The sequence below is a fragment of the Gambusia affinis genome, linkage group LG09, assembly GCF_019740435.1.
Source record: "Gambusia affinis linkage group LG09, SWU_Gaff_1.0, whole genome shotgun sequence".
Lineage (NCBI taxonomy): Eukaryota > Metazoa > Chordata > Actinopteri > Cyprinodontiformes > Poeciliidae > Gambusia > Gambusia affinis.
In genome coordinates, this window is record NC_057876.1 from 19,115,576 (window position 1) to 19,184,908 (window position 69,333).

The window sequence follows — 69,333 nt, forward strand, 5'->3', positions numbered from 1 at the left end:
ATGATATGTTGCTTTGCTTGACAGCTTTTATTAACGTATAGCGCTTGTCTTTTTGAAATGTTGTTTGTATTTTTACTTTTATTATTAACACGATCCACTCCTGTTGTAATCATTGTAATGTTCTTGTAATCACCTGTAAAAACAAAAGAATTTGATATGACAGAAATTGCTTTGTATAACAGGAGAACTTACAGTAGTATTTCTCACAGATATTGAAGGGTTTAACAATGTGTCCCAGTGATCACCTTTCTGCTGGAAAAACATTTAGAGAATTAGGTAATTTCTGCTAAGAAGATGATTAAATGTTTTTTTTCTTGTTTTGCTTTTTGCTGTCTGGGACTTTATCCTCTATACATGTCCCAATTAGTTGCATTAGAGTACAGAAGTAGTTGAACATTAAAATTGAATGTTAAGGAAAATACTCCTATTTCACTTTAATCTTCACAGCTAGCTATAGTGCACTGAATCTGCTTTTCTTTTAAGTTTTCTTCAGAATTTTTTTATTTTTTTTAAATTGTAAATTCAATATCAATTTCCAGTTAGAAGAATAACAATGCCAACAGCTTGGTTTAAGTTATGTCTATGCACAATAAAGAATCTTAGTTGATACTCACTGGTATTGGTTTATTTGCTGATCATGCATTCTGCAAGTTCATTATAAAACTTTCCCCATTATTTTAGATCAGATATTTTTCTTCTATGCACAAATGCTTTTTGAAGATGGCTCAAAGATTAAGATTCAACACAGTCTTTCATTCAAATGATATCTTAGATTGTTAACACGCAAGCAAGCTATTTCAAATTGTTTTCTGACATAAAACAGTGCCACAGTTTATTAATATATTTTCAGTGCAACATAACTGTGTGGTTAATGCATGAATCCTTCACACCTTAAATGCATTTGTGTACTAAGGGAATTTTAGCCATTTTAATTTTTCAGTGTGAAAATAAAGGGAATGATGTGAGAAAGTTTTTTATTAACTGGATAAGTTAATCAAAGTTAATCAGAAATCATAGTACCATTCAGGAAGCTTCTTCATAAATATCCATCTTAAACCAAAATTATTAGTAGAACCAAACTAACTTTTTAATTTAAGATAAATTGATGTTTTGAATTTATGTTGGACAAAATTAAATTTTGCAGCCTATGAAAGCTAAAATCATTTTTACGCCTATACTGAAACAAAAAATGAAGCATAAAATGAACAAAGCCAGTATGCGGCAGCCGAGAACAAACAAAAGCTGAACATAATGTTACATATTGTGTCAATGCACAACACAGTGGCAGTCAAAGAATAAAGACATAACAAAGGCTATGGTTTAGATGTGTGCTAACAAGGTGAAGGCTTATATAGCAAACTGTTTAGCGAGCAGAAGGAGGAAATTATTAGCAACTTGCTGAGAATTTTAAAAGCCTTCAGTGACAAGTTTAATCTTTCTATATCACCACAATGTTGACAGACTTCCTGACTGTGTAAGTCTGCAATGTTTCAGGAACTGGTGAGAAATCAAGTAAACTGTGATGCTTAACATCTATTCCTGTTTGCACTTAGTTTTTTCACTAAATATATGTATTTCAAGAGCTAAATGGAATTAACGTGCATTGTGTTTCTCTGGTCATACTGACGACATAAACCCATTCCCACTCATCAATGTACACAAACACCGATTCACAGATCAGCAGGCAACTTGGGGTTGAGTACCTTGCCGAGGGGCACATCGACATCTGACAGGAAGAGGCTGGAACCCACAACCTTGGCACTGAGGTCATTTTCGCACCAAGAATTGCAAAGCATTTCAGCATTTTTTTACTTTAATGTCCTCCAACATTAGATTTGTAAAACATATAAACAATTAGCTTTTACCTCAATGCAGTATTTCACTGCATTATAAACTCACTTTTTTGTAAATTGCAGAATAATTTTTCAAGCACAATATTAAACATTACATTTTACCCAAAAGCAGTAAAAGTTTATGTTTGAATAATTAAATAGTTCAAAGAAAGGCTATTTTTCAACAAGAATGTGATAAACAGGGCAAAAACCTTAATGTGCTCACTGATATCTGTGACAAAGTGGTTCAGTTTTTGTTCACCACTTGTCCCTTATTATTATTTTTGATACATTTACTTTCTGGAACTGGTCATAATCCTTAAATTTAAACATTAGTTTGCAACTTTGCTTCATTGACTATCCCTGGTTTGTTTGTCTTAGCATTATGTTGCAGTTTCCATCTATTTATTTAGTTTAAAGCTACTACTTCTGGATTATTGGTTGAACTTGCTTATTTTGTTTCAAAGTATATTCATAGTATTTGTGTTCCGTTTTACTTACCATTGCCCCTTGTAGATCTGCAGCAGGTCAGGAGTATGGGAGCGGCCGGCCCAGTATTTTCTGCTTAAATGTCTGAATGATGTCACTGATTACCTTGCTGGGTTCTACCAATTAGAGGGTTTTCTTTGTAGTTTTGCTTTGTTTGTTTTTCTTTAAAGTAACTTTTGAGTTATCTTGTGTTACAGGGTTTATTTTGCAGACAATTTTATTATGTTGATGAGTTTGTAAATTAGATTAATAATATTTTTCTTGTTTCTGTTTAGATTTTTATTTTTTATTTTTTTGCCTGTTTAATTGTGGCTTGGTCCACTTATGTGCAGGTGTGTTGCCAATTGGTTTTAAAAACAGTATTTTTGGAAGCTCAAGGAAGAGCGGATGGTGGACAGAGAGTTATCGTGTTAAAGTATGTCCAGGAAAAAAAAAAAGTCAAAAGTAAGTCATCCTTTATTCTGAAACCAGAAAATAATTTGTGGGTCACTGCTTAAAAAAATGGAAACAATACACTCACACAAAAAAAATGTATCAATACATACATACATAGTCATAGTAATTATAAAGGTTTATGATTACCATATATCAAGCTTACTTATATAGTACATCTACAAACAATAATAGCTGACAAAGGTGCTTTACACTGTAAGAAATCAAAAACTAAAGCAAAATAATCAATAAAAATGTCCCAAAGAATTTTGTGCACAGAGATGTGCTGCTTAAGTAGAATTGCAAGCTACAAAAATATCACAAAAAATGAGCAGATAAAGTTATCAACGGTTTGAGCAGCTCTGATTTTCAAAGGCACCTTATGGGTCACCACAGAAAAAGCTGTCACGTTTGTTTTTCACTCTGAATCTGGGGTTGCCTATAAGCAGTTGACCATTGGATAGAAGAGCTCTACCTGGATTATGTCAGTGAAGCAAAATTTTAAAAAACAGCCACTAAATGAAAGTTACACCTTTCTTTTACACTTTGTGACAGGGGTTTTATTAGCTCCCACACAGACTTTCCTATTCAGACTTTAACTTGTGCATATACACCTTCCTCAGTATTCAACTGTTTCTTCTTCATCCCTCTTGTGCTTTTTTTTCCAGAGAAGTGCAAAGCAGCATAGTCCAGATTCTGGTTATCGTTGTCCTTTACCGAAAACAAATAGATCAATATATAGTCACGTTGCTAAATGAATTTGTTGGAAATTATTTAAATGAATCTTTACTTACAGTGTATTCTCCTGATTCAGTCATGTTATCATGTGTGGCTGGTGAAGAGGTGCTTTCTGTCCCTAAATATAAAGAAAATCACTGGCCGCATGTCACTGGGTATCGCAGTGCAAACCTTATTTACCTGCTTACACAATTTGGTAAAACATTTCAGTTCTAGGTTTGGGAACCTCTTGTAGTATTGGACCAATATATATATATCTTAACTACTTCATCTTATATTTAAGTTGTACTTATATATATATATATATATATCTTAACTACTTCATCTTATATTTAAGTTGTACTTGAAAAACCCAAGCAAGTTTGAGTAATATTGGCTATGAAGATATTTCACCTATTCAAATTCAATAAACAAAACTTACCTTTAACTTGTTTGCATGTTGCCTTTCGGGTTCGGTAGCACATCAAAATAACATTTACTATGACCGAAATGACCAAACATGTTATTATTATCACCAGCGCATTATTTTGTTGGTCCTTTGTTTGTCCTATAAAGACAGAAACAAACCATCACTTTAAAAAAATACTCTTTTAGTATTACTTTCTATTACTTTATTAGCAGCTATTTTTTCTTTTCTAAAATCATACCCGGTTGTTGATTCTGTTTTGCTCCAGTTCCAAGAAAAATCTCCCCACATGAGGCCACAGCACAGTAATATTTCCCAGTGTCAGATGCTCTGATGTTCTTGGAGAACACGCACCTCCTCTGGAAATCAAATTTCTTTTGACATTGATCATTTCTGTCTCCATGAACATAGATGACATTTGGGTGAGATTGATCTGATTTGACTTTGAACCAAAACACACTGATGTCTTCTGGACACGCATTATGGTTAAAGTCAGACATCACTGAACACTGAAGAGTCAAAGAGTTGCTTTCGTGATCTGGAGTTGATGCTTTTGACTCTTGCACAATTTGGTACGTTGGTATATTTTCAGATTTTCCTGGAGCATAGAACACAGATTTTGTTAATTCTAACTATTCTGACCAATGACAGACATTTATTGAGATGTTGTTTTTTTTATCTAACAATGCTAGTTAAGACATTATCATAATACTCCCTGCAGGAAAAAAATGTTAAACTAGGGACAGATGGTCTTATGAGCTATATGAAGCTACAGAAAATACATTTTTTAAAACCTCTTGACAATATATTTTTAACATTTTCTCATGTTTTACATGGTAAAAATAAATATTTGAACAGAGTGCAGCTTTCAGCAGTTATTTTAACTTTACCTGTTAATAACAAATAGGTCCCTTGCCAAGAATTTGCTGTCCAGTCAATAATCGCGCAGTGATACATTCCTTCATCTTCTTGAACTGTTCTTAGAATTGTCAGACTTCGGATGTCTTCATTTTTTGATGCACGCACTTTCAAGGCAGAAAATTCTGGTCCATAATCAGGTTCTGCGTGTTTTCGCAGCTTTACAATTAATTTCAGCGTCTGTCCTGCATTCTGTTTGTACCAGTGAAGCTCATTACTGTTCAGCTGTTCAGCAGGAAGCGAACATGTAAAAGTTGCTGGGTCACCCAGAGGAACTGTGGTCACTGGTACCAAGGTATCTACATCGTATTTTAAAAAGAGAACAACATGATAAACAAGGGAGTCACAAAAAGCCACAAGTGGTGAGTAAGGTAATAAGAAAACTGAAAACCCAAACTGGTACAAATGAAAACGGCACATGCTTTTCAAAGTATAAGAACTTACATGCTTGATGAAGATGAAGCAGTACAACCAATAACTGAATCATCCTGACAATGTCTTCATAGGAGCAATTTTTCATATTTAAGATACAGAAGGAGGTCTTATCTTCTTTAGAGAGATCTGATTGGTTATCTCAAAATATACAATGATAGAGCATTTCCTGTCACAGTGGTCTCCCTCTCTTTAAGGTGCGTTGTCATAAATTATTGCAATGTAATGATGAAGCTTCAAGTAATTCTCACAGCAAGTTATAAAATTAAAAAAAAAAAAAATAAGACATTGCTAGGTAATTAAAGTCACTACTTAAATCTGGACCCCATATGGAGTCAATTAATAGAGATGACAGTCATTGCATTTCAATCAATACTCTGTAACAAGGGGTAATACCTCGACATTTTAGTTTCTGGATTAGAGAAACTGTTTTAGTGTAGCTCATTTAATTATTTTTTCAAGTTTTTAGTTAGAAAAGTTTGACTTTTTCCTTTTAATAAGAACCTATGACTAGCATTAGAAAAACTATTTAGTCTTGTTAAATGTGAAAATATTTATCAATTCAAATGTATGCTAATTGGTCATTTTAAATTTTTTAGAATATTTTTTCTGAGAAAAACTGTCGAGTTGTAACAATGTTGTTGCTCAGTGTTGCTTCCAAGTGTTGATTCTGTGATTGGAGCCTCTGTTAGAGCTGACAAGATCTTCTCTACAGATGATGCTGTGCTTAGTGTTAATGCTTCTGCTTTGTTTCAACTACCTCTTACTGCTTTCAGTTCAATTCAATTCCAATCTGTTTGTTTATGTCAGACCATTAATAGTTTGTTAGAATGACTATACACACGACTGTACTGATGATGTTTTAAAATGCTACAAAATCTAAAGTCCTTTTGTCAGATAATTTTACCTCAATCACCCCAAACAAGTATTTTAAGTTTATTTTACCCAACTGTCTTTGAGTATTTATTGTTTTAAACAACAATAAGGTCCAAGTAATTGTCCAGTACCAAGGACAGTGCCATCTCAGAAATTGGATTAAAATACACTGGAAGCGAGCTGATATGTACTGTTAGCAGCAAATCTCTAGAATTAGACAAACTTAGACTTTGTGACCATTTCAACAAACATTGAAATTACTACTGAAATCAACACATTTTTTAAATTTTCCCTTTAAATTAATTATAAGGCTTCAGTTAAGCATTTGCTAGTCTTTTTTTTTCTTTTTTTTTTCCTTTTATCAGTCTGCCTTCATCTGTTCAAAAAAAATAAAAAAGACATGACCCCCAGCCCCGGTCTTCAGCCTGGTTTCACTTCAGCTCTTGTAGATCTGATATGTGAAAGAGGTAACCTGGAAAGAAGAAGCCACAAAAGCAGACTTGATCTTCATACCTGATGTTTACACAAGAAAAGTGCTTGCTTCTGAAGCCCCTTTCAATGATTCAAATAAGTTCTCTTTGGATGTCAAATGTAATTTGAAGTCTAAAAAAAAGATAATAAATCTTTGGTAGTGGTAAGAGATCATGGGGCCAGTGTAATTTCAGATCCTTTATTTGAGATTGAGGAAACAAAGGGTAATTGTTTCCAGCTGACAACTTTTAACTAAGTAATATGAATATGACTTAGGGGGAACTTCCTAAGCAAAAGTCCCTAAAGGACTGAGCTCTATGGAGGGATCCTCATGCAGGCCTTTTGAATGCACTCAGTGGTTTAACAGTAGCAGATAAGTTTTTTGTTTTTTTTATCATCCTTTAGATAAGATGCTACTTATTTTTCAGATCAGACAGAATCTAAAGATTATGTGGTGCCTCTCCTTTTTAATGATGAACCTTTGAGTTGCTTCAAAACATATAAGTTATGGAACAAAAGTGGAAAATGGAGGATATGAAAAATATTTCACCCTGTATCCACTGTCACCAGATAATTTGGCAACTTCAAATATTAATAAAGTCACCTATTGGCTTTCGCTTTAATTAAGCAACATTTTACACATAAACCTCTACACTGTATGGACAGCTATTAGGCATGTCTCATTTTGAGATTTATGTTTATTGATAACCAGTTACAGTTCTATAGTTAATCCACAATGTTAATGTACCTCAACCACGAATGTTTAAGAAAAATGGATGTTTCAGTCTTCTGAGAAAAACATCTGAATGTCCATCATTTTTGTGAAGCTATTATTGCACAGAATTATTAAATAACAAAATTAAAACCACACATTTTTCTATCTTGCTGTTTAATTATTTTAGAACTAGAAACAAAAACCTCAAAACTTTCCAATAAATATTTGACATTTTTAGCAAAAATCAGCGGCCAATGCAGCCATCCTTCTTTTCACCAACACCGATAAACTTTCCATTCATGTCAGTTTCTCGTTCTGTTAACAATCAACTTATTGTGCAGCACCAACCACATCCTCCCAGACAATTCAGAGAGGTCGACTGTTTTCCTTCACTAGAAGTACCCTGCTTCAGAACTGCCCACAAGTTCTCAATTGGGTTCAGGTCAGGTCAGTCAGGGCGCCTTTACTAGCCAGCCATGCAAATTAATACTTAGACTCCTGTGATGGAACATTGTCATCCAAAACAATCGTTGTCTTTATGGTACATGCAAACATCTTCCTGCACCACTACTTGAAGAAAGTGCCTTCTGAAAATTGCCAGTAAGTTGGAGAGTTGATTTCAAACCAGTTTTCAACCTGAAAAAGTTCAACCAGGTCATTTTTGATATTACCAGCCCATACCAGCACCCCACCTCCACCTTGCTTCTGTCTGACTCCAAGTGGAGCTCTGTTCCCGTTGATCCAGCCACGGGTCCATTTGTCTGGTCCAGTAAGAATCATTCTCATTTCATCCATAAAATCCTTTGAAAAATTTGTCTTCAGATATGTCTTGGTTCAGACTAGACACATCAGCTTAAGTGTTATGTGCAGTAGTGGTCAGGTTCCAGCCTTTCTTACCTTGGCAATGTCTCTGAGCACTGAAGATCTTGCACTTCTAGGTACTCCAGGTATGTTGTAGTTATGGAATATGATAGAGGATAAAATGCTCCTGGACACTTCATGCTTCAAACTTCTCAAATACTTTGGAGATAATTTGTGTCTTTTTTACTCAACACTTTTCTTGCAACGCTGTAGACTATTTGCCACAAAACGTGTGATAGTTCTGTGATCATACAATTTCAAAGTGACACATCCATCTGAGATCATTTTGGTAATTGTTAGCTTTTCAGAATGAATTAAATGTCCATTTTGCATCATTTTGCCTTAATAAAAGAGGTTGCTAAATAATTATGCACACCATGATATAAAATGTTGCTCCCTCATTCCAGATACACTTCATCTGCTATGTTTAAATCCACTAAGCTTTTGGTTAGAAAATACCCCTAAAGATATGGTAAAAATACTTCCCTAGTAAATGTGCACACAGTGTATTTTAGCTTGATTGCATCAGGTTACAATTATATTTTTTTCATTTTCCAAAGGAGTCTTCTACCAGTTTTCTTGTGTTTTTCTAAAGAAAATAGTTTCAAGATCAAACCCTTGATCATGAATCTTATCAGTTCCTACTTTAAATGTTCTTTTTTACATATGAAAACATTTATTGAATGACAAATAGAAAACAAATACATAACACGGTAGGTAAATTTTAGTTTGCATTAATTTGTTATTTTTAGAAAAATAATTTTGGTCGCAAAAGAATTTAGACTAGCAAAGGAAGACAGAAATGACATAAAGACCTGGACAAAATTTTGAACAAACATTACATTTCAAGTATCCTCCAAGTAGGCAGCTCTATTAAAAGACAAAAAAAAACCTTGTACTCTAAATATTTTCTTACAAAGACAAAAACTTATTTATAAAAACACCAACACACTGTGTTTAGCATACAGTTGAAATATAATAGCTCTTATTTTATTCACAGTTCTCTTTATTTTACTAAGCAATGTGATCTAAACAAGTATCTATTCATTTTTTTAGTTACAGGCAACACCAAAGATCTCAAGTCCAAAAACTGTGATTTGTGTGAACTTTCTGTCTTTATGGTTGTTTTAGGGATCCACTTTCTGGTTTCTTATGCTGAAGACAACCACAGAGTACATGTGTCCATATTCAACCCCCTTGTAAAATAGAAAAGATTGATCAAAATATAGAACTACACAAAATTCAATTATTAAAATTAAAAAATAAATTTTAATGCTTTACCTGTCTACGACTATAGTACTTGTGTAGGTCAACCCCAGCTGTTTTTTGGAACAAAAATATATATTAATAGGAATGATGCTCTTTTACACAGAAATGAACTGTTAACTTGTATTACCTTTGTTGTCCATATACTTGCTTGTGCTAATGGAGAATATCAGGGCAACTGTTGAAATAAGACTTAAAGCTAAAACTGCGCAGAATGGAAGAACAAATTTGTTGGTATCTTGGAACCACAAGCTGAACCCTAAATCATCATTTAAGGAGGGAAAAAACTTGAGTTACAATGAGTAAAAGCTAGTTGCCTTTGTAATTACTGTCACATTATCTGTTGCAACACACATCATACATAAAATAAAAACTTATCATATATCAAACTATACAATTACCTTGAACTTTGGCTTTTATTTCCTTTCCAATGATGATTTCTCCACATGTGGCCACAGCGCAGTAGTAAGTATCGTGGTCAATGGAGCTGATGGTTTTAGAAAATGTACATCTCCTCTGAGAGTCATTTCTCTTATTGCAGTCATCATGCTTGTTTCCATCTACGTAAATTATATGTGGATTGGAGTCGTGTGATCTGGCTCTGAACCAGAATACGCTGAAGTCTTCTGGACACATCTTGTCAGGATTAGAAAAGACTGAACACTGTAAAGTCACAGAGCCTCCTGGAAGGTGAGAATCTGCTGCCGTCAGCTGTTCAACTATAGTGTGCTTTGATGTCCTCTCAGCTTTTTCTGTTTAAGAAAAAAAAACAGTAATCAAAACTTTTTTCGGATCTTTAAACACATTTTAGAAAATGAAGAACAGAGTCAAATTGAAGACATATTTACCTACAGTTTCTCTCTTTCTTGTTTTTCTTAAGTTCTTGGTCCCTGAGTGGCTTTAATTATTTAAAAATTTCATTCACCAAGTGATGAAGTTTCTTGCTTAGTTTTGGCTGTGACTTATGCAATTCAAATATAAAATCTTATTCTGATTGTCCCAATGATTTTAGAGCAATTACAGGAGAGCGTACAGATTTGTGGTGGTATTGGGAGAGATTTTCCAATCTCACCAGGTAAAATTATGTCTCTTCCCTCTGATAATAAACTTATTGAGAGAGGTGATATTTCATCATAAGTGACAGAATTGTTCAAACCTGCTGAAATGTCAACAATTACAAGTGCTTATATTTTTACATTACCTTTTAAATACAAATAGGTCCCATGCCAAACGCTTTCTGTCCAGTCGATGATAGCACAGTGATACATTCCTTCATCTTCTGGAACAGTTCTCAGTATTGTCAGTCTGATAAGAGTCTCATTTTTTGATGCAATCATTCGTGAGGAAGAAAATTCCTGCGCAAATGCAGGGACTGCATGCTTCCGCAGCCTCACAATCAATGTAAGAGTATCCCCTGTACTCTGTTTGTACCAGTGGACTTCATTGACGTTCAGCTTACCAGCTGGTAATGGGCATTTCAAAGTTGCTGGTTGACCGAGGGCAACTGTTTTCACCGGGACCAACATATCTGCATTTTGGAAAGAAGTACGACATCATAAAAAGTAAGATTAGGTTAAAGAAAACAGACATCAAAAGATATGTAAAATATAGGCATTAGCTGTCATTAATCTAATAGTAATTCAACTAGGTGAAAAATTTTAATGAATGCGGGTTTAACTTACATCCCTGAGGAAGGAGAAGCAGTGTAACCAACAAAAGAACCATCTTGACACTACCTTCTTTGACAGACTTGTTCTTGCCTAAGTTAGAGAAGGAGGTGTGGTGTTCCAGGATGTCTTGTTTTTTTTTTTTTTGTTTTTTTTTTAAATATCCAATCAAAGAACATCTGTCTCCACAATCGCTCTTCCCTCTTCCGGTTGTTTGTCTTGGTTATCGTACTTTAATGACCGTAAAGTCACCAAGACACTGTATAAAATTTATACTGTGCTACTATATTGTCTCATCTCATGCAGATGTATTAGTCGTAATTTGTCTGTAATCTGTACAGGCAAATTATTTTGTTTATGTATCACTGGACATTATTAGGATGTGATAATCAGAACATATAGGAAATTGCTCATATTAAAAGGGTTATTTATAGACAATACAAGAGTCTCTCCATTTTAACCCAAATGTCCATCTATAAGAAGGTTTGCCAACTGCTTACTGCATTTAAAGCCCTGTCCTTCTGTTTGTGAAGTAAAAGTGAGTGCTCACCATTAATAACCAGTAATACAGGCAAATAATACAGCTCATTAATCTATTCTTTAGCTTTATAAATTGACATGATGGGCATTCATTACAACAAACTCAGTCACCAGACCATAATATGTTGTTTTATTTGATTAGGAGTGATCAACTGCAGTCCTCAGTGTTTGACATTCTGCATGTTATAGATCTATTACAGCTCCTACACACCAAACAAAATAACTTTGGTATCATGCCATCAAGCTCTGAGCCAAGGATATCTCAAAAATATGAAGACAACTAGCAAATTCAGGAAGTCTTTCTAAACCAATGCCTTAGATGTTTTCACTCATTGTCAATAACACTAACAGTTTGTTAAACTAATTAAACAAGAAGGTTGTTGGTTTAAATCCTGGTCTTAGTGTTTTTCTGCATGGTGTTTGTGTGTTGTCCTGCTGCATCCCTGGGTTCTCTCTGCATACTCCAGCTTTCTCCAATTGTGGATTTAGAGCAATCCACTATTGATTGCTCTAAATTGTCCCTATATATATGTGCAAGTGTTATAGTTTGTCCTGTGTGTCACTGTGTTGCCCTCTAATGGAATGGCAACCTGTCCAGGGTGTACTCTGCTTCTTCTCCAATAACCGCTGGGGATTGGTACCTTCATCAAGTGCTAAGCATTTCAGGATTTGCAAGATAATCACTGAACGTCTGACGGTCAGCAGTGGTTGGAGTAAATACTCTCCTAAATATTGTTTTTGCCAAATGATACTTACCTAATGTCTTCATTTATTTTAAAACCAAAAGTTACAAAAAAACCCATGTACATCTAAAACTTACTTCAAGCATCCAACAGGTAAATCCAATAGCACATGTAATGGCTTTTGCAAAACAAACATTTTGCTGAACAATACACAATAGTTTATCAATGCATTTTCAACATTTCTGTGTTTGGTTCACAAAAAGTTAATAAAACACAGATATTGAACACAGCACACATATACTGAACAACAGCATTGAATGCAGCATCTTTGCTTTTATTGGTAGCAGATAAACAAGCTTTCTTCAGAATTTTTATCTTAATAATGACATATGAAAGTAACCACCAGGATGATAACAGCTACTTATCAGGTCAGGAAACCAATAATTCCTGATGATTTTCTCAACCAATTTAAAGGCATCTTGTCAGAACTTAATTGATTTTCCTATTTGCTCTCAATTTTTTCTTTATGTATTAATATTTTCAAATTGTGTTTTCATGAAAGTAATTTTGAAGAGCCAAGTGTAGGTGTATACTAATTAATACATATTTGATTAGACCACAAGGCTGTCATTTTTAATTACATTTTTCTGGTGAAGAATTAACAGGTGGTGTAGACTTTTTGTAGCAGAGTGGTCCTACAGGTCAATACATCATCAGGCGGCTTCAGCAAGTTACATGTTTCTGGAAAAGGACTCAGAAAACAGTACAGCACTGTTATGATATTAGAAAACATAATTTGAACATTTTAATACTTGAGTATTTTCAGAAGTAAGTACAGTGTGCACCACTACAAAGCAGGGATTGTAGATGCATGAAAGCTGAAACTGCAACCCTCCCCCCTGAGTTCAGTGTTGTTGTTGTTGTTTTTTCTTTTGACAAAGATGGCTTCCTTCACCCCTCTTTCAAACTATTCTCTCTGTCCTCAAACCGGACATAATGTCATCCCAGATGTGGTGCAGTTGGCGCAGTTGCCATGCATTGACGTTTTGCTAATGCATGGCACGACTCTGGCACATGCTGAAAATAAAACTCTTGGTTTCACCTGACATGGCCAGACTATCTATGAAGTTTCCAGCGGAAGCTTCATGACGACCCTTCCCCACCATTCTACTTCTTGCTTTAGCACACCTTGTGCTTCAAGAGACAGAGCACAATGCCTGCATTCAACAATAAGTTGGTGTTTGTGGTGGAAGCTCCTTTCGTGCACCAATTATTGAAACACATTTATCTGTTTGTGATCAAAGGTTTCACCCTCAACCAGCACACAAGTTGACAAGTGAAACAAGTAACCTGGATACAAAAACCACAAAAGAAGACTCGGAACTTTAGCCTCATGTTTGGACATCTAAAGAAACTGTATCTCGTACAAGCAGGACTTGTGCTTGACGTAGGCCACATACAGCTGCATTGGGAGGCAGCATCTGAAGGGGGTGCTGCTGCAACAACTTACAAAAGAAAATCAGACTGAAATAAATATCAATAATGTGCTGTCCTGACTGGTTCCATTTTCTTGTGCTTTGTTAAAAATAAATATTATGAAAATATAAATAAAAATCCTTCTTCCTTCACTATTGACACATTGATGCGTCTCCTCTTGCTCTCAATCAAATTTGCTAAAAGGAAAATTCTACCTACCTACCAAGGTGCCATAATCAGTTAATCCAAGGGAAGTAGATAAAGAAATGTTTAAATCAATTAGCTTGTGTTTAAATAAATTTGAAAACTGTTAGTGATTGCATGTTTCTTTCTAGCATGTTCCTTAAGTTGCAGTAGATGAGTGATGAGACATTACTAATAAAAAGCACATGGCCTAGTTCTCAAAGGATTGGCTGTAGAACCACTCTGAATATCCTGGAGTGGCCGATCCAAAGTCCAGACTCGGATCTGATTGAACAGATCTCTGGAAAATGTCTGCACAGACCAATCCCATCCAACCTGAGGGAGCTTGAGACGTACTGCAAGAAGAATGAGCAAAACTGCATAAATATAGGTGTGCTGACTATCACATTTAAAAACACTTGAGGCTTTAATTGATGCCAAAGGTGGATCACTCAAGCATAAATCAAAGGCTGTGAATACCTACTTGACTGGGATTTCTAGATTATCTATTTTTAAGAAATTTACAAATCACTCAAAAACTATTTTCTACATTTTCATAATGGAAAATTTGTGAGTAAAATTTTAAATAAAGAGATTAATTTAATAGAATTTATAATAAGTCTAATATGATAAAATGTTGAAAAAGTGAAGAAGAATGCTTTCTGGATGCACTGTATGTTACTACCTATTGCATTTCTATAAGGTTCCAGATTGTCTGCTTTAGAGGAAATACGAGGAGAGCTGTTTCAGTGTGAAAGAAATGTAATCACTTCTTTCTTATTATAAGCAAGGTGTTTTTAAAGTCTATATTATCTAGATGAATTAGGTGGAAAAGCTGAATTTAGTTTGTTAAAAATTACCATATCCACTATCATATCAACTTTAAGACTTCTTTTTTGGACAAGAAAAGATGTTAGTATTTTCTTTTATTAAAGAAAAAAATATATCTATAACTAAATATCCAGCTGAAATAATTTTTAAAGATTAAAAAAATACAAGAAGATAGAAATATTTAATTCTGTGAAAATACTGCAAATGGCAAACACATACGTTTACTGTATTCTTTAGGGTATAAAACAACAAGAAGAAAATATTTTTATTTCATTCACTCCCTCAGTGAGATTTTGCTCCCTGAAAAGAATACAACCACATATTTATATTTTAGTGTTTCACTTGTGAATACACACTGCCATCAGTCTCTATCTCTCTCTTTGGCATTCCTTTCATCCGTTTAGCTCCAGAGAAACGTAACGCAGCATAATTTAATTCATGTTCCTCTTCATTCTATCAAGCAAACGAAGGATTTATCAAAAACATTGTTACCATACAAGATGGGTGGTTAATATTTCTTTACAACTCAACAATTAAATTGATTTTGTATTTTTACTTACAGTAAAATCTTTTGACTCTCTCCTGGTGGTTTGCTTTGCTTGAGAACAGGACGCTTCTTTCCCTGAGTATCCGCAGAAGAGAAATATGGTCATGTTTAATTAGATTTTTCACAATTAACACAAGAATTTTAACAGTACAAGCTCCTTCACTAGAAGCATTTTATTTCGCACTATGAAAATGGAATTCCTAGTTAAAAGCATGTTAAGCAGATATACTTTAATTTATAGTATTCTTCAAAACCATTTAAGAATATATCTTGAAGAAATGTCCTTTTTTATTTCCTTTTATCTATTTTTATGAAATGTGTCATTTAACACTTACCTTTAACAAGTTTACATGATGATCTTGGAATCTGGCAGCAGAAAAGTATATTTATAATAACAGAAATTACCAAGCAGGAAATTGTTATCACCAGGGTGACAAAGTCATCTTGAGATGTAGCTATAGATGAGAGACACATAAAAAAAGTTTTAGCTTCTGAGGAAAAAATAAAATCATTCCTTATCAAGTGATTATGTTATTAAATGTAAACACAAAATCATACCAAAATCCAATTTTGTTCCATTCCCAAAAAATATCTCTCCACATGTGGCCACAGCACAGTAGAAAGTGCTATCAGATGCGTTGACCGTTTTAGAGAAATTGTACACACATCTCTGCTGAGAATCCACATTTTCTTCACATTTGTTTTCTCTGTTTCCATCAGTGTAGATGAAGTTTGGAAGAGATTTGTCTCCGGCTCTTATCCAAAACAAATTTAGATCTCCTGAGCATTTCTTGTTGTCAGAGCTAGAGAGGACCGAACACTGAAGAGTCACTGGGTCTCCTGGATGAACTGGATGTGATATTGTTGGCGTTTGAACAACTGTGTAATTTGAAGACACCACAGTGTTTCCTAAATAAAAGATATTTTTTGTTAGACACTACAATTCAAAAATTTTAAACATTTCCTTTATAAATCTTAGCAAACTGTTCAATGTTTTTTATTGATCAGATCCATTGGGATAGTTTTGTTTGCACTATGATTAAATATATAAATAAGTGGTTAGTAGGTAACAATATTAAGAACATATTAATGCACTTTTTCTTTCAACAGGTTGAGTGTTACTTATTGAGATGAACTCAGCTTGCAATTAGATTCCGCTGTTGGATTATCATTAATTCCTTAATCACTTACTGAAGTTGTTCAGACAAGTTACACATATTCTTTAATTTGCTTGTTTTGATATACTTTTAAGTTTAAATGTATTCTTGTAAACAGAAATTAAAAATTTTAAAAAGTCAAAATCAAAAATACACAAATACATTAAAAAAAAAACTGTTGTGATGGATCATTACATTTGATTACTTCTACCCTCTGACATTGGCAATTACGTGCTAAAACTTGGAAAAGGTTATGAGCAATCTCATCCATCTAGTTACCTTTTCAGTTGACCTCTGGGAGATGCTAGAGGTCTATTGAGAACCACAGATGGCTATTTGAACAGTTTATATAGTGCTGCTATGCATTGCCTGAGCCAATGATTAATCCCTGTGCCCACTTTTACTTTTTGCTTCCTCACTTTATTTTACTTTCTTGTGCATTTGTAAAGTAAAACAAATAATAATTTCCAACAGTTCACCCAACAACATATCTATTCTACATACTGATTCACACTCAAGATTGATGGCTAGGTGTTTATCTTTAAATTTAAAAGTAGCTCAAAGGTCACATGTGACACACCATGTTTTGGATAAACTTGTACTTATGTATTATTTATTTAGATTATTTATTAAGATGTCTTTTAATATTTCTATAGATCAAAAGAAAAATGTTTAGTTGTAAGCATTTGTCTTGTTGAAGTAATTTTAATAATTAAAATACCTCGTATTAGCAAATAGGTCCCTTGCCAAATGTTCTTGTTCCAGTCAATCACAGCGCAGTGATACATGCCTTCGTCTCCTTCAGTCGTCTTCCTAATCGTCAGTTTGCTAATTTTCTCTGTATATGTTGCTGTCAGTCTTGAGCCCAAAAATTCAGGTCCATAAGAAGGCTTGTTATTTTCCATCAGCTTCAAAATTAATTCCAGTGTATTTCCTGCACTTTGTTTGTACCAGTGAAGTTCACTACTGCTGCTCGTCTTTTCTTCTGGAAAAGAGCATTTCAAAGTTACAGTGTCTCCAAGCTGAACGTTGGTCACTTGAACCAAGGCATCTGCAATATGAGGAATAAAACATGCATTAATGTGTTAGTATTGTTTGCTATCCAGGACAAACAAATAAGACACAACCTGCAGAAAAAGATCAAATATGAGGATACATAGGTTAAAATTATTATGCTCACAAACACTCAGAGATTTTGTTTGTTGTATAACTTACATCCTTGGTGCAGGAGGATCAGTGCAAGCCATAACAGTTTCATCTTTAAGCTGTTTTCACTGAAACACAAGGTTTTATTCCAGTGACAGAAGGAGGAGTGGTTACGAGACCATCTGATTGGTTATGCACAATCCATTTCCTGCAGTAGAAGTCTTTCTCTTCTAGGGGCCAGGCCTTGTAATTATAGTAATATTCCTTCAATTGTTATGTTGATGGTCAATAATTGAACAACACTTCAAATTGTGTTGTTTTCAAACGGAATCAGTTTAAGTTACATTTTGACCTGAAAATATTTTTAATTGATGCACATCAGTAGCAATAATACCAAGGTGCTATATATGGTAAAGTGAAAGCCAATTCAGTTATACAGATGTATAGTGATGTACTTTAGCTTTTTAAGTATGTCACAAATCCTCTGCAACTACACCATTTAGATGACGATATAAATACAGATATTCATCTAAAAACAGAGTGACTTTCTGAATGCAGCAGGAAAACATAGTTCGGTTACTTCATCCCGAATTGACATATCTCAAAAGGTTGTGATCTCTCGGGGTACAATTTACATCATGTGCATTGACCTATTTAACGGTGCAGTCACAGAGGGTAATGAGGATTACAATAGGCAAGCTCCACTGCAGAAGTTTCTCCTTTCCATTAGATGACTTTGCTTCTTCTTTTAGATTCTGAGTTTATAAAACTATATCAAAAAATATGCTTTATCAAATCAGTTTTACAGTATTGTTTGTGCGTTTTAAATTCTTGCAAGAAAACAGCAGACACTACAGTAATCTGCATAAACTATCTCATATTCTCTGTGATGTACCTGGTTTTTCCTGTTTTAAGAAAGCCTCAAATCTTTAAAATATATTGCTCTGTTGTGAACAATACCAACAGACAAATTATAAAACAGCATATATTCTTCCAAATGTTTCTGATTTGTAAAACCCTGAAAGTAATTTGCTGGAAAAATTTTCAAAGCAGAAATAATAGTAATACGTTGGTTTTGTGTTGCTAATAAAGTTTAGCAACCAAAGTTCCATCATTTCCAAGCTCACACACTCTAATGTTTCCTAAAACAGAATTTATGACATTGGACTTACAGAATTTATCTGATCAAAGTCAAAATATTGACATACACCCATCTGATGTATCTTATTACTCTCATTCACATGTGTTGCCACCTGTGCTGTTGCAAATATATGCTGCTTAGGTCTTTGTTTGTATGTGGTATGATACTTATGGTTTTGTAATTTCTTCATCACTTCACAAAAACCAAGATATATATCAAATTATCTTGCACTGTATGTTGGACTCTCCAAAAATGCCTCAAATGTTGATTTAAATGAGGAGAATTTTTATAAAACTTTAAATTTACGTCTTTTAAAGACTGATGCATTTGATGCACAACATTTTAGTGCATGTTTATTGTAATCAGGGGTGAAACAATTACAGCGTTCTGCCTTGTTAGAATAAGGAATTTTATTTTTGCGATGAGAGTACAGACTTATTAAGTGTTCAAATTTCATATTTCATGATATTTAGATGTATGTTTAATCTCTTTCACAAATAGTTAAATATTCAGCAAGTGCCCAAAAGTGACTGAATAGTCAGAAGCTCCAACAGCTCTGACCATTCAGCTAAGTTGAGTTTATTTTTTTCTCAGAGTTCCTCTCTCTAGCTCTCAGTGAAGGTGGATGCTTTTTTCCTCTGCTCCCTTTCTACCCACCTTCACCCTACTTGCTCTGTTTTTATGTTTTTGTGCTGCTTTTTTGGAGTCTCTCTTTGCACACCCACCAAATCTACAAATTATGGATCTGGTCAACTGGCCTCTCAATGCAATTGATAAAATTTTCTCAACAAGAAGACAGGACAGAGGAGAGCCCACTTGTCGTGCTGGGGTATACCCGGTGTGATACACACCATATTTATTTGGATTCACGATAACAGGATTTTTGCTGTTTGGAGTTGGCGGATACCTGGCATATTGACAAATTTGTGATGGATTGGGCCAACTAGCAAACACTCAGACTGACATGCTGTGGGACAGATGCGCAAGTTGGACGTGATTCTTGCTGAGATTTGCAGCCCAGCTGTGGACCCTATGACTCACTATCAGAGTGGAATCGATGTTGGAGAAGTTACTTGTATTGGCCCCGTGGAAAGAATCTGTACTAATTTGGATGATTGGAATCAACAGAGATGTACCGGTGAGACTTTAGAGCGGATTTAAATTTTAAAGTCTGCCTAATCTAAATATATGCATCTGAACTGGCCCATGTGTCAGCTTTGGGTGGCTGGCTATTTCAAATTTCCTGGATGATTTGTAAACATGACACTCCTTTCCACCTGTGTGACTCTGGAACAGAGCACGCCCAAGGACTTGCTCTTAGATAAGACCATCAAATCAGAAACTGTTGCCTGGGAGAACTACACGACTCATGGTCATACACATGCTTACATATTCACAGCAAACAGATACTCTCCATGATTTTCACCACCTTTCACTGGCTCCATGTCTGTGCCTTATCTCGCTGGATGTGCCATATCCTTCCCGATGTTGTCATTTCATCCCACTTATTGTTATTAGTCAGAACAAACTTTAGATTTAGAGAAACTCCTATTAGTTTATCAAGAGAGGGTCCTATTATTTTATAAAATGTGGAGTACTTATTCTTGTTCCTTAGAGAAACTCCTACTAATTCATAATTATGAAATACTTTTGTTGTTGTTTTGTTTTTCTTTTGCTTTTCTTCTGTTTTTTGTTTTGTTTGTACTTCCTCTAATTTATATAAAACACTTTGAACTGCCTTGTTGCTGAAAATGTGCTTTATAAAATAAAATACCTTACCTTACCTCAGAGAAGACAGAGCTGCATAGCATGAGGATAAGCAATAATTTTATCAGGAAACTGATGTGTGATATGATGGTGAAATGAGGGTATGCATGGTTGTGATATTCAAGTGGCTTATTTAGACAGAAAAACAAAAAAGTGAGGGAGCATTGTATACTACCAGATGCACAGAAAGGTGATGTTGTTTATTGAAATCCAATGTTGTTTACTGAAATCTATTGAAATATAAACCAGAAAACAAGTGTGTTGAGGATGTTATAATTTCTACATTAACAAGCACAACAACAGGACAGTACATATACTGCTGTTCATATACTCTTAAGATTGCATAAAACAGAGTCTAACAATATCCGCAAATTGCATGAATTTGCATGAATGTGCAAAAGCAACACCATATAAATGGAGTGGAAAGAAAGTCTTTTCTGTCCACACATAAATGCTCATAACATCTGCACCATATGTGTATATCTGTAACCATATTTCCATCAATGTTTTTTAATGTGCATTTAAAAAAGGTTGATTAAAATAGCAAATTTCAAAATAACTTCCTTAATTTCTCCAAAAGGTTACTCTCTTGCCTGTGATGGACTGGTAACCCCTCCACTTGCACAAAATGTCTCGCTGGAGATAGGCACCAGAAACCTTCCGGACCCCACTAGGGACAAGGGTGTGAGAAAATGGATGGATGGATGGCAGGGTTACTCTTGCTAGAGCTGGTTTTTGACTTTTTTGTAAGACATCATTTGGTATAAAGGAAATGGAAACTTATTTGCCATATATGTTCTGACGCAGCATATGCTCCCATCCACTGGTGGATCTAGAATAGCCAACTAATGAAAGATGTTACATCTCAAATCTCAAGAAATACTATATTTCCAAAGTACCTTGTAGCTGCAACGTGTTTTTTGTATTTTACTTACATTATGCTAATTGAAATAAATCTCCCTCATGCTCAAATCACAAGTGTTTCTTAAGAACTAGTACATCAATATTAAGGGATTATTGACTCACAACAAGCTCATGCAGTACATCTCATGTTGAAAAGTTACTTGTGTTTTGTTTTATTTTAAGTGTACAAAAAACAAGAACAAAAATACTTGGTATGATTGTGTTATTGCAGTGTCGTCCACCGAGGTGTTTTACACGGCTGATCAGTAAACGGAAGTAAATTATTCTTAACTTTTACAAGTAAAAACCACAAAATATATCTGAAGGTGAACATAAATATAAAAAATATGATAAAAAATTTAAAAGACAATGACCAGAATAAATTATACAAACGCCAGATTTCAGGGTGAAGTTTTATCAGTATAATAGAAACCAGAGCGTCTGTCTTTATTTTTAAGCTGTGCTAGAGTGAATCTGTACGTGGGTGTTTGTTCCATGTGAATCGTTGCACATTAGTGTGATATCCCTCATTACGCTTCGTGCCGTTCAATACATCTGTTAGCGAGTCGTCTCCAGACTTGTGTGTGTGCGTGTGTGTGGTTGCAGGTTTTAGGGTGTTTGCATTCTGTGCATGGTAGCGCGAACATAAACTAGATATAATAGTCAAATGAAAGAAGTACAATTTTACTTACTTACTTACAAAGAGTAACAAAAGTAAAACTTCTCATTATGCCAAAATCAAAGAACAAAACACACATATTTGATGCTATATTTATTCACTCATTTTCACTAGATGGATGTTGTAAACATCCAGCACATATAAACAAATTTTCAGAGTTTAACTTGGGAATATACACTGTCCTCAGTCTCTTTTCTCTTCTTTCCTCTTGTAGCTTTCCCAGCACTGAAGTGTAAAGCTGCATAGTTCAGATCCCATCTATCGTCATTCTGTACAGAAAATAAAAAGATCATTACAATGCATGCTAATAGAAACTATTTCAGTAGGTGTTCACTTGAGTTTTTAACTTGACTTACAATTTGATCGCCTTGCTGACTCACGTTCCTCCATCTTTCTTCTGAAGAGCTGCTTTCTACTTCTAATTAAAGAGAAGAAAACAAGAGTATCTGAATCTGACTTATCTGACTATAAAACTTTGTTTTTACACTCATTGACACTTTTAAGCAACATTTAAAATGTTGGTTTTTCTGTCTAGAATCTGAAATTTGGCCTACTTATTGCACATGATTATATGATTACAAAAGTGTTATTGAGTGACAGTTTAGTATTGTAAAGTGATCAAGGTGATGTGTGCGTTAGTTATACAGGGCTTAACTAATGTTTCTGGTAGTTTTTAAATCCCAGAATTTTGGTGACATTTACCTTTAAATTGTTTACATGCTGCTCTTGGAACTCGGCAAAAGATAAAAACAGCATTTATAATCATGGAAATAATCAAACAGGCCACAGCTATCAATAGTATGGGAGATTCAGGGTCTGCCTTCCGCTCTGTGAACAAAAGACAAAAGAAAATGTTGTTTCTGGAAAAGAGTATGTTTGAAAATGTATTTTTCAATGGAAACCATAAAATTATACAACCTTCCAGCTTTGCTCCATTTCCAAATAATATCTCTCCACATGTGGCCACAGCACAGTAGTAAGTCCCAAAATCAGAGGAGCTGATTTTTCTAGAAAAATTATAAACCAGTCCAGTATTATCATCAATTTTCTTCTGACATCTGTTAATTCTGTTTCCATCTGTATAGATGACATCCGGGTGAGATTTCTCTGATCGGAACCAGAACACACTGAGATCTTCTGAGCAAGTCTTGTTCTCAAAATCTGAGAGGATGGAGCACTGTAGAGTCACATAATTGTCTGGACCGTCGGAATCTGATTCCATCTTCTTCTGAACTACTCTGTAGTTTGACGTTCCCACAGTGTTTCCTGTAGGTTATTGTACAAAATATTAGAAAATAAAATATATATTTTTGACATATTCTATATTTAGAGAGACTTGGAGACAGATAAAATATACACCAAAAAGCACATATTGCATTGAGTTTTTGCTGATATCTTAGAGTTTGAGCTCTCCACCAATTCTCTTTTCTAATTAATGTGTCATGTTTCTTGGTTCTGAAGGCAACTCTCATTATTAAGCATAGAACAAATACAGTTCAATTAAGCAAATAGCTAAATATTAAGATAAGATAAAACTATAAAGTTTGTAAAGTTAAAAAATAAAATTTACTGGGCGACCAGAGGACTGTGATTAATAAATGTGAACAGATCATCTCAAGCACTTTCTCAATGACCAAAATATAGAATTTTTTAAAAATTACAGTTATACATTTTTTATTATTTTTAACAAAAGATAAATAAGCTTTTTTGTATTTATTTATTTTTATTTCCACTTCATTTGATTAAAATAAATGTTTCCTTTCACCAGTGCTGGCCAAATTTTGATTAAAAAAACTGTGTTTTATTGAAACCATAATTTACTTAAAAATTTATTATATATATTCTCTAATTTCTCTCTCTCAAAAATCTTCTAGAGATTACATTTTTCACCTGAAAGGCCAACAGTTGCCATAGAAGGCATTGTGGCTTAGTGAAGCAATTAATCCTGGATTGTAACGTAAAATATAATTTACCTTTTTTCACTTTAAAGAGGGCATAAATATGCCAATTTTAAATTAGATTACTTTTGCATTGTAAAAGCAAACATAACTGATCCAAAATTTATATATATTCTAGTATTAAAAATCTAGAAATCTCTCACGCAGATTTGTAAACGTTTTGATTTAAAAAAAAAAAAAAAGCTACATTACCTTTTATTAATAAGTATGTCCCTTGCCAAACATTTTGGTTCCAGTCGCTAAAGCCACAGTGATACATTCCTTCATCTTCTTGAGCTGCTTTCAAAATGGTCAGATTGCTCACTTTGTCAGTAAGTACAGCTTTTACTCTTGAGTCAGAATAACCTGCTCCATACTCTGGGTCTATTAAACTCATAAGCTTTACAACTACTTCCAGAGTATCTCCTGCAGTTTGCCTGTACCAAAAAAGTTTATTATGTCTATCTTTAATATCGGGCAACGTGCATGTAAGTGTTGTTGTTTCACCAAGATGAGCAGTGATCACTGGAACCAAACCATCTGCATTAGATAGAAAGATAAGGAATTGTAAAATAATTGCTCAAATTAAGTAAAATCACTCCATAGTGTGCAATAAGACCACACAACTGGCAACAAGAACAATCATAAATATAGCAGGCATTCAAATGACAAATCATATTGACATGACAAATTAAAATGAAGGGATATTTAACTCACATCCTTGATGAAGGAGAAGAAGTGTGACCCATAACAGAATCATTTTGAGACTGTCTTTGTTTGGCCACTGGTTCAGATTTAAGTAGGAGGTGGGTTCTGATTCCTGGCATCTGATTGGTTGCTTAAAATATACCATCTTGAGGCGTTTCCAGCAAAACAAGCATTTTCTCACATAAATGCTGTTCATTGTTGTAAAATTTTGCATAATTGATCAAGCTCTATAATACTCAAATCACTGTATAAAAGTATGAAAATCTTTGTGCTCTGCACAGGATGGTGTTTTACGCAGTTCATGACCAAGAACCACTCTATCTCATATTATAGTCATATGGCATCTCTGGACCAGCTATAACAATAGACCAATGAAGAAAATGCAGACTGACCATACATAAAATTTGATAGACTGATCAAAATGTTAAACAAAATAATGTACCTTCATTCTTAAATTGACCTCTATTCAGTTTAAAGCTGAAGGTATTTAAAAGAGAAGATGAAATATGCATGAACAAATTCTGCCTTCTTTCTGCTGACAAAAATATCCTAATTCAAAAATATCATAAGGCAGAAAATCACGTTCAAGCTTGATCAGATCATTGTGATTTATATTTTAACTAATTGTTACAATCCTAGCATTTTGTGTGTTGTGTTGGGTTGTGTGTCTTTCCTTGTGCTCCTCTTTAGTCTTCTTGAGTTTGTCTGTGTAGTATTTTTTGTTATGTATATCTTATCCCTGTTAAATGATCCTTTTTTGTACCTTTACTTGTGGCATGGTTTCCTGTTTCTGTTATGCTTCTGAAAAACTCATCAGATGTTATTTTTAAATGATTATTATTTTGTCTCAAACTTCTTCTGGAAAAAAAAAGGCTTGAGGACGTAAATGAGTTTTCTGGGACTGTCAGGCTCTCTGTGTTCTTCCAGACCTCTATTCAGGATGGATCAGCGACGGCAGGTTATCACGCAGGTGGAACAGTGGCAGGACGATTTTTAAAGGAATCCACAAAATAAAAGCAGCAGGATGACGAACTGAACCAGGAATCTAAAAGGAGGAAATTGACAGAGGAATGAGAACAATAACAAAAAGCAAATGTATCTTCAGGCCTGATTACCACTGTAAGTGAGTGAATCATATAGTGACAGACATAGAAAAAACACTCCTTTGATATTTGTATTTCTGCTGCATATATATATATCCATCCATTTTCTATACACCCTTTGTCCCTAATGGGGTCGGGAGGGTTGCTGGTGCCCATCCCCAGCTAACGTTCCGGGCGAGAGGCGGGGTCACCCTGGACAGGTTGGCAGTCTGTCGCAGTATATATATATATATATATATATATATATATATATATATATATATATACTGCTCTGTCAGCTTGTGGAGTTGTCTATCAGTCAGTTGCCACGACAAAATGTTTGTAGAGCCAACAGCAAGAGAGTGAGACAGAGAGAGAGAGTGAGACAGAGAGAGAGAGAGGAAGAATAAAAATGGCATTGAGTTGCTGTTCACTTGTTGTTCAGCATTATTTTCCCTTTGGTGTGGCTCACTGTGGCCATTGTACTTTAAGTTTGAGGCACTTTGCTGAACTAAAGTGAGGATAGCTATTTGTGTTTGCCATATGGATGAGACTGTCTCTAAAATAACACTTTCAACCTGGATTGCTGAGCTGTTGAAAATGAGGTGACACAAATAAAATTGGGTATCTGGTATAAGCTGAAACTTCTGGAACCTGCTATAGGAAAAATATCCAAACCTCAGAATATATGTTTTCATTTTGACACTGCTCTTTGGATCCATTTATTTGTGGATTTGTATTTTCTCACATGAAGATAATCAAATCAAAGTACAAATCTAGCATGACTGATTGACACCTGCTGGGCTGCTTGAGGCTTGCAACAAACTACTACTGCTCAGATTATGAGAAACTACCTCCTCCCAGTGTAAGAAGTCCCACTAACAAAAACTACACTAGGTTTTCTATCATTTTAAAATATATGTTGTAACTGGGATATATTTGCATATAACATATGTCAAAAATGTTTCATTTTTAATTTTTACATTTTTAATATGATAGCTCTCAGAAGACTATTGAGTTGTAGCTCTTGGTTCCCAAAGGGTAAGGAAACCCTGTCTTTGTGTAATGTGCTGCCGACTACCATGCCTATCTTATTAGTGTCAAAACTGCCACTTTTTTTTGCTGTTTCACAAATGTTACCTTGGTAAATGCCACAACTCATAAGGAGTTGATCTATTGAAGTTGTTTCTTTGCACTTCAAGTGATGCTGGAGTCTTCACCCCAGACATATGTGTGTCACAAACAGTTATGTAGTGTATCAACTGTATAGGTATTGTAGGATGTCCAGCAGAGTAGTAATTTTATTATTATTATTATTATTATTATTATTATTATTATTATTATTATTATTATTATTATTATTATTATTATTATTATTATTATTAGAGCACAAGTGCAGGGGCATCAAGTTTGAAATGAGGTTTTCCATGTTTTTCACAATTTACAAAAACTTGCATGATCTTGGAGGTCATGGACACTGTAGGGCACCCCAATACAATCTGGTTTACTACTAAAATCCGTCTGGTAGAGTTAAGTTGATATTTTTCATTGAGAGATTTATTTTACATAATGGTTCATTGGATAAAAACATAAAATAAAAATTTAGCACATGACATGACTCATGGAAAAGTACCAAGAGTTCTGATGTTTTTGTTTCATTTCACCAGATGTGTATAAGGTCTAACCAACAAAACCCGTTCAAAGTTTTACCACAAGTTATTAGCAATTCAAAATATCTTATAAATGATTCTTTTGACTTCCCTTGATGGTCATTGTCTTATATATATATATACATTTAAAGCTTAAATTTAGACAAAAGATATAGTGTAGAACCTTTATGCAGTATGCTTTATGTGCTGTCCTGTGTTTTCTGCTTTCTTCAAAGCCAAAATTTGAACACAATTACACTTTATTACTGTCTTTGAAATGCAGACAGTAGTTCATTTTTAAAATATTTTTAGAAATTGTTTGTAATCAACTTATTAAAAAGTAGCCATGGACACTAATTAAGCATTTTTGAGAAAACTCTTTATATTCATCGCCCTTTAAGTGATCATCAATCCCTGCTAATCATTTAGCCTATAAGCAATGAAAACAGATTTGTAATCATTTGAACAATGTTTTGTATGAGAATTTTAAAAGAACAAAGATTTGACAAAAAGTTTTATTTTATGCACATTTCCATAAAGACAGTGTACAAAAATCATGACCTATACATGACTTTTTTACAAAACCAAACAAAAATATCAATAGCAATGTGTTGATCTTTTAAAAAATAACTGCAGTCTCTTGGGTCACTGAAAGTGGTCACAAAATCTTAACCATTCAACAATGGCAAAATTTCAGTCTGAATTATATGTAGACTATCTTTTATAAGTGTATTTAAAATTACGGATTAAGAACTCCAGATTGACAGAAGAAAAATCAGTGCAAACAACATAAAAAGCAAAATATTTAACTATAAAATATATTTAAAACATACATTTGAAGATTTATTGCAGACTGCAAAATAAGTTCAGATTTTTGCGCATGCTGCTTGCTGCTAATTTGTAATCTAATCTTTACTTTTAAAATTTAACATTAAAGAATCCACAGCATAATAGCCACTGGAATAGTCAACATTGCATAAAAACATAATGCGCAATGAATAAACTGTGAAAATATATACAATATACAAATTCACAAATACAATGATTGGCATTTCTTGGCTAATTTAATGAGGCATTATTGAATCCCTAAATTTCTGACGTGTGTGTAGGTTGTCTCCTCATGTGTTGCTTTTATTTTTCGTCTTTCTGCTTTTCCAACATTGGTCTTGGTGAACACTGGGGCAGAATAAACCAAACAGTGTGCATCTTTCTGTAGAAAGTAAAAAATAGCACAGTAAAGTGTGTTAATTTACATATAAGCACTAAACAAATGTTTATGTCTTTGCTCCTTTACCTGTTCTTTCTGCTGAGTAGCACATCCCGTCACGGCATCTGTTAAACATGCAACAGAATTTCTCATAAATATGTACTACCTGTAATTTACTTCTACAGACCACCTTGAAAGTGATGTGTGAAACATACCATTGCAAAAATGCGAATCTTTCTTCATCAAGGTGTAAGTGAGGCACATAATGACAACTAGACATCCACCAACAGCCACGCACAACAGTAGAAGTATTTTAGACTTCCAAAAACTGAAATGTTCTAGAAAAAAGTACAATTCTTGTTATTAACTGAGTTATTTTTATTCACCCCAACCTAGAAACATTTTCTACATACCTTGAACATCCAAAAATGTTCCATTTCCAAATAATAACTCTTCTTGCGTGGCCAGAGCACAGTAGTAAGTCCCAGCATCAGCGGCTGTAACGTTCTTGGAGAAACTGTAGACACACTTTTGAGGATCCAGGCATTCATTTCCACTTTTTCCATCAATGTAAATTAAACTGTGATGAGACTCATCTGGTCCAGTTTTGAACCAGTACACCTTGTGATCAGTTGGGCATTTTCTGCTCTCACAGTCAGAGAAAACCGAACACCTTAGAGTCACCCGGTCTCCTGGAAAGACTGGGTAAAGTAGAGGCTCCTGAATTACAGAAGTGAGATCTTGTTCTGGGCCTGGAAAATACAGAAAAAGCATAAAATAAATACATTTTACATGACTATCAAATAGAAAATTGTCTTCTAATATTTAAATAGAGAAATGCTGTTTTATGCACCTTCAATCTTCAGAAGCGTTCCATTCACAAATATCAGCTTTAATGATTCAACTCTGATGCAATAGTAAAGCCCAGTGTCATTCTGCTGAGCTTCTTTTATATGCAGAACAAATGTTCCTTTTCCTTGTTTTGATGTAAAATGACGAGTTTGGAGAACCCTTTCATAATCAAAAGTTATTGTTTGTCCAAGATATTCAGGCCAGGTTCCGGAAGAAAATTTGACCCAAAACAGATTTTGGGATTGATTGGTTGGCAGGCGAGGACATGTCAGGGTCACATTTTCACCAACTTGAATAGTTTTTGTCTCCAAATTGTAACCATTTACGACACCTACAAAAAACCAAAAATGTTATTGACATAAGATCACTAAAACTCAAAATAATCTTACAGTTTTGATATTTGCACATTTTGTACTTACGTCTGTCTCTGAGCAAGAGTAGGAAATAAAATATGACCACCATTTTCTTTTTAATCATCGAACAGCTGCGCAAAAAGACGAACACAACATGGCTGGTTCAGTCTAATATAACACTGAAAAGTGGGAGGGGGGAGTGCTGAAACAGTCTGATTGGCCTTTTAACCCTCACTGCAACCACAGTGGAAATTATCAACCATGTTTACAACTGAAGCTTTCAAAATAACACTTACTTCATGTATTTTTTTCATAGTGTTGGTCTTTTTGAAAAAAACAGCATTTTAATCTAGGGGGTCTAACCAAAGCTACAGGAAGTTTTACCTATTTTATTGGCTTAACCTATTCTTCAAAGATTGCATGTAGGTTTACTCTCTATTAACATTTTTATCAATGCTGATGGATGAGAGATGGATGGTACTTACTATGTAAACACTTTTATATAAGAGTATTAAAATATAGGAAAAGTAACTTGATACTGACTTATTTGTTCATGCTTTCAAACAGTGTGATTTAAACTGTGCATTTATTTAATTATTATTTATGTCCCATAACTAAAGTTATTTTAAGTTGCAAACTTTTATTGCCATTAAACGTAAAGCTACAGCCTATGTGGCATGAACTGATTACAGCACCTTTGCTTCTTTATCACCCATTTCTCTAATCCCATGACAACTGCAGTAATGCTCATGGGAAAGCATTTCTCTCAAACCTACAACATCAGACTTCTTCAGAAACACAACTGAACAGTAACAATACCCACATGGACAATTATAAAGATGATAATAGAATAGGCAACTATCATAATGTTAAAATGTTAAAATAATAATATTCAAATGTCAACCAGAATCAGTTGTAATTAATGCAGCCTGATAATAAAAACAGACAGAAAGAAAAAAGGATCAGAAGACAACACACATTGTTTTCTGGTTGGTGTGACAGCTGACTGAACAGATAAGGCACCAGGATTAACTAAGTCTGGCTGTTAGTCTGGAGCAGACTAACAGTACAATCGCCATGGTAACTCTTGTAATTCTACTTTTATGAAACTAAGTCAAGGCTAAATTCAACTAGGAAATGTAGAGAAGCCCGGCTTAATCTGCTGATCTGGTTTTGTGAAACAGCCCTATGATTTATGAACTCTAAAGAGGTCATATAAATGAAAATGGCAGATTTACTTTCATGGTTGTGCTTCAGCTGCTGCAGAACCTCATTAAAGGCCACAAAAAACTTTACTCCGACTTTGTTGTTTGCCGTTCTTGCTTTCTTGTTGTGTTTACCGCTAACCACGTGTGGAAGCTTCATCTGTATGTCACACGCTCCACGTTTACCAAAACATAAAGGTCTGGGAAATTAAAAGTAGCATTTTTACCTGTTTTAAAATTTCTGTGTGGATGAAAAGACTGCTTGCTTAAGAAAAAAAAATATTGCAATGTGGATAAGGCCTAAAGGTGTCATCTGAGCATGAACAGATGACTCAATTGCAGTTGGGACATATGATGCAAGAGGAACTTGTGAAACTATGGGTTTTGTGGTAGAACTGACTGTGAGGCAACATATTCAGTGCTGCCTGATGTGTTACAAAAATTTAATTTGGAGTCAGCTACCTGTGAAATCAAAATGGAAAAATGTATTTCTTGTCTTCTTTGAGAGTAGTAGCTGCAAATGGCCCATATTCTGTTGATCACCTTTACATGGTCATTGTGGAGAACAATTATCTATTTTCACTTTCTAAAAGTAAACAGTACAATACTGGTAATTTTGATGGACAGCAGTCCAGAATTCTGTTAAATAAAATCATTTTCCTTTTGCAAACAGCTTTATTTTTATGTTTTAAACAAAGTAGAGCACACATTTGCAATTTAAATGATTTTATTCTGTAAAATAAAACCCAATCCTAATTGAGGCATAAACTTGCTTGTAAGTCAACAAAGAATAAGAAATTTCACACATAATTTTACTTTATTATGCATATCAAGAATTTTTTCCAGAATTTCACAAAAATTATTAGTAAGACAGCAAAAAACACTTAAGAGTAAAAAAATGGATCGATGACCAGAAATTGCAAAATGAATACAACAGAAAAAAACATTGTTGAAAAACAAAATGGATTTAAGTAATCTATAATCAATGCAAAAAAGAAATCTTTATTTATACCTTTATTTAGTTTAAGGTTAAAGCAAACAATTTCCTCAATTTAATCCAAAAGCTTTGACAGTGGCGTAGATCCTCTCTTTCTCTGCTTCTTTCTTCAGTCCTGTCCAGTCAGAGTTTATTGTAGTAAAGATGGCTGCAGAGTAAATCCATCCATCCTGGCATCTCTTAGAAAACAAAGAATGGTGTAATTCACTCAGTTTTAAAACCTTATCAAATATTTGACCTAATAAAACCGTCTTGGGATTTTTACCTCTTGAGTTTCCTGTCTGCTGATATTTTTCTGTAACTCTGAATCAGCTGGAATACAAAATAAAACAAAAGTTAATTAATATTGACTTAGCAATTTATTTTGAGTACGTAAACTACAGTAACTGCTTTAAGATAGCTTTCTTACCTTTACAGTGAATACATTCATTTTTCAGACTGAAGTAAATAAGAAGAGCGATCACAACCAGACTTATTGCCAGAGCAGCAGAGAGAAGAATAATGACTTTTCTAGCGTTCCACAAGCTGGATTCTGAAACATTATTAAAATAAAAATCAAAAGAACTACAAGTTAGTAAAAAGGAAATATTTTTAATGTTCTGATTATTAAAAAAAAAAAAAAAGAAAGTAATATTTTACATTGAATGGTTCAACTCATAATGTTATAAAGAAATAAAATTATCCGGTTACCTTTAATATCCATATTGGTTCCATTTCCAAAATATATTTTTCCACATGTGGCCACAGCACAGTAGACAGTTGCATCAGAGGCATTGACTGTCTTAGAGAAGTTATACACACATTTCTGCTGAGAGTCCAGTTTCTCTTCACATTTGTTTTCTCTGTTTCCATCAGTGTAGATGAAGTTTGGAAGAGATTTGTTTCCGGCTCTTATCCAGAACAAATTCAGATCTCCTGAGCATTTCTCGTTGTCAGAGCTAGAGAGGACCGAGCACTGAAGAGTCACTGGGTCTCCTGGATGAACTGGATGTGATATTGTTGGCGTTTGAACAACTATGTAATTTGAAGACACCACAGTGTTTCCTAAGCATAACACAATTCTTTGTTAGACAGTGTAAATTAATTTTGAATGATTAAGAGGAGAAAAAAATGCAGAAGGGTCTAGTGTTCAAAACCTTGGTGTATATTTTTCTCACTGAAGTAAATACGGCAGAATTACCTCACACTGGACATGATAGACTTAATTTAACTTGAACTTCTTTATATTGATAGAAAACATTTTCTCCCATAATGTGTTTACATTGCTGATAAATATCCGTAACAATGCAAGAATGAAAGAACTCTATATATATATATATATATATATATATATATATATATATATATATATATATATATATATATATATATATATATATATATATATATATTTGTGTGTGCGTGTGTGTATATAAAAGTGGATTTCTAAGCTTGTTGAAGTAATTTTAATAATTAAAATACCTCGTATTAGCAAATAGGTCCCTTGCCAAATGTTCTTGTTCCAGTCAATCACAGCGCAGTGATACATGCCTTCGTCTCCTTCAGTCGTCTTCCTAATCGTCAGTTTGCTAATTTTCTCTGTATATGTTGCTGTCAGTCTTGAGCCCAAAAATTCAGGTCCATAAGTAGGCTTGGTATTTTCCATCAGCTTCAAAATTAATTCCAGTTTATTTCCTGCACTTTGTTTGTACCAGTGAAGTTCACTACTGCTGCTCATCTTTTCTTCTGGAAAAGAGCATTTCAAGGTTACAGTGTCTCCAAGCTGAACGTTGGTCACTTGAACCAAGGCATCTGCAATATGAGGAATAAAACATGTATTAATGTGCTATATGAACAAACAAATAAGACACAACCTGCAGAAAAAAAATAATTATCAGGATATATAGGTTCAATTCTTATGCTCACAAACACTCAGAGATTTTGTTTGTTATCTAACTTACATCCTTGGTGCAGGAGGATCAGTGCAAGCCATAACAGTTTCATCTTTAAGCTGTTTTCACTGAATCACGAGGTTTTATTCCAGTGACAGAAGGAGGAGTGGTTACAAGACCATCTGATTGGTTATTTCAAAATGCACAATCTAAGGCCATATCCTGCAGCAGAAGTCTTTCTCTTCATTATAGTCTAATAATAACAATTAATTAATCATTTTTTACAGCATCTCATAGTTTTATAATAATTATTCAACTGTCATGCTGATGGTCAATACAATAATTCTAACTGTACTGTTTTCAAATGGGCTCTTTTTGTTAGATTTTGACCTGAAAATCTTTTCATTTAATGACTCCAAGCTGAACTATGGTCACTGGAATCAATGCATCCGCATTATATGAAAAGTTTAAACTGTTAATATTTAAATCAATGTTTCAAAAATTCCCACAATTTAAAAAAAAAAGACAAAGTATATTAACATGACCTGACCCAACTGCATTATAAATGATTATATCAAGTCTTGTACATTTAACTTACACCTTTGATGAAGGAGAAGCAGTGTAAACCAGAACAGTCATCTTTACACAATGTCCACACTGAAGCTACTCTTTTTATTACTGTCAGTAGGAGGTGTGACGATCCAGAGCTTTGAAAGCATTTGATTGGCTACATAAAAGTTCACAGTCCAAGGCCATTTCCTGTCTTTTTGTAGCACAGTGTCTTCCCCCTGATTAAACTTAAAGAAAGCCTATAGATACGGCCATGACTTAATGAATAAGTAGGACATGAATGAACAATTAGAACAACTTATTTGAATTTCTGTCTACAGAAAACTCCTCACTACCTCCAGCTGGTTTCTGCTGTTTTTAAGATGCATATTTCATTTTTTTAAAAATAATTATTTGGATGCTTTATTGACCTGCATTGTCTGACTGAAATGTTATTTGCAAATATGATGATTTTGCGGTACAAAGTGTGAGCTTTATAATAGATACTGTATAGTTTACTGAAAAAATTATAATTGTAGCATTAATACCTCCTGAAAGGGCTCATCTGTTTGTTGTTGTCTATTGATTGTCTATCGATTTTAACAAAGCAAGTTGTTATAACTTTAAAAATACTATATGGCTGTTTTGAACTTCAAAGGTATTTATTGCAGCAGAGCTGAAGGAACCTTTAAGAGGAAATATGTTTATATGTTCTCTAAACATCTGCTATACTGTTGAATATCTGGGCTGTGATTTTGTGCCATATGAAAACAATTGGCCTTGTGTAAATAACACTCCAACAACATTTTCTGCAAATCTGATATTGTAGTGCTGATGAAAATATGTATGCTGATAGGTATGTTTAACTATATTTATCTGTGTGGGAACCGTTGGGTTGTGCAAGTAAAGAGAAGAAAACAACGTTGTAGATTCTACTGAGAAGAATGTTGAAGACGAAGTGATATCTTAAGAGGGTAGTAGGTCAGATAAGTTTGCTGCTTTGAGCACAGAAGTACGATAAAATCATCAGGGACCTGGTTTACTCGTCACTATAGCTACTGTGGTATGTGGGTGAAACTTATCTGAATATAAACTTGGTTGTAAGTCTGATTGTGTTGGACACAGACCAGAAGGTTATTATGCTGATCTGATTCTCTCATCGCATTCAAGAATAAACTGAAGAACTGTCTCTTTGTTTAAAGTTGACTGTTCTTATTGCTGCCGGTTTACTAGTAAATGTCATGTGAGCTAACTTCATAAACCAACCTGCCAAAGATGTTTTTGGAGATGTTGAAACATTGTGTGTCATTGTAAGTCAGATTTTCCCAATTTACAGCAAATATGCATAGTAGTATTTTATTTACATTCGTTTGAATTAATATTCTGCCCATATTTCACAATGACCACAATGCGATGACCTGATAATAACATTACTTTATTCACTGTGCTTATCTGCACTGAATGTTTACTTGGCTAGCATGGAAAGGAAGTTGGTCCTGTTTGTTTAGTGATTCAGGCAATGATTCTTTGAGCACTTTGGTGTCCTCATGGACTGTATAGAGCAGGGGTCTCAAACTCCAGTCCTCGAGGGCCGCAGTCCTGCAGTTTTTGGATGTGCCACAGGTACAAAAAACGCTGGAATGAAATGGCTTAATTACCTCCACCTTGTGTAGATCAGTTCTCCAGAGCCTTAATTATTCTATTCAGGTGTGGTGCAGCAGAGGCACAACTAAAAGTTGCAGGACTGTGGCCCTCAAGGCCTGGAGTTTGAGACCCCTGGTATAGAGCATAAAACTTTCAGCTGAAGAAGTCCACGCAATCCCACAAGCACCCTTCCTCCTTCCCCTCCATAAATGCAGACACACATTCACACACGCACTTCATCTAAATCTAATAAACAAACTTTATATCAAAACATATTCATTTCACTTCTATCCTCTGAACTGTGACATGGCCTCTCTAAAACTGATGTCTCCAGCAAAAGTCTTGCCAAAACAAGCAAGAGAATGGGAAAAGGCATTTCGCAACAAATAGGTACAATATCTAAAAAAATAGGCTATAACTGTCATATTTTTTTCCTGACTGCTTTCAGTTTCACTTACAGGCTTTATCTTGAAAAAGGAGTCAATCTTCTTCTCAAACCTCTACAGTTTGAGACATGGTTCCATATATAGAATAAACACAAACAACTCTCCTCAAGTTTCTAAATCATTTAAACTTCTGTAATCTGCATTCGACACTGTTCACCCCAGCCTGACTCAGCTTAAACTGGTTTAGAATGCAGAGAAATCAAGTTATGTTATTTTCAAATGTTAAGCAGCACTCACATCTCCACTCTAGCTTATTAATTGTTTTTTTGTTATTTTTCCCCCACCAGGGGTCTTTTTGTGGGTTCTAGTGTCCCTTGTATCACAGTAGGCTGACAGGAAAAGGGAAAGACATGCGGCAAATATTGGCCGGGTCCGAGAATCTAACCCGCGACGGCCGCGTCGAGGACTCAAGGCCTCCTAATGTGGGTTGCGCTATCCCCTACGCCACCACAGCACGCCCGCTTGTTAATTGTTTAAGGGTGTCTGGCAACAATAGGTCTGGTTTTGGATTGAATAATTATAAATAATTGCTTAGGTAAACTATTATCAAAAATAGTAATTTAGTTAATATTTACCAAGTCAGCATACCACCTGATCATCATGAAAATAATAGACAAATAGTTCGGTCTCAGTTATTGTGTATTAATCCCTACCTGATCAAGTTTAGGGATTAAAATAATAGATAGAGGCATAAGTTCCAGCATTAGTGTTTTCTGAACACAAAGACACTATGCAAGCATGGAATAAACACAAACAACTCTCCAAAATACAAGAGTTTATTAACAAAAAGAATTCAGCTGTATGGTTTAATACTTCAATTAACAAACACACTAGTAACACTCATCTAACTATATATGGAAGGATGAAATAATAATGAAAACGAATGAACTACTGAAAGTAAGGTAAAAGAAAAAATGCACGACAACAATAGAGTAAATAAAATGACATAATGATGTCACAGTTCAAAACAAATTATGAGCACTGAAACACCAGATTTATTTGAGAGGAATTTGGAGATGGGGCCAAGTCAGTTTTCAATTAATTTAGACGTTTAGTGAAAAACAGAAGGGAAAACATACAAGACAAAAAAATTACTCCTAAAGGCAGCTGCAAAATTAGATTTTATATATATATATATATATATATATATATATATATATATATATATATACATATATATATATATATATATATATATATATATATATATATATATATATATGAAACTGTTTTTTCTATAAATTTTGATCTTTACAAAAGAAAATCCGATTTAGGACTTAATTTTAAAAATCCTAGATTAAAAATAAACAATCAACTTACATCAGCTTGCATGAAACTTAGTACATGAATTAAACAAAATACAGATTTATTCATGAATATTTGTACAGTGGGTTTTGAGAATGAAAAGCAACAAATTATGCATCACTTTAGAGTAAATTAAATCTATCGAAATGTTTTAACATCAGTGTAGACCGTCTCCTCTTGCGCTGTTCTTAAATTCCTTCTTTCTCCTTTTTTAGCTTTGTTCTTATTGAATGTTGGTGCAGAATAAACCAAATGGTTTTCTTCACTCTGGTAAAACAATAAAAAGGTTAAAGAATATTCTACAACTTCATAAAAACTGCAAACTTACAAGAATATTTTGCACTTTACCTGACTTTGGTTATTACCACCATTTCTTGCCGGACCTGTTTGCAAAAAGAGAAAAATATATGAATCTCGAACCTATTGAAAACTCTTTTGATGAACTGATGAATGTAATGTGCATTACCATTGCAACAGCCACACTTTTTCTTCTTGATTTTATAAATGAGCAAAGCTATTACAAGAAGACTTATAATCAAAGCCGAGCACAATAAAGGAAGAAATATTTTGGAAAAATCCATAGAGTTTGCACCTAGGAAGGAATAAATGAAAGAAGAAAAAATGCATTTTGAAAATTAGATTCCAGTAGTTTGTCCATCATCATTATTTAGAAAAGTTCTGTACCCCCAAGTTTTGCTCCGTTTCCAAGTAATATCTGTCCACATGCAGCCACAGCGCAGTGATAAATCCCACTGTCAGAGTTCTCTGAAAAATTGTAGAAACATTTCCGTGCTGAGGGAGCTTTAGGAATGCTTTCACACTCATCTCCACTGATTCCTTGTGAATAAAGAAAACTGGGATGAGAATGATCCGATCCAGCTTTGAACCAGTACACCCTGTTATCTGCTGGACATGATTTCTTCTCAGAGTCTGAGAGAACTGAACACTGCAGAGTGTTTGAGTTTTCTGCATTAAATGAGCCAGATGGAGGGTTCTGAATGATATCAGTGATATCTGACTCCTGACCTGGAGAAAAGAAAGATATGGTTTACTTTCACAGGTAGAAAAAGGAATAAGTTCAAATATGCAGTTACATGTCATTATTAGATTTTTTTACCTTTAATTTTCAAAAGTGTTCCTTTCATAAATATGAAGTCAAGTTGTCTAACTTTAATACAATAGTAAAGTCCAGTGTCGTTTCGCTGAGCTTCATTAATATGAAGATTAAATTCTCTTTCCTCTTGGATGGTCCGAATATGAGGAATCTTGGAAACATCGTTATTCTTGAAATTAACTGCTGCTCCAAGACATTCAGGCCAGTTTCCAGAAACAAGTCGGATCCAGTAAAAAGTTTCTTGGTAGAGAGCGGAGATCTGGCGAGGACATCTTAGGGTCACATTTTGTCCAGCAGTCATGGTCTTTACCTCAATCTTCAATTTGTCACTGCAAACTGGAAATAAATCCATCAAACAAATCTCACTTTAATAGGCTACAATAAAAACAAAATTTAGTGCAATTAAAAATAATAATATAGTTATATGTAAAACTATAAAAATAATATATATTTCACATCTGCATATATACTTACATCCAAATCTGAGAGTGAGTAATGCATAAAACAAGAATTGCATTTTCATATTAACCCACATTAGCGGCTACATCCAACTAAGAGACGATCATAGGAGGATGGACCCTCCTAATATAATGCTGCAGAGTGGGAGTGGACAATTTCTGAACAGTTTGATTGGTCTTTTATATTGTGAGGTGTCACTTTACAACAACCACAACGGAAATCTATAAAACCCCTTTTTTTCACCCTTAACACAAGAAAGAAAGTGTGCACACTTTTCTACCAATAAAAACGTTGTTCATGTTTGATAAACAAAACGTCTACATTCCATTTTGCCCAATGTGTTAATCTAAAAAGCAGGTTTCTTGTGACACAAAAAAAGGATGTTTGCTCCTTGTTGTAATATAAGATATGGTTCTAATATCTATGAACAACATTTGGTCAAGTTTCCAAATAATCTTTTAATGGAAATGAAGATGCAAATTTGAAATAAAGAGAGGAATGTCTGAGTAAAAAACAAAGGTAGTGGAATCTGCATTCATAAAATCAAAGGTTGATGTGATACAGCAGCGTTACAGTGTTACAGTGTTCTAGCAGTGTAGCACTAACCTAGCGTCCATTTGTTTTAAATGTGAAAAAGAAATTGACAGAGGGAGCTCTTGTAATTTATTTCAGTCTGTGTTTACATCTCATTCACAGCCTATAGAGAATGAAGAGTGACAAATTACAATAACTAAAAAACTTTAATTAATTCTCATTTTTTTAAACTCCAAATAAATGACATAATGTCACTGAGGTTCTGCATGGAGGAAGCTGTCATAGACTTCAGACAGAATCAATGTTAGCCCCGCCCACTGGCTCCTGAACTTAGAGATTTTTTGACCAAACTTTCACCAAAAATATTGACCTCAGAGTCACAGCAAACATGTGTTCCTACTGGTTGAAGCAGCCAATCAGATGTCAGGTTGCTTACTGGATCAGGCAAACAGGTCAGCATGTGATGCAATTAAAATGGGACCAAACTTCATCCTGCATCATTTCTACTATCCAGTTCCAGCCTTCATCTGTCATTGATCACATGCTTCCTGATTAAAGCTGTTTCCTTTTCATCTTCTCAGTTATAAGGGTTTTCCATTAGGTACTTGTTTTTGGTACCAGCCATTTCCTTAGTATCTAAAATAATATGTACATCAAAATGAACAATGATGACTTTCAGACATTTTAAAGCTAAGTTGGTGATAAGAGAGTAAAATAGGAATTTAGACGCAGTGACTGGAAACAACAAAAGATATTCAAAGATATTCCTGGTCTGATGACTGCTCACAGGTACAAGTGCATAGTAATATTGTGCGAAGTTCGAAAAGCTGAAAAGCATTTACTGGACCGTCAAGGACCACAACTCTAATAGTATTTTGAACCAAATAATTGGAAATTATTCAACCAAATGGGCAACAACAATCAGCAAAGAACTTGAGGGATAATGACTCTTACCCACGTCATTGCTGGCTATTATGTTACTCATCCCAGGGATGTAAGTTCACTTTGAACAAAGGAAGACATTCTGTAAGTAGTGGCATTTCTCCAGCATGGAGGTGGCAAGAAAGATAGTTAGTATCAATACTAACTGTGATCTGCTTGAATTTTGTTATCCCTATATGTTTCACTTATGTGTTGTCAGTGTGTATGTTTTTTTTCTATTGTAAATTGTTAGCATTTTGCTGCTGTAATAAAAAAAATACTATTTGCTTGCCTCTTGATTTTTCTATTTTCATTTTCATTTCTCTGTTGCATAGATTCCAGTGGTGAGTGATTTTATGTGGCTTACCACTTTGTGTCTGACTTGTTATTACTTTCACTTTGTTAGACCACTGACAGTTAACAGTTAAAAATGTCACTGCTAAGGAATCTTTTGACAACTTTTTGTACCAGTGGAAACTTATAACGTTGCTTCACTAGAAAGTTCTAAGCTTCTGGGAGTAACCTGTTATTTCACCATTGTTTGTAGAACTAGTCTGCATGGTACATACATGATTTTATACAGAAATTTTTAAGACATTTTAAACTGGAAGAGGAAGAGAGCAAGATTTTAACTAACCATCGTTTATTATTTCTGTTGTTCGGGACCGGGAACCAGTGACTCCAGTGCGCGGCCTCCTGTATGGAGACGCCACCACTGTTTGGCGCAACGTGAGCCATCCCGTCCTTCCAAACAGACTCCAGGACCTGTCATGGATGGTGGCTCATGGGATCCTGCCGGCCAGAGCCGTTATGCACTCCCGCGGCATGTCTCCGACGTCCATCTGCCCCCGACCCGGTTGTGGCGCGCCGGAGTCGGTGAGGCACCTGCTGTGGGAGTGCAGCGCTGCTGTGGACCTGTGGGCGAAGGCCGACTCCTTGAAATTCCCACACTTGCCAGCAAGGGAGGTCCTCCAGCTAGTGCTGTATGGGGTGAGCCACCAGAAAAGGCCTAAAAAAGACTTTGAGGAGATGTGGCTCACCCTAGCCACCATGAAAGACGCCATCTGGACCTCCAGAAACTTGCTGGTGAGCAGGCGCAGGCAGATGCCCCGTGTGGCTGTGATCCGGATGGCAGCAGCAAGGAGGGAAACATCGAGGGCTGCAGGTGGCACGCCAAGGACACAGCCACCAAGAAGAATCGCCTGCGCCTCCGTGGATGAAGGAGTCGGCGCACCACGAACAGAGGTCCAAGCAGCGGCGGCCTGGCTCTCCGGGTGAGGCAGGAGGGAAGGAGCATCAGGGCAGGCTTCCCCTCTGAGCCCCAGAGCTGTTTGGAAGAACTGGACGGCTCCAGACTTTGTAAGGAGTCACCCCGGTCCTGTCCTACTTTTAAAACCCGGAGATTTTGTGCTTTTTATACCTTTGTTCTTAACTTCTTTTAGTTTAAATTGGAGAATTGTATTTTTCTTTAATGAAAAGAGAATTTCTGTATAACTGTAAAATGCCATGTTTTTAAAATGTTCTAAGTAACAATAAAAATTTTCAAAAGAAAAAAAAAAATACATGATTTTATACACCTTTTTCCATGGAATGAATGAATGAATGTGTTTATTTTCATTGTATAGGTAAAATGAAGTTGGATGGAGTGCTCAAGGTCCTGGTTAAAGTACAATAAACAAATAATTAAAGCACATTCAGTAGGTACAGCATGTTCAGTATGTCACAAGATGGTTGTGTTAAGTACAGCTACTGTATGGCTCTAGCATGAAAACTGCAGATCAGTCTTTTGTCTGGGTTTTCAGTAGCCTGTAGCCTCTGCCATGTGGAGGAAGCTCAAACAATGAGTGTCCGGGATGAGAGGATTTGAGTGATCCAGATAGATGAATCAATGATTTGGAGGGACAACAGAGTATTTTTCACAATATGGCATATGTTGCAGGTAGAAGAAAATCCTCCTGAACATCAGCATATGCGGTAGAGTTAGAAGCATCTTTGTCCTATAGAAAGCATGCCGGTTATTGGTGAGTGTTGATATCTTGCATCCTATGAGTATGATTAGGTTTAATAGACATGTATATATCTAGCATATAACATGCATGGATATCTAGAGTAAAACAGTCCAAAAGTTTCAAGTTTCAAGTCCTGATTTAGACAGCTAATACATTTTCTACATTTAGCTGTCATTAGTGAACTTGGGTTAACAAGTCTTTGCAATAAAGTGACGTGCATCCTAGCAGTCATAAGAATGTCTCATTACTCTCAGATACAATTAGACTCAGGTCAACTATCTTCTTAGGCAGTATGACAATATTGAAGAATTAAAACTTAATAAGTAAATTGGTGAAATCCCAGAATAGATTGAAAACATACAAATATATAATGGCAATATCTTATCGTTTGATGCTTTATATAGTTGTCACTATTCCAGTGTTTTACTGACTTGGGATAATAGAACCATAATCTGGATCAGTTTGTCATTTTGTGAGATGAGAAGTTGTGAGAACTATGTGCAATATTTATGCAGATAATTTTCTAGCAAAATTATCCTTTATACTGAATTTAATTTATTTGATATAAATTCAATGCTGTTCTTTATGATGTTTATGTTTATGATTGTAGATGTCTGCAAGAATCTTTCTTTGATTATGAAAGGTTTTCATAATCAAAGTGTGTTATCTGGTATGTCACATGAATTTCTGAGTTCAGAAAGTCTAAATAAGACTTTTTAAAGTTGATTTTAATCTTGTAAGAAGTTTATTTTTGTTATTTATCTGAGTTTAGTACCCTAAGATTTTGGTCAGTTTAGAAAACACAAGCTATTCCTGATTGTGATAAACGTCATAAATATTAGTACAATCTTTATTTTACTTTATTTAATAACACATTATTTGTTTTAAAATAAATCAGGGCAAAAGAAACAAATCAAAGTCAGGTTATGTCATAAATTAGTTGTGAGGTGGTGAGGCAGACGCTTGAGAGAACCAGGATTTGAGGAATAATATTATTTAATAAAGAAATCATCCACAATTGTCCAACAACAAGGCAGCACTGCTGAGCTGAATCCAGGGCTCGACACAGGTAGCACAAGTGATAAGAATGGACAGGGACGGTAGTGACATCAGGCGTAAACTAGACGTACACAGACTGACACTGACGTAGGACCCGACAAGACAGACACACACAGGTGACACTAAATACACAAGAGGGTAATCAGGGAACGAGACACACCTGGGAACTAATCAAGGGAAGACAGGACAACACGGAGACTCAGACACACAGGAAACTTCAAAATAAACACAGGAAACTAGAAATAAACATACAGAAAAACACAGAACACGACAGTACCCCCCCCTTAACGGGCGGCTCCCAGACGCCCAAAGCCAACGAGGGTGGGCGGAGGGGAGCTGGATGGGGGGTCCAGAGTCCATAAACAACAAAAAACTACCCAACATAATTGGGCGGAAAAACACAAGGGTCCAGAGTCCAAAACAAACAAAACAAACCCAACTGGGTAGGCGGAAGCACCGGAAGGCGGGAACCACGTAGGCGGTCCGGCGGCCGTCCGCGGCGCAGGAGGCGGGAGCCACGGAGGCGATCCGGCGGCCGTCCGCGGCGCCGGAGGCGGGAACCACGGAGGAGGTCAGGGGGCCGTCCGCGGCGCCGGAGGCGGGAGCCAAGGAGGAGGTCCGGGGGCCGACCCCGGCGCAGGAGGCGCGAGCCACGGAGGAGGTCCGGCGGCCGTCCGCGGCGACGAGGAGCACAAGGAGTCTCTGGGGCCGCACGGGGGCGGCGACGAGGAGCACAAGGAGTCTCTGGGGCCGCACGGGGGCGGCGACGAGGAGCACAAGGAGTCTCAGGGGCCGCACAGGGAAGGAGCTCGGGACTGGCACAGGGAAGGAGCTCGGGACTGGCACAGGGAAGGAGCTCGGGACTGGCACAGGGAAGGAGCTCGGGACTGGCACAGGGAAGGAGCTCGGGACTGGCACAGGGAAGGAGCTCGGGACTGGCACAGGGAAGGAGCCTGGGGAGCACAAGGAGTCTCGGGGAGCACAAGGAGTCTGGGGAGCACAAGGAGTCTCGGGGGGAGCACAAGGAGTCTCGGGGGGAGCACAAGGAGTCTCGGGGGGAGCACAAGGAGTCTCGGGGGGAGCACAAGGAGTCTCGGGGGGAGCACAAGGAGTCTCGGGGAGCACGCTGGAGCGGGCGGGAACGGGAGCCTGGGTGCGCTGCTGGAGCGGGCGGCAGGAACGGGAGCCGGCGCCGCTGGAGCGGGCGGCAGGAACGGGAGCTGGTGAGCGCTGCTGGAGCGGGCGGCAGGAACGGAGCTGTGGCGCTGCTGGAGCGGGCGGCAGGAACGGGAGCTGGGTGCGCTGGCTGGAGCGGCGCGGCAGGAACGGGCTGGTGGCGCTGCTGGAGCGGGCGGCAGGAACGGGAGCTGGTGCGCCCGGCTGGAGCGGGCGGCAGGAACGGGCTCGTGCGCCCGCTGGAGCGGGCGGCAGGAACGGGAGCCTGGGTGCGCTGCTGGAGCGGGCGGCAGGAACGGGCTCGGTGGCGGAAGTGTTGCTGGCGGCCGGCTGCGGAGGCGCTGCTGGCGGCTCCGCCGCGAAGCGCTGCTGACGGCTCCGGCCGCGGAAGCGCTGCTGACGGCTCCGGCCGCGGAAGCGCTGCTGACGGCTCCGGCCGCGGAAGCGCTGCTGACGGCTCCGGCCGCGGAAGCGCTGCTGACGGCTCCGGCCGCGGAAGCGCTGCTGACGGCTCCGGCCGCGGAAGGGTTGCTGGCGGCTCCGGAGATGCTGGGGCTGGGCTGACGGAGAGATAGTCCGGCTTGGGAGGCAGAGGGTTACCATTCAGAACGGCTATGGCTGTCAGGCGTTGCCACTCTGCCTCCTGTTGCAACTCCACCAGCCCCAGATGCGGAAGTCTAGGGATCCAGTGGTCCAGCATGAGGACCATGCGCGTGGCTATATTTAAGCGTTTACGGGCAGAGTATGGGCTAGCCACAACTGCCACATAGTCCTCAACCGTATCCCACAATACTTCTGGGTCCATGATGGTTGCGTACCTCACCTCGGTGTGGTCGGGTCCTTCTGTCAGGAGTTAGTTGTGAGGTGGTGAGGCAGACGCTTGAGAGAACCAGGATTTGAGGAATAATAGTATTTAATAAAGAAATTATTCACAATCGTCCAACAACAAGGCAGCACTGCTGAGCTGAATCCAGGGCTCGACACAGGTAGCACAAGTGATAAGAATGGACAGGGACGGTAGTGACATCAGGCGTAAACTAGACGTACACAGACTGACACTGACGTAGGACCCGACAAGACAGACACACACAGGTGACACTAAATACACAAGAGGGTAATCAGGGAACGAGACACACCTGGGAACTAATCAAGGGAAGACAGGACAACACGGAGACTCAGACACACAGGAAACTTCAAAATAAACACAGGAAACTAGAAATAAACATACAGAAAAACACAGAACACGACAGGTTAAGATATTTGTAAGCAGTCAAAGCAAAAAACATGGCACAGAAGATTTGTGCTTGATTTATTTCAGCATATTATTTATGTTTAATTACAATATTGTTATGTTTCTATGTGTCATCAACATAAAGCATCTAGCAGCTCTTAATATATGTTTCAAAGTCATGTTGTTATTGATATAAACAGATCTTTTTGTTAAGACATCACCTCAATTTTTTCACTCTTTGCCTCTGTGAACTAAAAGAAAGTTAAATTGAATAAATTGCCACAAATAAAGGTTACATTTAACAACAAGTAGTTTAACTATTAACTTCATATGTTGCATGTCTATGCTACACTGGGTCTAATAAAACTATAAAAAACATTAATTGAAAATCTTAACCCAGCAAATGCATTACATGTTTCAGCAAGATGATTAAGTAGTAAATCTTCATCCAACCTGTACTTTTATTATATTTTTTAAATATATATATCCCAAAAGTTATGGCACACTTTAAAACAAATTCTGTTGTTATAAAATAAACAAAATTATCCATCCACCCATCCATTTTCTATACACCCTTCGTCCCTAATGGGGTCGGCAGGAATGCTGGTGTCTATCTCCAGCTGCGTTCCGAGCGAGAGGCGGGGTTCACCCTGGACAGGTCGCCAGTCTGTCACAGTAAACAAAATCAATTACATCCAATAAGGGACATTCCCTGAAAACTACACATTGTGAAACAAAAAATAAAAGAAACAGAATAAGACAAAACAACAAAAAACACTTTTCCTTCTGAAGGCAGCAACACAATTAGATAGTTTTTACCTTAATCTGCTTTTTCTTCAACTTCTGTTGCAATGAATATAAATTTTAAAATATAAAAATGAAACACACTTGCTTAAAACTTAGTGTAAGAATTACACATAAGTAATATCTGTATTACTCGTCTTAAGAATGAGAAGAAAACATTAATTCATCACTTTAGAGCAAAGTAAATCTATCGACATGTTTTAACATCAGTGTAGACCGTCTCCTCTTGACCCGATTTTACGTTCCTTCTTTCTCCTTTTTTAGCTTTGTTCTTGTTAAATGTTGGCGCAGAATAAACCAAATTCTCTTCTCTCTGGGAAGACAATAAAAAAATTTAAATAATATTCCAAACCTTAAGTAAAAATGGGAAATTAAATTATTTTTTTTCTGCCTTACCTGTTGACTTTGCTGATCACCAGAACTTGTTGCCGTACCTGTTTGTACAGTGAAGAAAAGTAGTAACAAAAATGTCAAACCTATTGAAAATAGTATAGATAAATGGATAAATGAAGCGTACATTACCATTGCAACAGCCACACTTTTTCTTCTTGATTTTATAAGTGAGCCAAGATATTACAACAAGACTTATAATCAAAGCCGAGCACAATAAAGGAAGAAATATTTTGGAAAAATCCATAGAGTTGGCACCTGAGAAGGAAAAATTGAAAGAAGAAAAAATGCATTGTGAAAATTATATTCCAGTAATATTTCCATCATAATTGTGATTTAGAAAAGTTCCCTAGATACCAAAACGTTTTGCTCCATTTCCAAATAATATCTGTCCACATGCAGCCACAGCGCAGCTATAAATCCCAGCATCAGAGGTCTCCGAAAAGTTGTAAAAACATTTTTGTACAGAAGGAGTTTCAGGACTGCTTTCACACTCATCTCCACTGTTTTCTTGTAAATAAAGTAAGTTGGGATGAGAATTATCTGATCCAGCTTTGAACCAGTACACTCTGTTATCTGCTGGACATGTTTTCCTCTCAGAGTAAGAGAGAACTGAACACTGCAGAGTTTCTTGGGTCTCTGACTGAATGGCAAAAGATGGAGAATCCTCCAGAAAAACAGTTACATCTGATTCGTTTCCTGGAAAAAAAACAAAAAGGTTTTACTCTCACAACCAGATGACTTTTACTCACAAGTAAAAGTATAATTTTCTTAATGCATTATTGCATTTACCTCTAATTTGTAGAAATGTTCCATTCATAAATATGAAGTCAAGTTGTCTGACTTTAACACAGTAGTAAAGTCCAGTGTCGCTTCGCTTAGCGTCATTAATATGAAGAAGAAATTCTCCGTCCTCTTGTTTGGTCTGAATTTGAGGAATCTTTGACTCTTCATCATACTCAAAGTTAAATGTTGCTCCAAGAAATTCTGGCCAGTTTCCAGAAACCAGTCGGATCCAATACAGAGTTTCTTGGTAAAGAGTAGAGGTCGGGAGAGGACAGCTTAGGTTCACTTTTTGTCCAGCAGTCACAGTTTTTACTTCAAAATTATTTTCTGTGCAAACTGAAAATAAAACCCACAATTCAGTTTATTACTTAAAAACAAACTCAATGTAAAACACAGACAAATATGAAAAAGAGAAATGCAGTTATTATTGTATATTTTCTATTTGTGAACATACTTACATGCAAAATTGAACGTGAGCACTGCATAGAATAGGAAAATCATTTTTGTATTAATCCACTGTAGCGGCGACATACAACTAAGAGGCGATCATAAGATGGACCCTCCTAATATAATGTTGCATAGTGGGAGTGAACAACTTCACAACAATCTGATTGGCCTTTTTAATCATGAGGTTTCACTGTACTACAACCACAGTGGAAATAATGTAAACCTTTTTTCCAACCTTAACACTTGAAACAAATGTGTACACTTTCCTTACGATCATAGAAAAGTGAACTGAATTCCTTCACCAGTATATATGAAGCTCTACAGAGGCCTGGTAATTCATTTGATTGAGGTCACTTGGAGAAGAGACGCATGTAAAAAAAATCCAGGATGGTAGCTCTTGAGGACTAAAGCTGAACACCTCGGAAGTGTTGAACTACTCTACCTTCACTCATGTTCAGTAATACTGGAATCCTCCGTGGCAACCACTCAGGGGTGCCTAAACGCTTGCTGTCACCAAGCAAGGCCTAATTTAACAAAGCTTCTCCTTGGAGCTGCAATTTCCAGCCAAGCTTTGCCTCTCAGAGCAGCTTCCCCAATGCCTCCCCAGCTCAGTTTCTTCAGACTAGTTGTACCAACTACTTATACAAACTACTTTTCAGTTCATAGCTCCTAAGAACGGTTGTAAATGCATACTAGAGATCCTTAAAGAGGCAAAGGCACAATTTTAAGGTTTTATATTGCAATGTCAAGTTTCTGTTAAACTACATATATCTGGCTGATGGTATTGACCTCTTCATCTCCTCTGCTTCTCCTTGCACAGTTGTGGGGCTAAGTTGAGGTGTCTGTCTCCAATCATTGGGTAAGAGGAAATACACCCACTGAAACACAAATGGTAAACAACCATGCACACAGATTTAGTCTTTAGGGCAGTTTAGAGAGACCTATTAATCTAAAGATTACGTTTTGACTGCACTATTGGAGGAAACACATTACTCAGACAGAACCCACTCATGTAAGAGGAGAACATGCAAAGTCAATACAGAAAGACCCAGCAAGGCCCTTCTTGCTGCAAGGTGACAGTGGTACCAACTTACTTTTTTCATTGTTAATAAAAGGTAACAGGTGCTAGTTGTTTTGTTTTTGTTTCTTTACAGTCGTGTATTACTCCTGCATAGTCTGCCGCATAAGCTTCCAATAAGATGGGATGAAGTTTTTAATTGTAATATAGGCAAAGGTGAAAACGTTTAAGTCTTATTATAACTTTTCAAGGCTCAGTAAAATGCTAACTTAGCTGCTGATTGCAGAGAAGTTGAGTCATAGAAAAGGTTCTATTGTTGTCATACCCATTAGATCTGAATGTGATTAACAGTAGACGTGAAAATATCATGGAGGAATCATAACAACTGTAATAGCCCCTGGTAACTATAAATTACTTGACAATGCATGTTTTATCTTAGGTAAAATTATAAGAACATGGAAAATCTTTATTATGAACTTTAAATCTCTCCTTATGAATAAAAAATAAAGCCATAAAACTTTGTTTAGTCTTTTTAACAGAAGGTTTCTGTTAAACTACATATATATCGTTCTGAAACTATACAGACAGTTTCAGAACTGTCTGTATAATTTCCATGATACAAAACTAGATGGCCAAAGGTGACAAGAACTTGTTTTTAATGAACAGTGTCTGAAACAAACCACATCACTTGTGTGATTGAAGGGTGTTTGTCCCACTGCAAAGTCACACCTCACGTTTCCTGTTTGTTGGTCATTGCTTGCAGTCTCAGAAACACCATGTGCAAGTAAAACGTTTCAAAGGAAGATGACAAATTTGTTTAAAATAAATATGAAAGTTAAGTTGGGTTCATTTTACTTTGACTCATTCTACATTGATGGCTCCAACGTTTTGTTGCTTGTAGCAGGCTATTGAAACTGAAGTTGGACTTCTGCGAACACGTGTTTCATTTCCTGTTAAACTGACTGCTGTAGTGAGAAAAAGAAAGAGCCACTAAAACAGACCCTCACTCTCAGATGCCTAGACATCTTGTAAAGGGTTTAGGAAATTATTCTTTTGGTAAATGATTATAGGTTAGAAAATCTGCTTCTTTCTGCAGTTTCCTTCGTCCAAAAAGAAATTCCATTGTATACATTTGAATAGATTGTTTAATGCAGTGGTTCCCAAAGATTTTCCTCTGGGCCCTCTAGAGGTTCCCAAAGGTTTTCTGGCCCCCCCTATGGATTACAATAAAATCCCCCACAAAAAATAAAAAAAATCAACTGGGCACACACAACGTTCAACCAGACATAAACCTATATACATATTTTGTTTTCAAACTCCACTGAAGTTTATTTCACACTTCAGGTTGCAACAAAACACACTACAAACCATCTTTTACAGTGAAACACTTTTGTGTAACTGTTTTCATATTTTATATTTTTTTTTTCATTCATCCATATCGCTTCCTGCACGCCCCCTGCAATGGCACTGCGCCCCCTACAGTTTTAATATTAAAAAATATTAAAATATCAAAATAATTCTGCAGTTAAAAATAGAATATATTTTTTAAAAAATTTAATTAATTAAAACAAATTAAAACTTTAGGCATTACATGCTAAGATTTTTTTTTTTTCTGCACAACAGGTCATTTGCTGTATTTCCTTTATATGCCACTTCATCATCCAATACAACACTTAAAATGTAGCTCCACAAATCTCACATATCACATCAAGCACATGAATATGTGTGATATTCATCCAATTGATCAAACCTTGACTGTTAAATTTAGGAATCTAATTTTAGATGTGCGTCAGGTACCAAACCCTGGAATGAAACGACTTAATTATCTCCTTCTTGTGTAGATAAATTCTTCAGAGCCTTGCTAATGACCTAATTATTCTATTCAGGTGTGGTTCAGCAGAGTCACATCTAAAAGCAGCAGGGCACTGGCCCTCCAGGACTGGAGTTTGACACCTGTGCCTAGTGTATCCTGTTATTTCCATGGTAAGAAAAAAAAACTATATGATCAAAACTGATAAGAACTTGTTTTTAATAAACAGTTTCTGAAACAAACACTTCACGTTTTCTGTTGGTTGGTCATGACTTGAGGTTTCAGTATGTGCATGTACAAAATGAGCACACATACACACACACACACCCACACATATATTGAAAACACAAAAAACATCGAAACACAAAAATATGCAAGCTGCACCCAGACAAACAACTAGCTTTAATTGGTCATTGAAGGATCTGCTCAACCATGCATTACAGGTTGAGCAGAGGTATTCATGTTTCAAGCAACTTATAATTCAAAATACCTTAAAAAACTAAATTTAGCAGGGAACAAATAACAATACTAAATGTATGTTTGGGTATTGAGAAACAGATTTCTGATGGGATGGTGAGCAGCGGAACAAAAGCCGAAAAAAGAAATGTTGTTGCAAAAAAATTGTTGCAAAAAACATACCTTTTCACAGCATAACACACATTCTTTGTGTATGTTAAGCTGCTTAATCACCAAACACAATATTTAAAATTCAGTTCCACAAGTTTCGCATAACATATGAAATCAAGCATGACACATTCATCCAAAACTAATTGATCTGAACTTTGATTGTTAAATTTAATAATCTTGTTGATGACCTACTTTAAGGATCCAGCAGTCTGGTGACACTATGCATGAATCCAGTAGTAAATCAAAGAAAAGTTTAAATCAGTGAGACACTGGCATATAATCTATACATGATGAAACGTTAAATTATATTTTTTGTATTTACAGTCATAGACACTTTCTTTAAAAAAACAGTACATACTGTCTTACATTGTGATATTATTCAATGCATGTGAAACATATGTTACATGGCAGCTATGACCCAAAGGCTTTTATAGCAGTATAAATCTTCTCTCTTTGAGCTGATGAGTTTATTGGTCCACTCTCCTGTTTCATCACAGTGAAGATGACAGCAGTGTAGATCCATTTGTTCTTATGTCCCTATAAAAATGATTGAGCAAGAAAATGTTATCAAAATAATGTTAAGAAAGTAAGTGAATATTTTATGCTTTACCTTTAGTCTTTCCTGACTGCAGTGTTTATGCAGCTCAACACCATCTGCATCATAAAACAAACTATGGTTATAGAAAGAAAACTGCTCTTGCTGCAAATTGAATATGTATTATATAGTACCTTGACAGGAGTCACTTTTCTTTTTGATGATTATGCATATAAGGACAACAATAACCGTCAGGCATATAGCCACGGCACTGCACAGAAGAAATATGACAACTTCCAGGGACCGTAAAATGGATTCTGACAGTTCTGACTTCTGAACAATGGTGCTGTTAATTATCCCCTCTGTGTTTCCTGTACGAAAGCAATAACAGACAATTAACATTGATAAAATATTGAAAACGTTTTTTCACATTTTCCTTGTTGCCAGGACTGTACAGTATGATGGAATATTAAAAATCAAGACTAAACTTAACCTTGATAAAATTATGGTCAAGTCATCAGACTACACCTAAGTGCTTGTAAGTTACATCCTTCATTAGATTGTCTTTTAAACACTTTCACCACATGCACAGAAAACCTCATCATTACAAAAACTATATGCTTAATATCAATACTACATGTTACAACTTAAATAGTTGCAAATTATCCAGGTAAGTTTTAATTACTGTGATGTAAATATCAGCGAATTTGTAGTAAGATTTGCCAAAGCAAGTTATTCAGTACAAATGGAAATAATTTCCAAAATCAAAAATGGAAAAATACTAAACAGAAAATAGATCCTGTAACCCTGGACAAAAACATTAAAAGAAAAGTTTCATACGAGGGCATAGCAACACTGCAAAACTATAATTATACTGTAGTTAAGAAACATTAAATAAAATGAAATAAGAAATTAATAAAATATTCATCTTTCAGATACAGGAAAAAAACAGCAACACACTCAGAATACCATAGTTCCCATGTTGGTAAAACAACAGAAGTCCAACTGCTTTAACTCAATACTTACAGTGTTTTTGTATCATTAGTGTATTAAAAGGATTCAAACCAGAGACTACATATCTACCTTTTACTATCAAATAAGTCCCAGTCCATGTAGATTCAGTCCAGCCTATAAGAGCACAGTGATACATTCCTTCATCTTGTTGAACTGTCCTCAGGATTGTTAGTTTTCTATTTATTCCATCATCTGTTGCTCTGAATCTTGAAGTAGGAAATTCTGGTCCGTGACTGGGATCAACATTTTTTGGCTGCATTACGATTAATTTCAGAGTATCTCCTTCACTTTGCTTGTACCACTGAAACCATGTGCTGGTCTGAAGGTTCTCCATAGCACCACAAGTAAAAGTTACAGGTTCACCAAGCTGAACGGTGACCGATGGAACCAAGGCATCTGAAAAGAAGTAATCTACAATAAAAAATAATTCAGTAGTAAAATTATTGAAAAGAACATCTTATAATTTTGCTACTTAATATAAATCTCAGTTAATATAACTTACAACCCTGGTGAAGGAGAATCACTGTGACCAGCAGCAGGCGCATCTTGAAACTGGCCTGCTTGCGTGTCCTGATTATCCTTTCAAGAGACGAAAGGAGGTGTGGTGTGGCAAGAGTAAAAACGCACATGACCTATAAGAAAAGGCCGTTTCCTGCCACAAGATCTCTTTCGAAAAATGCAATATATTTCTATTGAAATTGCAATAGCCATATAAGTAATGATTTGACAAAAAATAGTACAAGGTGAAGATTATTATTATTATCTGTAGCAGTAGTAGTGGTATTTGTAGTCATACTTCATGCTATATCAATTTTTAAAAATCTGGAAGTGTCAAACCTGTACTTATATTGATTTTTAAAAATCTATTATTTTTATTAAAAGTGAATGGCACCAACCAGTGCATCACAACAAATGCATTTCCCTAACAGAGTAATTTTTCTTTTACTTTGTTTTATAATGTTTTGGAAGATGCTTGTTTCATTTCTTGACCAGTAAAAGCGGTTTATAACACATTGTAGAAGTGTTACTATCTTTTACATAACTGTATAGATTAGAATGAGTTTATTCCTACTTGTTATTTTCGGTAGTAGTTTTGAGTACTACCATTTTCCTATCATTCCTGTGTTCGAACATGTATCCCCCTTTGGAGAGTTGAATGAGTTAGTATCCACTGATCAGTTATTAGTATAAATAGCTCAAAAGAAAGAGCTATTTATACCTATCAGTGGTTAACATTACAGGTAAAAAACAAATAATAGGCTTACAATTAATTGTTGAATAATGGTTTATTAGATTCAAATTATTCTATTTGAGAAACTACTAACGTCCTCTTAGACCAGAGGTGGGCAACTCCAGGCCTCGAGGGCCGGTCTCCTGCAACTTTTATAGGTATCTCTACTTCAACACAAATCATGTCAAATAATGAGGTCATTAGCAGAACTCTGGAGAACCTGACTGCACTTAAGAGGTTATTCAGCTGTTGGATTCAGGTGTGTTGGATCAGGGAGACATCTAAGAGTTGCAGGACATCGACCCTCGAGGACCAGAATTGCCCACCCCTGTCTTAGACCTTCTCCTTGTGTCGTAGTGTGGGCCCCATCCAGAAGAGGGTGCTGATAGTCCTCCTTCGATGGAGTCAGTCGTTAGCTATAAGAGAAACAATCATGGTGGAGGCATCCTAGAATAAGAAAGTGTAATGCTCCAAATTCACGTGGGATGTGAAATGCGTAATTCTGTCTTGAATATAAACATTTGACAAACTCCAGAAGTTTCACCTTAAATATACGGAGCAGTGTCAACTTCTCTACCAAATATTGCTGATGTCCAAGGAAATGATATGAGGATGTGATGACAGAAAAGTAGAGGCATTGTGTGAGGGGAAAAAATATAACAAGATGGAAAAAGACATGATGGCAATAAAAAAGTTTGGTTTTGAGGGTTTATGTGAGTAAATGCACCTCGTGGAGCCAAGTTTTACCATTCCATAGCCATCCCTAGTTATCATTGTGATTTCCATGCTACCTTAATAGATGTTGCTCAGATTTACTGTATGATGCTTTTGTTGGTTCAGGACCATTGACAATACTTACTTATTTAGTTCCGATTAAAGTTGACTTAATTATTTTTGTTTAAAAGACTGACACAGACTTTTTACTTTTATTTAACAAAGACACAATGTTCCAGGGTTGAATAGTTAGGACACTAATTAATTTTAAAAAATACAGGAAACACAACCAACTGCAAAGTGCCAAGAATTAAAGTCCACATGATGAGGTTTGGTTCTACTCTAAGTCTCTATGTTAACCAAGGAGAGTAAACTTTCACCAAATAATTAATTAAAAGAAAATTGTTATCTAAAACACCTACAACATCCTAGATGAAAACCTTTTGCATATTTGCAGTAATTTACACAATTTTATGATGATCTGACGGAAAGTATAAAGACTATTGTTTCTTCTAGTTATTTTTTGTTAAAATCCAATAATTAAGAGTAGAGCATTATAACTACCCCGCATTAATTTTAATTGCACAATTTAGTGTGTTGCATGCAGATTAACTTTAGAAGCTATAAATTTAAAATAAAGTTTGAGTTGAAGATATTTAAGTACATGGAGGTAATTCAATTTTAAATCTTTCTACTTAATATATTTAACATAAAGAATCTGCCATGTAGGCAAAATTATTAGTGTTAAACATTCTGATTTTACACACTTCACTTCCATTAGAAGTTCAAATTGAATCTGTAAATCTTTATTTTTGATTAGTAACAGCATAAACATGTATTAATATTTGAGTTTCCATACAAGTTTACACACACATGTTCACGCTGATCCTTTAACCTGTGAATACACACTTTCAGTCATCAGCTCTCTCTTCTTCTTTCCTCTTGATGCTCTCGCTTCAGAGAAATGTAATGCAGCGTAGTTCAGATCAGCTCCATTTTCAATCTGTTTAGAAAAATGTATTTTCATTTCAAATGTACCTTTTAATGTTCAGCTTTTTAGCATTTCAAACCACAGATTTGGCAGTAAAAGTAGTGTTATTACTTACAACATCCTCTGGTTTTTGGTTAATACTGCCTCTTGTTTGTGAAGAAGAGCTTTCTGTAAATATAGAACAAACAGGATTTCTTACTTTGAGCGTATTTATTTATTCCTAAAAAGCTAAATTATCAATTCTTGTGCTCTAATCACTTCTTCAAAACCTACAACTCAGTGACTAACACAAACCTTTATAGCGTTGACATGATGATCTTTGCATTCGAAAGCAGAATAGAGCAATATTACCAGTCAAAGAAATGACCAAACAGATTACCGTGACCAACAGCATGCTGATTTTTGATGTTTTATCTGGAGAACAGGAAAAGAATGTCATTGCTTCTATAATAGATTATTTATTTGTTATGATTTTTTAAAATACTTTAACTGGTTCAAACAAATTCATACCATTTCTAAGACTTGTTCCATTTCCAAACACTATCTGTCCACAAGTGGCCACAGCACAGTAATACATCCCGTCATCAGAGGAACTGAAGCTCTTAGAGAAGTTATAAATACATTTCTCCTGAGAGTCAAACCTCTTGTCACAAGTTCCAGCTTTTTTTCCATCAGTGTAGATAATATCTGGGTGAGATTTATCTGATCCGGCTTTGAACCAGAACACACGAGGTTCTTCTGAACAGGTCGTATTTTTTGAATCGGAGAGGACGAAACATTGCAGGGTCACCAAGTCGTCTGGATGATGGGGATGAAAAACTGCTGGCTGCTGAACAACAGTGTAGCTCATGGTCCTCTCAGAATTTACTATAAAAAAAGAGAAAACCAATATACTTTGATTATGATAATCTACATTCTGTACACCTGAGAATCCAAAGAAATTGTGATATTAGATTGGTAACTTTATTCCTAAACAAATTATTTCAGATATGTTGAAGTTATTTTGTCTCAAATATATGGAGAACAAAATGTTTTTTTATTCAGATTAAAATGTGGGGCAGATGAAAAATAGTCTCTAACAGATAGCTATGACAAAATCAGATTTTATAAAAGGCCCTTAATTAGAAAAATAAGGGCCTTTTTCTACGTTTGGCAAAGAGTTTATTGGTTTTGGAAAAATAAAACAATCTTTGAACTGTATTAGTGTGAGCAACTTTTTAATCCAAAAATATTTGCAAGCATTTTTATAAGACAGTTTCATTGTACATTTGTTTTAAAATTGATTGTGTACTTGTGTAAAATATTAAAATAAAATGAATATTCATCATCATCTATCTATGTCCATCTGTTCTCATTGGACATTAAGATACACAACAGCAATGAATTTTTGAGTTTTTTTATATTGTTTACCTTTTATCAACAAATAGGTTCCACTGCAAGTAGATCCAAACATGTCCGATTGAATACAGTGATACATTCCTTCATCTTGTTGCGCTGTTTTCAAAATTGTTAAATTGTTCATTTTATCTGTGTTTCTCACATCATATCTGGAAGATAAGAATTCTGGTCCATAAGTTGGTTCTATCAGATTTTGCTGACTCACAATCCATTTCAGAGTGCCGCCTGGATTCTGCTTGTACCAGTGAATCCATGTGGTGCTCTGAAAATTGTCAGTAAAAGCACAAGTCAAAGTCACAGGTTCACCAAGTTCTACTGTGACCAGTGGAGCCAAAGTATCTGCAATATAGAAAAAAAGATGCAGGTGAAAATCATGTAAATCAATAAGGTACAACATCAAAAAAAATTTACTTTGAACCAAAAAACATCTTTGACAATATATAACAAAATGTATATTTTTATTATTAAGTATATTACTTACATCCTTGATGAAGAAGTGACAGTATGAGCAACAGCAGAGCCATCGTCACAATGTCTTGATTCTGATTCTTGATCCTTTAGTGACCAGGGGAGGCGTGGCAGTCCCAAGTGTCAAATGCATCTGATTGGTTATGGCAAAATATACAATAACAAGGCATTTCCTGTTTGTTCAGCGAGCTTCTATTCTGGGTTTTGTGCTTTCATGTAGTAATTTGAATATTTGATGTTTTTTTTGTTCTGATCTATAGGTAGCACATGGCTCAAGCCCTACAAGGAAGGTTTCTCACCACATGGCAAAACTTTCTTATGCAAATAATTACAATGATTTTTATGCCATTGGCTTTTCAGTAGCACCATTAGCAGGTTAGCTTTTCTTTTGTCTTTGAAGACCACAATGAATACAAATAATTTACAAGTATAATAGATTATCAGATGTTCCAATATTACTACATCAATCATATTTCAGAGAAGGGAAATCAATAAATATTTAAAGTATGAAAGAAATCCCATGCTGCATTTCTATTATTTAAAGGGGTTTAGTAAGAAAATAAATATGTTTCAACCAAAGACAACTATTAGAAATTCACCAACACAATTGGATAATGACACTACAGCTTTTACAGCACTTTCATTATTTTCTGTGACTATCATTGGTTACACATAAAAAAATAGAGTGAACAGTTTTACTGCAAAGGTCATATCTGCAGGTGACATGAGTGAACTCTGTGGTAGTAAACGAGTAAAGATCAAAGGTTTCACCTTTATAAAATCCACAAAAAGCTAAGGTAGTAAAGTAAAGGACTAAATCTCAAAGGCTCATCTAAATGACAGAAACAATATTGTCTATCACAACACCCCGTTATAACACTAAGTAGCTAAATGAAATAAATAAATAAATAAATGGACAATACACAGCAATGACAACAACATGGTCACAGTGTGCAGAGTGCACAGAGGAGTACGTTTTAGTGGTACCTCTTAATTTGCTGTGAAAACAATTGTTATTAGATGAAATGACCAAATGTTTGGAAATGTTTCAAATTATACCTCTACCAAATTTCTGGGATACAGATATAATTCTGTATCCCAGAGTTGTATCCCATCTCTGCATCCCAAAGTTGGGATACACCTCTGTATCTCAACTCTGGTGTTGGGATATTAGAGTGTCCCAACACTGGTAGGTGTATCATTTTGCACAGTAAACGGTCAGCCTGTATTGTGGTCTGCTAGAGGTTCTGAATTGCCACAGAATATTTTCGGAAGGCTATTCACTTCACAAAGTCCATTTTTCACTGTCTGTCATATTCATTTACTCTCTCTTTTTAATATGAGTGTTTATTTTTAGATCTGTAGATTATTCTCTGGAACGTTCCATTTATTTTGATACCAGAACAAAACACTCTGAAGTTCCTGAGATATGATGAATCATTTTGGGGCACATCCTGGTGTTCCATCCACAAAGCTGCTTCTCTAGGCCCACTACAATCTTGGCTTCGAAACATTAACTAATGGGACAGCAGAAAAGACTATTCTTGTGTGCAAGTCGTGTAAAACAGTTAGCCTATTACCAAAGCTATTAAGACCTAAAATACCATCGTGACACAAAATATGCTGTAGCAGCACAGATATCCCCAATGCTAAAGGCAGTATCCACAGTTCACGTAAAGAAGTATATTTTTAAAGACGTTAGATGAGAGGGTTCCTGAAACACTTGAAGCTTCCTCCCCAATCTGCCTTTCTCAATCTTGTTACTCCTTGAGTTTGCACTGGATCCATAAGTAAGAAAAGCTTAAATAATATTAAAGAAGATAGCAACAGAGTTGGGAGTTAACTAATTACTTTTACTTAATTACATTTATTTGAATTAGGTTTTTTTTTGGGGGGGGGAAGCATTTATGAGTAGTTTTACTACACAGTACTTTTAATATTTTGTTACATGTTATTATGAATTAATGTTACTTTTATTTGAGTAAAATTTTTGGATACTCTATCCACTGTGAATATTTTTACTGAATCAAATCTGAACATGTTTTGACTTAAAAATGTGCCATATACAGACTTATAACTACAGTTTAAAGGGAGAACTCTGGATTGAACACAGCTTGTTCTAATGTTAGTTTGTATCTGCTGAGCCCGCTGAGATATTTGAAAGCCAAAAAGATGCAGTAAAACTGCATATTGTCACCATAAGTACTAACATATGCATACATGACCTACAGTAGCTATTAGTTTTATAAAAAATTTTATTGAAAAAAAACAAATTGGAAATGTTTCTCTTCTAAGCCAAAATGGAAAAGGAACAGAACTCAAGAGATACAACTTTAACCACTGTATTAAACAATCCAAGAATGATCAGAAAGTAAAGATAAAACCAAAAACAGTACATATGAATTATTATAAAGTATTACTAATTCTACTAAAACAAAAGCAGCCTCAGTTTCCTCAGAGGAATACAAAAAGTTGTTTTTGTTTTGTTTGTTTTTTTGCATACATATAGGAATCAAAAAATGTTGAGAGAATAAATGTAGAAACTTTTGTCTTCTGTACTATTTTTTATTTTCACAAAACCACTTCCTTAGATTTACATCAAAAGGTACAGTCATGACAAAAACATTGTTATGTAATGAAATATGTGTATCTGATTTGTCCTCTTACACCACTGTGGATCATGGCAGATGACCAGGTTCTGCTGGAGGTTTCTCCTGTTAAAGGGGAGGTTTTCCTCTCCACTGTCACCACATGCATGTTCATTATGAAGGATTGCACTGAAGCCAATGACACAACACAAGCAACTGTCTGCTGTTGCTACATGTTGCAAGAGCAAACAATTACTGACTGTGAATGCTGCAAGTCAACAACTTAATTGAGTCTTAAATTGGAAAACTTTAAAACTAATTTAAAAATAAATTGAACCTAATTGAGCTTTGTTCAATTGGAATTTATGCATAGTTGAATTTAGATAACTTTGTTATACAATACTATGAAATGATGTGGTGTGAAATGGCGTTATATAAATTCTAACCAGATTTTTTTTTTTTACCATTTTTGTTAGATTTACTTGTATTTATTAATTTAAAGATTTATTCTAAAATAAAATCCTCCTGTCATTATTTTTTTTAAAGCACTAAAATTAATCAAAGAATAAACACCATTAAGCGTGTCTGTTCTCGCGTGGTTTTAGTGTCACATGACCAGCCGTACATCGGAGTCTTAATAGACACCTGCTGCTTTTATGGTGGGAGATGCTGTTCATCGCTGCCGCAAGTAAGCTTCAAGGGGCTTTTGTAAGCCTGTAGCAAATGTTCATATTGCTGTCTCTCACTGATATGCCTCTCCACTTTTAGATGTGTGATTGTAGATCAAAACCTTCAACTGATCACATGGTTTGACAAGTGGGAACTGGAGAGTGTTTGTTTGGGATCTAGCATGCTAGCGCCCATTTCAAGTCCAAAGCCACACTTTCACTTTCACTCTGGACTGGACTAGTTGGATACTCCTCCGTCATCTCTCTCACCTCCACCAAGGAGCTGAACTGTTAAATGTTTTAGATAAAGAAAAAAACATTTCATATTTCATGGACTATTTGAAAAACTTGTTTGTATATATTATTGTAAATATTGTTTAATACATTCACTAATTTTGCACTATTTAGTTGGGTGTTTTTACAAATTACCACTCCCTCCAGCAGTCCAACCAATAATTTTTCTGATCTGACTCCATTATTAATTCACTCATAATTAGTATTTTAATATCCATATAAGTAATATATGTTACATAAAGGTTTGACATGCTGGCCAATATTAAAATTTTAACACACATTTGAATACATTTATTGTTTTGTTTTTCTTTTTCTCACTCCCTACCAATATGGATGAATTTCAAAGACTTGCCATAAAATGTCCAAATTCTGTCAAGATTTGGAATTCTCTGTTGGAAAATTCCAGATTTTTTGTTTGGAAAATTTTTAAACTTTTCCAAATTGAATTTGGTAACTTCATCTTTACCGAAGAAGTATTTGACTTTTTAGAACAATATAGTAAAATTAAAAGGTTTTAAACCATTTCTGAGGCTGATTCTGAGTTCAACCACAATTCAATTGTGGTTGAATTTAGCAGCAGAAGCTGAATTGTGTTCTATTCTACCATATTCACTTTATTCATCTGAGAAGTCAGAAACATTTGTCATTTCTGAATTAGCTATTGTGTATGCAGAACGCGAATTGATAAAGTGAAGCAGGGAAGTATAATGCTAAGAGCAGCATGGTTGTTTTACTTGTGGAAAAATTGAAATGACTTTCTGCTTTTGTTTCCAAAGTTCACAATTCTATTACTGTATTTATTTAGGTATTTGGAGAAGTTGTTCAGTTCTTTTCTCAAAGAACTGACAGACTTTTTATTACCCAAAAATACAACATGTAGAATTCAACAACACAGGTCTCAATTATATCAATTCAATGTGGAAAATCAGAAAAAATTCATTTGGATAGAGCTGGGTTTTTTCATTCATTACGTGTTTCACATGCATAAAAGATGTATGATAGGTTTATTTTTTAAAGAAAATAATACAATATGGTAAGGGTGGTAAACTTGTAATTATTGTTTTTTAGAAAAAATGCATTTTCATCACATCTGTCATCTATCAAAGTTTTATTTGAATTCATAACTTTTATGAGTTCAAACATCTCAGAAGTGAGGTTTTCAATGAAAGCTGCCATATGTCATTTTCAAGCTGATCCTTTAACCTGTGAATACACACTTTCTTCAGTCATCAACTCTCTCTTTTTCTTCCCTCTTGATCTTCTACCATCAGATAAATGTAATGCAGCGTAGTTCAGATCAGGTCCAGTTTCAGTCTATTTAAAGAAACATTTACACTCAGTTATTTTGTAATACTTGGATGTATTGATTTGGATCACAAAAAATAAATACAGTGATTTAGATAATTACTTACATCATTTTCCATTTGGCTAAAGTTGTTTCTTCTTGGTGAGGAAGAGCTTTCTGTAAAAGTGGCAGCATCACATAATTAGTCGATTTCATTGTATATGCCGTTTTTATGTTATATGATTTTATTAAAATTTTTCTTGCATCTACATCTTTGAAAAATATAATCCAGTCACTGAAACAAACCTTTAAAATTTTGACATGCTGATCTTTGTATTCGAAAGCAAATGAAAACAATGTTAAAAATGACAGAAATGACCAAACAGATTATTGCGACTATTGTGACCATCAGGATGTTTTCATCTGTTTTACCTGGAAAACAAAGAGAAAGTATGTCATTCCCTAAACAAGAACATGTTATTGCTTCAGAAATAATTTAGAAATTTAATGATTATTTTAGATATTTTCAATAATTGATTTATACAGTCATACCATTTTTAAGATTCAGTTCATTTGCAAATAATATCTGTCCACATGTGGCCACAGCACAGGAGAGGGTATTGGCATCAGAGGAGCTGATATTCTTAGAGAAGTTGTAAAAACATTTCTTCTGAGAGTCAGATGTTTTGTCACAGTTTTCTGATCTTTTCCCATCGGTGTAAATCATGTCAGGAAAAGATTTTTCTGATCTGGCTGTGAACCAGAACACACTGGGTTCTCCTGAACAGTTTGTGTTCTCAGAGTCGGAGAGAACCGAACACTGCAGAGTCTCTGAGCCTGTCGGACGGGTGGAACCAGAGACTGTTGTCTGTTGAACAACAGTGTAGTTTGATGTCCTCTTATATCCTGTGGAATAATATATAGTAAACTTAAATAATACAACTAGAGTATTGCTAGAAAGAAGCGTTTTCGTGTTATTTGGTAGAGACATATAAAAATGTTTGTTTATTTTTTTTAAGTTTGGTTCTGTTAAAAAGTTCTTAGTATTTTTTTTATAAATATAAATGATAAAATACTGAAAAAGCTAAGTCACAACATTTACTTAGGACAGCTTAAATATGGAACACTTAATTATATTTCATATCGATAGATGTGTGTGTTTGACAAAAGGGGTCAGAATTTGTTAAAGTTCTACAGCTCTAACAATAATTACATATAATTGGTATTTCATTTGTTCTTTATCTTCCAAATTTTATAAAATGTGCAAGATAGTGAAACCACAATCTTTTTTTAATCACATTGAAAAGTCAATTTTACCACTGTGAAGTTCAGTTTTTATTAAAACAATTCTAAAATACAAATGATTTAAATTACAACCAAGACTTGTATAATATTACTAACAGTAAAGAATAGAAAATATGAAAGTAAATTCCAATAATTTTGGAGGGCTTTCAATGTTTTTGCAGATATCTACAAACAGGGTTCTGCAGTTATATATTTCTACACCTTTTTCATATTGATTTTATAATTGATTTCATAATTGTTTAACAAATATTATTTTCATTGTGTGGTTTAGCAGAATGAATAGTAATTTCCAAACTTGGCTAAGACCAGATCATTTAAATTTTCCAACCCAAGTTCTCTACTTCTTAACACAGTTATACCCACTGCAGTAGTGCAAAAAGTTTCACAGTATCAAATACAAAACTAAAATTTTATAAATTTCTTTATCCTTTGAGAAACAATTTGAACAATATAATAACTGTTGAGGCTGGAACTGAAATGGAGAAACTGAAATAAATTTTGCCTTTCAGTCTACATTTACTTCAAATGTTATGTGATACAACAACATAGGAGACAAAAAGGACATGTTATATACAAAAATACTGAAGATAAACTTTGCGTGCCGGTTCTTAAAAGTTACAGACCGAAAATGTGGTCCGAAGATGCTTCTTGTATGCATCTTTCAGAAACATAATCCTGTCCAGAAGGACTCAAAGATGCACATGGGTCTCTCTGTGAATTAAAGTATCTGTACAATAATGAAAGAGAAGGATGACAGATTTACCTTTAATTGATAAATAAGTCCCACTCCATATAGATTCAAGTGTGTCCCTTTGAGCACAGTGATACATTCCCTCATCTTGTTGAACTGTTTTGAAAATTTTAAGAATGCTGCCGTTCCCGTTTCCTTCTGCTTTGAATCGTGAAGAATTGAATTGTGATCCATAGTTTGAGGTTGTTGTTCGCTGCTGCATTACGATTAAATTCAGAGTATCTCCAGCACTTTGCTTGTACCAGTAAATCCATGTGTTGCTCTGATATTTCATACTAAACACACATCTCAAAGTCACAGTTTGACCAACTTCAGCTATGACCACTGAAACTGATGCATCTATATCAGGAAAAAGCAGAATTGAAACAATAAAAACAATATAAAAAGTAGAATATTCGATCGGTGAAGTAGGTGAAATGTATGTTTCACGCAAGTCAACAAGAAAATATTCCATCTCAGTTAATGAAAAGTACTTACAGCCTTGATGAAGAAGTAACAATGTGAGCCAAAACAGAGTCATGGTGACACTGTCTTCGTTCAGAAAAAATATCCTTTAGTAACTCGTAGGAGGTGGGGAGATCTCGAGTGTCAAATGCATCTGATTGGTTTCTTCAGAATATACAAAAAGGGCATTTCCTGTACAATGAGCTTCTCTTCTCATTTTTATGATTTATTTCATTTTGTTAAATATCTTTGGATTGCCATGCATTGTAAATAGTTCTCTGCTAAAGTCAACATATAAACAGAAACAAGGTAGTGAATAATCATGACACAATCGTCTGGAACAGGGAACAAAACACTATTCAGTTCCTTCCAGTGGGACGTCTGATACTGGCAGGAGGCTGCTAGTTTCTCATAGTAAGAGCAGTAGGAGCTGGTTGCAAACACTTAGTGGGCCAGCAGGTGTCAATCTTCATGTGATAATATGCAAAGTAGCACAAATAAATGCATCCAAAACCCACTGTCAAGTGCAGAGGTTCTAGACCAAATTTACCAGGAATGGCAGGGTGAGGCCAGTGTTTCTTGTTGTTTTCTTTTTGTTTTATTTTTTCCACGGAGGCACAGATACTTTTTGCATTCCCTCACAGTGATGTACTGGTCAGTTTATGCAGCATAATTGAATATTGAAAGTCTTGTCTGCTAAAATATAAGGTTTCATAAGATTTATCCATGTATATTAGTACCTCGTTTGTGAGATATCTGACATTTTATATATTTTTCCTAAGGATAGAAATACACCACAAACCTATGTGCAAAATACAAAAGCAAAACAAGTCAAACATGGGCTTTTGCAGGCCTTCCAAGATATAAACAGAAACTTTTCATAAGACAAAGGGGAAAAAAATATATCCAAATTGTTTGGACTATTTCTGAGTCGTTCTCACAGGGTTATGAAGTCATCTGACAGTTTTGATTGTCTGTTTTTTGTGTTGGTAGTCTGGTTAATAAAGGGTCATTTTCATGTCCAGCTCCATCTTAGCCTTATACAGACAAACATAAACATGCAGTTAATAAATAGATTTTCAATCTGAGTTTTGCACCAAAGGGTTAAGAAAGGCTCAGTAAATGTGTATAAATTAGCCATTTTAAATTGACATTTGTGACATTATACAAAATAGACCAGGATGTATTTGCTAATTTATTGCAAGAAAACACAAAACTTATTGTGAGGTTTCGTTAAAGAATTCCCCACATCCCCTAGGGGTCTCCATAGCCAATAATTAATCAACATATTTATTATAGGTAAAATTTTCAAATGTGTTTAGAAATGCAACTTGACTTCCAAGTGCTCTATTAAGTGTTTCTCTAGAGCTATGCTTTTATGTTAGAAAATCATAATAACTGTAATATTACAGTTGATACTGAAATATTATGTCACAAGTTGTAAGTTGGCAGCATGACTCCTTATCGGGAGAATTAAGGATTGCTTTTCTGGTAGAGTTAAGTGGGTTTCATGAAGGTGTGAAAATCAAGGGTGGAAAGGCAAATAGTTTCTGTTTTGTTCTCTGAAGCAGTACGTTATTTGTACAACCAGGCGCCAAATGCAGGTAAGAACTGGTAGTGATGTGGAGTGTTTCCAAATTTCAGCTTGACGTTAGTTCCAGCTTTTCAGACTCACAAAGACACATGATATTTAATCAATGGAAAGCTGAAAAGGGGAAAATGTCAAAAAACAACTTTAATAGAGACTACAAATGATTAGGTAATCAGGCAACTGGTGAAGACGAGCACAGAGTCTCATCACTTGACTGCTGACGATGGACCAGTTAGTGACTCTCAAGATCTGACCCATGAGGATAGCTGCTGCTTCAGAGGAAAATGGAGGACTTTGAATATGCAGAAGACCAGAACAGTCCTGAATAATGACATCTGGATTTGGGTTTCCAAGTGAAAGCCAGAGATTATGCTGTTGATGGAATTGCTGTACTTCCTAGAAGACCATTTAGACCGAGTCTATGAAACATCAGCCTGGTCATTGCTTTCCTATGCAATTCTCCTCAGTTGTTGTCTCTCTTCAGTGCTCTTTCTGGGATTTCTCCTCAGTCGGGCCAATGAGCAAACAGAAGAAGTTGTGAACGATGACGTGATTTTGTGCGTCGTTTTACAACTGTAGTCTGCCCTAGTTTTACAATGGCAGCTGAAGAAGTGAACATAGTCATTCAGTCCATGTTGGCCATGCTTCAAAATATTTAACTTCAACATCTGCTTCATTCAGCTCAGCACTTCTGCCTTTGCAGTGAGGGATTGTTGTTTACAGTGTAGGCAATTTCCAGGAAGTTTCACTACTAGTGCATTATACGTGTCTCAGACAAACCTTGGTGATTAGGTCAAATGTAAAATTTCAACAGTCCACTCCTCAAGGAACCAATAGTTTCTCAATAGCTGAGAGAAAATAAGACAATGACAAATGGCACTTGAACATTCATCCTAAAACATGTAGAATATAAATGTAGATGCATTAATAGCGGCATACAGTCTAGATGATCAACGAAAGGCACATAGTTTCTTTAGACCTGGACTCATATATTTGATGTGTGTAAATAAGACTAAAAGAACAAATTGACTTTCTGATGTCAACTCAAAATTAACATTTCCTACTTTAGGTCAGTTAGGTTTAACCAATTCTAAATGCTTGATAGATGCAAAAATAATGAAATGTTGCTTTGTTCAAAATCAGAAGTTCACCTTAATTTCCGCAGTATTTAATAAAAACGTATTTGAAAAGGTACGACTTGGGATCAACATTTTGTGTCTCCTTCAACAACTTCTCACAATAATTTACTGGCATTTTGGACCATCTTGATATAACCAAATCAGGTTTGCTTCCACCAGCTTTGCCAGTTCTGACCACAAATTTGAAGGTCTCAAAAAGTAGCTTTTTGTTCACATGTGCTTTTGCAAACTTTAATCTTGTGTTTTATCTTGCTTTTGGTGTGTTGATGTCTTCCTCTTTTCCTCAGAGGACTCTTTTTCTCTGTTGATAAGGAGATGATACAAACATTTCTAAAAAAATAAAATAAAATAAGATTGGTTTCTGGAACAGAGAACCTGGCTCTTCACTGGACTGATGTTTGAAACTCTTCATAACTCAAAGATACACCATTCACTGTTCAACAGTAAAGAGAGGTCTGTGTTGTTGTACTTATGAAAATCAGATAGATCCATTTACATAAAGCAGTGTTATTTTTCCATTTCTAAGACATACATACAACGAGCCATCAGGTTTGATTTTTCAAACATTACA

The 69,333-nt window shown here is 35.5% G+C and overlaps 10 protein-coding genes across 10 annotated transcripts in view; all 10 read right to left on the reverse strand.

Moving 5' to 3' along the window:
- Nucleotides 1-2,759: 2,759 nt before the first annotated feature.
- Nucleotides 2,760-5,108, reverse strand: LOC122836792. Its single transcript, XM_044126655.1, has 5 exons — nt 4,788-5,108; nt 4,139-4,495; nt 3,913-4,038; nt 3,548-3,609; nt 2,760-3,464 (listed from the first exon to the last, which is right to left on the reverse strand). Exons 1-5 carry the CDS (start codon nt 4,852-4,854, stop codon nt 3,342-3,344), a joined length of 735 nt encoding a protein of 244 aa, XP_043982590.1. The 5' UTR covers nt 4,855-5,108; the 3' UTR covers nt 2,760-3,341.
- Nucleotides 5,109-8,968: 3,860 nt separating this feature from the next.
- On the reverse strand, nt 8,969-11,166 carry LOC122836791. Its single transcript, XM_044126654.1, has 5 exons — nt 11,119-11,166; nt 10,638-10,964; nt 9,838-10,188; nt 9,452-9,695; nt 8,969-9,366 (listed from the first exon to the last, which is right to left on the reverse strand). The coding sequence occupies exons 1-4, from the start codon at nt 11,159-11,161 to the stop codon at nt 9,553-9,555; spliced, it is 864 nt and encodes a 287-aa protein (XP_043982589.1). The 5' UTR covers nt 11,162-11,166; the 3' UTR covers nt 8,969-9,366; nt 9,452-9,552.
- Nucleotides 11,167-15,013: 3,847 nt separating this feature from the next.
- Nucleotides 15,014-17,778, reverse strand: LOC122837458. The gene is made up of 6 exons (XM_044127811.1): nt 17,736-17,778; nt 17,242-17,571; nt 15,922-16,272; nt 15,699-15,818; nt 15,377-15,438; nt 15,014-15,269 (listed from the first exon to the last, which is right to left on the reverse strand). The coding sequence occupies exons 1-6, from the start codon at nt 17,776-17,778 to the stop codon at nt 15,147-15,149; spliced, it is 1,029 nt and encodes a 342-aa protein (XP_043983746.1). The 3' UTR covers nt 15,014-15,146.
- Nucleotides 17,779-22,262: 4,484 nt separating this feature from the next.
- Nucleotides 22,263-24,853, reverse strand: LOC122837459. Its single transcript, XM_044127812.1, has 6 exons — nt 24,811-24,853; nt 24,307-24,633; nt 23,075-23,422; nt 22,859-22,984; nt 22,513-22,574; nt 22,263-22,425 (listed from the first exon to the last, which is right to left on the reverse strand). Exons 1-6 carry the CDS (start codon nt 24,851-24,853, stop codon nt 22,309-22,311), a joined length of 1,023 nt encoding a protein of 340 aa, XP_043983747.1. The 3' UTR covers nt 22,263-22,308.
- A 3,180-nt stretch (nt 24,854-28,033) lies between these two features.
- Nucleotides 28,034-30,083, reverse strand: LOC122836806. The gene is made up of 6 exons (XM_044126677.1): nt 30,011-30,083; nt 29,593-29,922; nt 29,153-29,491; nt 28,955-29,077; nt 28,827-28,864; nt 28,034-28,742 (listed from the first exon to the last, which is right to left on the reverse strand). Exons 1-6 carry the CDS (start codon nt 30,066-30,068, stop codon nt 28,608-28,610), a joined length of 1,023 nt encoding a protein of 340 aa, XP_043982612.1. The 5' UTR covers nt 30,069-30,083; the 3' UTR covers nt 28,034-28,607.
- Nucleotides 30,084-32,102: 2,019 nt separating this feature from the next.
- LOC122837460 lies at nt 32,103-49,343 on the reverse strand. Its single transcript, XM_044127815.1, has 16 exons — nt 49,334-49,343; nt 48,451-48,687; nt 48,016-48,357; nt 47,791-47,916; nt 47,665-47,702; nt 47,474-47,581; nt 47,402-47,405; nt 45,834-46,076; nt 41,786-42,316; nt 38,849-38,987; nt 34,087-34,145; nt 33,608-33,937; nt 32,837-33,190; nt 32,556-32,678; nt 32,412-32,458; nt 32,103-32,325 (listed from the first exon to the last, which is right to left on the reverse strand). The coding sequence occupies exons 1-16, from the start codon at nt 49,341-49,343 to the stop codon at nt 32,197-32,199; spliced, it is 2,820 nt and encodes a 939-aa protein (XP_043983750.1). The 3' UTR covers nt 32,103-32,196.
- Nucleotides 49,344-52,725: 3,382 nt separating this feature from the next.
- LOC122837008 lies at nt 52,726-54,424 on the reverse strand. The gene is made up of 5 exons (XM_044127063.1): nt 54,398-54,424; nt 53,965-54,291; nt 53,076-53,252; nt 52,957-53,000; nt 52,726-52,883 (listed from the first exon to the last, which is right to left on the reverse strand). Exons 2-5 carry the CDS (start codon nt 54,227-54,229, stop codon nt 52,758-52,760), a joined length of 612 nt encoding a protein of 203 aa, XP_043982998.1. The 5' UTR covers nt 54,230-54,291; nt 54,398-54,424; the 3' UTR covers nt 52,726-52,757.
- Nucleotides 54,425-56,717: 2,293 nt separating this feature from the next.
- On the reverse strand, nt 56,718-58,753 carry LOC122837461. The gene is made up of 6 exons (XM_044127816.1): nt 58,711-58,753; nt 58,242-58,568; nt 57,342-57,698; nt 57,126-57,245; nt 56,947-56,999; nt 56,718-56,843 (listed from the first exon to the last, which is right to left on the reverse strand). The coding sequence occupies exons 1-6, from the start codon at nt 58,751-58,753 to the stop codon at nt 56,718-56,720; spliced, it is 1,026 nt and encodes a 341-aa protein (XP_043983751.1).
- Nucleotides 58,754-63,093: 4,340 nt separating this feature from the next.
- On the reverse strand, nt 63,094-66,104 carry LOC122836807. The gene is made up of 6 exons (XM_044126678.1): nt 66,066-66,104; nt 65,601-65,927; nt 64,085-64,438; nt 63,839-63,964; nt 63,660-63,709; nt 63,094-63,561 (listed from the first exon to the last, which is right to left on the reverse strand). The coding sequence occupies exons 2-6, from the start codon at nt 65,860-65,862 to the stop codon at nt 63,433-63,435; spliced, it is 921 nt and encodes a 306-aa protein (XP_043982613.1). The 5' UTR covers nt 65,863-65,927; nt 66,066-66,104; the 3' UTR covers nt 63,094-63,432.
- Nucleotides 66,105-68,965: 2,861 nt separating this feature from the next.
- LOC122836786 overlaps nt 68,966-69,333 on the reverse strand; it is a 3,073-nt gene continuing 2,705 nt past the window's right edge. Inside the window, exon 6 of the mRNA XM_044126648.1 lies at nt 68,966-69,333. This exon is cut by the window's right edge and continues 289 nt beyond it. The gene's annotated coding sequence lies outside the window, so the exon portion shown is untranslated.

Bases quoted from the DNA above. Each gene is read 5' to 3' on its own strand.
- LOC122836807 (XM_044126678.1), bottom strand. From the start codon at position 65,862: ATGAAATATCAGAGCAACACATGGATTTACTGGTACAAGCAAAGTGCT. The intron at 64,439-65,600 runs GTAAATCTGTCA...ATTATTCCACAG, and splicing joins GACTTATTTATCAATTAAAG to GATATAAGAGGACATCAAAC. The intron at 63,965-64,084 runs GTATGACTGTAT...TTTGTTTTCCAG, and splicing joins TGAACTGAATCTTAAAAATG to GTAAAACAGATGAAAACATC.
- LOC122837008 (XM_044127063.1), bottom strand. From the start codon at position 54,229: ATGGAGAACCTTCAGACCAGCACATGGTTTCAGTGGTACAAGCAAAGT. The intron at 53,253-53,964 runs GTAGATATGTAG...GCTTTCGTACAG, and splicing joins GACTTATTTGATAGTAAAAG to GAAACACAGAGGGGATAATT. The intron at 53,001-53,075 runs GTACTATATAAT...TTTATGATGCAG, and splicing joins GAAAAGTGACTCCTGTCAAG to ATGGTGTTGAGCTGCATAAA.
- LOC122837460 (XM_044127815.1), bottom strand. The intron at 48,358-48,450 runs GTAAATGCAATA...TTTTTTTTCCAG, and splicing joins AACATTTCTACAAATTAGAG to GAAACGAATCAGATGTAACT. The intron at 33,191-33,607 runs GTATTTTAATTA...TGTTATGCTTAG, and splicing joins GACCTATTTGCTAATACGAG to GAAACACTGTGGTGTCTTCA.
- LOC122836806 (XM_044126677.1), bottom strand. From the start codon at position 30,068: ATGATTAAAAAGAAAATGGTGGTCATATTTTATTTCCTACTCTTGCTC. The intron at 29,078-29,152 runs GTATGTAGAAAA...ACTTTTTTCTAG, and splicing joins AACATTTTTGGATGTTCAAG to AACATTTCAGTTTTTGGAAG. The intron at 28,865-28,954 runs GTATGTTTCACA...CATGTTTAACAG, and splicing joins AGATTCGCATTTTTGCAATG to ATGCCGTGACGGGATGTGCT.
- LOC122837459 (XM_044127812.1), bottom strand. From the start codon at position 24,853: ATGATTCTGTTATGGGTCACACTTCTTCTCCTTCATCAAGGAT. The intron at 24,634-24,810 runs GTGAGTTAAATA...TATCTAATGCAG, and splicing joins TCTTCTCCTTCATCAAGGAT to ATGGTTTGGTTCCAGTGATC. The intron at 22,426-22,512 runs GTAAGTCAAGTT...TTTTCTGTACAG, and splicing joins GTCAGCAAGGCGATCAAATT to AATGACGATAGATGGGATCT.
- LOC122836791 (XM_044126654.1), bottom strand. From the start codon at position 11,161: ATGGTTCTTTTGTTGGTTACACTGCTTCTCCTTCCTCAGGGAT. The intron at 10,965-11,118 runs GTAAGTTAAACC...TCCAAAATGCAG, and splicing joins GCTTCTCCTTCCTCAGGGAT to ATATGTTGGTCCCGGTGAAA. The intron at 10,189-10,637 runs GTAATGTAAAAA...TTTCTTAAACAG, and splicing joins GACCTATTTGTATTTAAAAG to AAAAAGCTGAGAGGACATCA.
- LOC122837458 (XM_044127811.1), bottom strand. From the start codon at position 17,778: ATGAAACTGTTATGGCTTGCACTGATCCTCCTGCACCAAGGAT. The intron at 17,572-17,735 runs GTAAGTTATACA...CTCATATTGCAG, and splicing joins GATCCTCCTGCACCAAGGAT to ATGCCTTGGTTCAAGTGACC. The intron at 15,819-15,921 runs GTATGATTTTGT...TCTCATCTATAG, and splicing joins TGGAACAAAATTGGATTTTG to CTACATCTCAAGATGACTTT.
- LOC122837461 (XM_044127816.1), bottom strand. From the start codon at position 58,753: ATGGCTCTGCTGTTGCTCATACTGTCACTTCTTCATCAAGGAT. The intron at 57,699-58,241 runs GTAAACAATATA...CTTTTTTTATAG, and splicing joins AACCTATTTGTTGATAAAAG to TAAATTCTGAGAGGACCATG. The intron at 57,000-57,125 runs GTTTGTGTTAGT...CTATATTTACAG, and splicing joins ATCATGTCAACGCTATAAAG to AAAGCTCTTCTTCACAAACA.
- LOC122836792 (XM_044126655.1), bottom strand. From the start codon at position 4,854: ATGTATCACTGCGCGATTATTGACTGGACAGCAAATTCTTGGCAAGGG. The intron at 3,610-3,912 runs GTAAGTTTTGTT...CTTTATATTTAG, and splicing joins AACATGCAAACAAGTTAAAG to GGACAGAAAGCACCTCTTCA. The intron at 3,465-3,547 runs GTAAGTAAAGAT...TTTTCGGTAAAG, and splicing joins CTGAATCAGGAGAATACACT to GACAACGATAACCAGAATCT.